Source organism: Abramis brama (genome assembly GCF_963993115.1).
Source record: "Abramis brama genome assembly, chromosome: 17".
Classification (NCBI taxonomy): domain Eukaryota; kingdom Metazoa; phylum Chordata; class Actinopteri; order Cypriniformes; family Leuciscidae; genus Abramis; species Abramis brama.
This window is the reverse complement of record NC_139979.1, coordinates 12,872,947-12,933,894: the sequence shown is the minus strand read 5'-3', so window position 1 is coordinate 12,933,894 and position 60,948 is coordinate 12,872,947. Positions and strand designations below refer to the sequence as shown.

General features: G+C 38.4%; 7 protein-coding genes across 13 annotated transcripts in view; 2 read left to right on the top strand and 5 right to left on the bottom strand.

Moving 5' to 3' along the window:
• Positions 1 to 1,583: 1,583 nt before the first annotated feature.
• kpna5 (karyopherin alpha 5 (importin alpha 6)) lies at positions 1,584 to 12,763 on the bottom strand. The gene is made up of 14 exons (XM_084088131.1): positions 12,665 to 12,763; positions 9,980 to 10,113; positions 9,698 to 9,799; positions 8,896 to 8,995; positions 8,721 to 8,815; positions 8,500 to 8,631; positions 8,303 to 8,391; positions 6,299 to 6,398; positions 5,984 to 6,147; positions 5,812 to 5,890; positions 5,590 to 5,715; positions 5,375 to 5,502; positions 4,577 to 4,755; positions 1,584 to 3,471 (listed from the first exon to the last, which is right to left on the bottom strand). Exons 1-14 carry the CDS (start codon positions 12,666 to 12,668, stop codon positions 3,284 to 3,286), a joined length of 1,620 nt encoding a protein of 539 aa, XP_083944257.1. The 5' UTR covers positions 12,669 to 12,763; the 3' UTR covers positions 1,584 to 3,283.
• Positions 12,764 to 12,778: 15 nt separating this feature from the next.
• On the top strand, positions 12,779 to 17,411 carry zufsp (zinc finger containing ubiquitin peptidase 1). The gene is made up of 12 exons (XM_084088130.1): positions 12,779 to 12,887; positions 13,502 to 14,048; positions 14,126 to 14,227; positions 14,348 to 14,407; positions 14,487 to 14,594; positions 14,750 to 14,859; positions 14,995 to 15,163; positions 15,556 to 15,741; positions 15,815 to 15,977; positions 16,510 to 16,673; positions 16,806 to 17,026; positions 17,204 to 17,411. Exons 2-12 carry the CDS (start codon positions 13,511 to 13,513, stop codon positions 17,249 to 17,251), a joined length of 1,869 nt encoding a protein of 622 aa, XP_083944256.1. The 5' UTR covers positions 12,779 to 12,887; positions 13,502 to 13,510; the 3' UTR covers positions 17,252 to 17,411.
• Positions 17,412 to 17,846: 435 nt separating this feature from the next.
• On the bottom strand, positions 17,847 to 20,942 carry rwdd1 (RWD domain containing 1). Its single transcript, XM_084089245.1, has 7 exons — positions 20,771 to 20,942; positions 20,371 to 20,436; positions 20,110 to 20,240; positions 19,832 to 19,984; positions 18,396 to 18,528; positions 18,253 to 18,315; positions 17,847 to 18,146 (listed from the first exon to the last, which is right to left on the bottom strand). Exons 1-7 carry the CDS (start codon positions 20,841 to 20,843, stop codon positions 18,034 to 18,036), a joined length of 732 nt encoding a protein of 243 aa, XP_083945371.1. The 5' UTR covers positions 20,844 to 20,942; the 3' UTR covers positions 17,847 to 18,033.
• Positions 20,943 to 22,196: 1,254 nt separating this feature from the next.
• klhl32 (kelch-like family member 32) lies at positions 22,197 to 52,881 on the top strand. Of its 7 annotated transcripts, XR_014603233.1 has the most exons (13): positions 31,623 to 31,808; positions 32,485 to 32,708; positions 35,535 to 35,647; positions 36,838 to 37,018; positions 42,806 to 42,913; positions 43,736 to 43,834; positions 45,782 to 45,997; positions 48,815 to 49,541; positions 49,676 to 49,734; positions 50,995 to 51,187; positions 51,528 to 51,622; positions 51,706 to 52,163; positions 52,321 to 52,874. XR_014603233.1 is itself a non-coding variant. In XM_084089461.1 (12 exons), exons 3-12 carry the CDS (start codon positions 35,625 to 35,627, stop codon positions 51,865 to 51,867), a joined length of 1,863 nt encoding a protein of 620 aa, XP_083945587.1. In that variant the 5' UTR covers positions 22,197 to 22,260; positions 32,485 to 32,708; positions 35,535 to 35,624; the 3' UTR covers positions 51,868 to 52,880. The 7 variants fall into 7 exon arrangements, 6 of the variants coding, with proteins under 6 accessions (XP_083945587.1, XP_083945585.1, XP_083945584.1 ...); XM_084089461.1 differs by lacking the exon at positions 31,623 to 31,808 and adding an exon at positions 22,197 to 22,260 and having other exon boundaries at positions 51,706 to 52,880; XM_084089459.1 differs by having other exon boundaries at positions 31,599 to 31,808; positions 51,706 to 52,880.
• LOC311067539 (calcium homeostasis modulator protein 5-like) lies at positions 22,237 to 27,351 on the bottom strand. Its single transcript, XM_084089464.1, has 2 exons — positions 26,484 to 27,351; positions 22,237 to 25,345 (listed from the first exon to the last, which is right to left on the bottom strand). The coding sequence occupies exons 1-2, from the start codon at positions 27,039 to 27,041 to the stop codon at positions 24,956 to 24,958; spliced, it is 948 nt and encodes a 315-aa protein (XP_083945590.1). The 5' UTR covers positions 27,042 to 27,351; the 3' UTR covers positions 22,237 to 24,955.
• On the bottom strand, positions 27,916 to 30,055 carry calhm6 (calcium homeostasis modulator family member 6). Its single transcript, XM_084088209.1, has 2 exons — positions 29,450 to 30,055; positions 27,916 to 28,708 (listed from the first exon to the last, which is right to left on the bottom strand). Exons 1-2 carry the CDS (start codon positions 29,987 to 29,989, stop codon positions 28,280 to 28,282), a joined length of 969 nt encoding a protein of 322 aa, XP_083944335.1. The 5' UTR covers positions 29,990 to 30,055; the 3' UTR covers positions 27,916 to 28,279.
• A 2,322-nt stretch (positions 52,882 to 55,203) lies between the features above and the next one.
• mms22l (MMS22-like, DNA repair protein) overlaps positions 55,204 to 60,948 on the bottom strand; it is an 18,995-nt gene continuing 13,250 nt past the window's right edge. The window contains exons 15-25 of the mRNA XM_084088518.1: positions 60,357 to 60,544; positions 59,925 to 60,075; positions 59,723 to 59,853; positions 58,647 to 58,786; positions 58,413 to 58,569; positions 58,104 to 58,273; positions 57,764 to 57,975; positions 57,454 to 57,620; positions 55,745 to 55,841; positions 55,496 to 55,663; positions 55,204 to 55,376 (exon numbers count right to left, since the gene is read on the bottom strand). Coding sequence (XP_083944644.1) covers positions 55,301 to 55,376; positions 55,496 to 55,663; positions 55,745 to 55,841; positions 57,454 to 57,620; positions 57,764 to 57,975; positions 58,104 to 58,273; positions 58,413 to 58,569; positions 58,647 to 58,786; positions 59,723 to 59,853; positions 59,925 to 60,075; positions 60,357 to 60,544 — 1,657 coding nt within the window. The 3' untranslated portion in view covers positions 55,204 to 55,300. The remainder of the gene's footprint in view (positions 55,377 to 55,495; positions 55,664 to 55,744; positions 55,842 to 57,453; positions 57,621 to 57,763; positions 57,976 to 58,103; positions 58,274 to 58,412; positions 58,570 to 58,646; positions 58,787 to 59,722; positions 59,854 to 59,924; positions 60,076 to 60,356; positions 60,545 to 60,948) is intronic.

Below are 60,948 nucleotides of genomic sequence, written 5' to 3'. Positions count from 1 at the left end.
TATAAAAGAAATAGTGTTAGAGTGTTAATTATACGACATAAAAAAAAAAATTAAAAAAAAAATGTTTTATTGGGCTGGGGGCTTGGGGGGGTTGTTGGATCTTGTCTTGGTATATGACTGACCATGTCCTTTTGTATTCAAATTATTCATTATTCATTAAACCATTAATTCGCAGTTCATAAGGTGTCTGCGTTTCACTGCACTGCTTTTCTGTGCAAATATATGGACACATATGTGACGCGAGCGTTGTCCATAAGCACAAGGGCAAGGGTGATTCTACAATTGCAGGTAGCCTACATTTGGTGTCTTTTTTTCAAATGTTCTTTTTTTACATTTTTAATTATTTCAATAATTTGTTAATCATTGTCATGGATCACAAGATGTTACAGGCCATAACAATATATGTTGTGTAAAAAGTGTCTTATATAGCTGAAAATCATGATTTCTTGTCCGAATTAGTCAGTGTATTTTTCCCATTGTGTAACATATTTAATTTTGGTAATATTTCATTTATTTTATTTATAAAATCCCTAAATAGTAATTTCCCAAATTCTACAACATTAAATTGCTTCAAAATAACTTTTATCTTATGAAAATGTGTCCATAAATCTTGCGTCAATTCTGTTACGTACCGTACTTTGCTATAAATTGGTGGAATTATCTCCCACAACTATGGAAGATACAGGAAATCATTTTTCCCCCACTGATGAGATCTGAAGCACTGAAAGGTGTGCGTGCTCTCTCTGAGAAAATATTTTAATCTATAAAGTTCTTACACTGAGTTTTGTAAAATGTCAAAATTGTTAGCACAGTATTGTTGAAGATTTTATTATTTAGAAAATAAGCAATTAAGCGGTATTTTGTACACTATTATTTCCTTTCTGTCTGTGGGTGACTTTGGCACATGAGAGCAGAATGTGTTGTTACAGCAGAGAATTCTATTTCAGTAATGTCACATGGTACAAAACTATTTCTCAAAATAATCTATAGAATGCATTACCATATTTGGGACAAGGATGTAGGTATATATGTTAGCTGGACAATTTTGCAGGAGGGTCTTTCTGCAGAGGGGCACTCGGCTTTGTTTGTTAAGTAAAGTCTAATATTTCTGGCATCAAATATCTCTGAAGTCATTTCCCTGAAAAGAGAAGAATTAACCACAACAGTATCAAAAGGAAAAAGAAATGTATCACACAGTGGGCTAAAAAGTTTAAAATTGTCAATTCTGTTACCGGCAAACCAAGCTAGAGTAACAATGTTGACAGTATGTAACACAATTGACAGTAACAGAGTTGACAAACAATACTGTAGACAATACAATTGTGTTACATACTGTCAACATTGTTACTCTAGCTTGGTTTGCCGGTCTCATCTTACAATAAGATACTGGAAAGAATTTCTGTTAGTGAACAGTTTTTTCCTTAACTTTTTGAAATGCAAAATGTATCTCAAATTATAGAATCACTCACAAGTTCAACTGTTTAAAACCGTTTTTGGTTATGACTCGAGGCTGCGCTTCACAAGAAAGCAGACTATGTTCAGCAAGGACCTTATTGCTCAATTAAACCACAGTACACTTATTTAAATGTGTAACAGAACATTTTATTTCCTACATTATTATTTCACACAATATCAACATTTGTCCTCGAGGAAAGCAATGATCTCCTCTCTCCTCTATACTGAAGGGTTGTACCAATGATAACTTAAAACACAGATGTTTTGTTTTTTTCGTATGCAAAAAAAAACAACAACCCAAACTTAGAAAACATTGTACAAACATGATAAATTTTACAAAACTATACACAATTGAATGTGCTTGATAAAGTTTAATTTTACAATCTCGATGATTTTTTTGTAAATATACCGACTTTCCATTATTATAACTCTTATTTGGATCAAACTTGTTTGAAAGGAAAATGGGTGCAAGTGATTTACGGGCAGAACATGAGGAAGTAAATAATCACACCAAAAACAAAGAACAGAGGAACTTTGTGCCAGACAGGTTTCATGACAAAGGCAATCTTCTGCATGTAAAATTCAGATGAAGCGATTAAAAAAAACAACAAAAAAAATTATATAAGTTCCTTAAAGGAATTTTGAGCACTAGTGGGGGACATATGAGAAAAAGTTCTTCGAATGAAGAATGCTATAAAAGACGCTTTCCTTATATTAGTATTTCACTGCACACCAAGACCATTTCACTGAAAAACTTCTTCCTCCTATCCTCAATGTATATATAATATACACATTTCACTACATCTCAACACTTTCTAACATGTGACATTAAATAAATCAAATTAAAGCCAGTCAGCACAAAAAGAAACGCCACTTCAGGTGAGATGAGAAACCCAATGATATGCATACACACAAACAACTGCATCTTGGTGATCTTGTGACCACACTTAAATAATTTCATGCAACGCTTTTAACGCATTAACAGCATTAGCAAAGTGGGTGCTGAGAGGAAGTGGGCTATGTGCTGGTCTCCCAACAGCCGGAGCCCACAGACCGGTTCCTTCCAAAGAGCACAATAAATATACGGCTATGAATCTCCAAGGTCAGCAGTTTGCTGCTAGTTAAAACGCCAAAATAAATAGTGTAACTAGGCTTGACATGCCCCCAGGATGGATGCACTGTGAACAAACATGAAGTGTGATGGAACATGAAGTGAAGGAATACATCCGATGCAAATGTATCAATGCAAATATATCAGTTACTCTGTCTGGCCAAAGACTACAATAGATGGTTTCTGCCACCTCAAAATTACATATTTGTTTGCATAGAAGCATTTGCTTAGCAAGATAAGAGAACTGTCAGAGCTAAAGGCTGGGTGTTTGTCAAACATTTTGTTTTCTGATTGAAGAGGTAGTTTCACATTTCTCAAGGGACATGGAGTAAAGTTTACTTTACAGGACACCAGTGCCAATGTCTAATAATGACAACAACATCAACAACAATAATAATAAAAGCAAGATGCTTTCTGTAAGTCTCAAATGGACTTAAACTACAGACTCTGAGCTTTGCCCTCCTTGGTTCACCTCACAGATCTTCTCTCTCGATAAAAGAGCTTGGAAGATGGGCAGGATGGAAATAGAAGATTTAGTGGGTTGGGTTTGGGGGGGGCGCAGGTGTCATCTCTGCTGTGAGTAGCAGGTCCGGGCCTCCGTGTCTTGGAGCGAGGCTGGAGCGGAGGTCCTGCGCTGCAGAGAGGGAGGGAGACGAGACTCCAAGCAGGATGGAGGAAGCAAGGCCTGAAGATTGGCCAGTAGCACAGGTGTAAGGGTTAGAGCTGGAAGCCCTCCATCGGTCCCTCAGGCTGCTGGAAAATGTACTGGCCCTGATTCTGATCCACCTGCGGAGCGATGCTAGCGTCCTCCTCCTCCACCCCGAAGTAGTGCTCGATCAGGTCAAAGGCCTTCTGGTAAATCTCCTGGTTCTCATGGCTCTGCAGGAACTCAATCTTGTCTAAGCCTGAGGGGGAACATCAGTCAAAATAGAAAAACAAGTGTTTGCATGAATGAAAAGCATGACAATTCAAAATGTTTACATAATTAAAAAAATAAAATAAAAATAGGCCTGCAAAAAACAGCAGCTAATCAAACACAAATATGCCATTGTTTAATAATAATATAATTATAACTAACAATAATAATGTTTTCAAGTATAAAATATAATAATATCCACCACCATATTTATATTACAAATATTTATCTAAACCTGGAAATCAAAATTCTCTGAAAAAAAAAAAAAAAAATGCTTAAGGTGACAAAAGCCGCTTTCCGACCAAGTAGTTACAGGAACTTAGTTCTAGGAACAGTCCACTTCTAAACAGTTCTATGAACTACTCTCCCCCAAACTCGGTTTTGCTGTTTGCGTTCGCACTGGCCAAGTGGCCATAGGAACTGGTAGGAGGGGTAAGGGAGTAACGCAAGCACGGTGACTTTTATTTTGACGGCGCGACGGACCTTTATTTTGGCGGCGCTGAAAACGCCAGAGCAAACAATGCTCGCATTCTCTGTGTTTATTAGTTAGCGATCTGTCTAACAGTACTGTTTAATATCTTATTAGATAGAACTGTTATAGAAAGTAGACGGTATATGAAAAAAAGGTTATTAGCCTATGCCGTGTGGTTGATGTCCAGTGTTGCTAGCTGGGCAGATAAACAATCATGTTTGGCTTGGTCCCCTCAAAGTTGCGTTGGATTTTCTCTTCAGCATAAAGGTTTAGAGACCCATCTATCACTGTTTTCCATGTTTGTATAGTTAGTTTCTGGAGTAAATATATAGGCTATAATCTGTGTGTTTACATTATAGCTGTTTTAAAAATGGCGGGTGCTGGTGTTCCGCGTGCGTTCAGTCAATCAGCGTACACTAACGTCACGGGTAGTTCCTATAGTGCTGGTTTAGACCCTACTCTGAAGTAGGACCTAAATTAGTTCCTCCAAATGGAGTTCCTAGAACTAAAATCGTTCCTAGTTCCTGCGGTGTGAACACGCCGACATCCGGGTACTTTAGCCAATAGTTCTAGGAACTGTGAAAAGGTTCCTCCGGTCAGAAAGCGGCTAAAGTATGCCTACCGTAAGCTTCTTCAATGAGGGCACAATAAGGGTTGAGGCCCGATCCGTTCTGTTTGGACTCTTGTTCTCCCAGTCTAAGAATGTTCTCCAGACCGTTCAGAGCCACCTGCACAATCTTGGAGTCCATCACCGTGAGCAGGTCACACATGGGCTTTATGGTGTTGAGAGAAACCAAGTACCTGTGTGTAAAACAAAACATTACAACCATTTAAAAAGTATGCTTTAAACCCCAGAACACATAGCTTTCTCTCCTATAATGTACATGTAGGGTTAAACATAACATATCTAAATGAGAGGGGGAAAAGTATTAAATAGTAATTTAGGACTTCTTGAATCACTTGGATTTTGTTTCCTGCATTTTAACATGATTAATAGTGTTCATGTTTTTATTATTAAGTGAAGTAAATGACTGTTAAATTGGCAGCCCTAGTATTTACATAAGCACAAAAAATATTGCATAAAAAAAAATAAAAATCACCTTAATGATGACTATTACTGCCATCTACAGGCCAGAAATGTATCATGCACTTTGATCCTACTCAGTGGTTTAATGACTGTTATTAGTCTAACTCAAATCCCTTCATAATTACTAAGCTCTTTGAGTCCTGTCTTAAAAACAGATTATGGGTAAATGATAACCTGAGGCAGCATGTGGGTGGTTTAGCATGCGTTACATAAGCAAACTAAGATCAAAATTCTCAGAACATTCGAAAAATAATGAGTCCTCCTCAATAAGAATTAATCCTTTCAAATTCCTTGAATGAGGTAAAAAGCAAAGCAAAAGAGCCCACAGTGTACCTCATCTGCTCTGGCGTGCCTCCCGAGGTGGCGTTGGTTATTGCCCACGCGGCCTCCTTCCTGGTGCGGAACTCTGCTTTTTGCAGAATCTCGATTAACACTGGGAATATGTTGGCATCGATCACCGCCTGCAACAGAAAGAGCATCAAGCCACAGGTGTTCAGATACAATGTGTTGTGTAATAATCTTCTAGTGTCACAGTCTGGCTGAAGCACCTGGATTTGCACTCTGTTCCCAGCAGTGATATTGGAGACTGTCCAACAGGCCTCTTTTTTGATGGATTCCTTCGGACTGCTGAGTAGATGGAGCAGGCAGGGCAGAGCGGAGCAGTTCAGAATCACCTGACATAGGACAAAGCAGCACAACAGATCAGAAAACTGCTCCTAATGTTTGACTCTATGTGGACAACTTAGCATGTCACAAAGGAGCTACACTACCTGGGTCTGAATATCATCTCCTGTTACAATGTTCCCCACCGCTCTCAGTGCAGGAGACACAACTTTGTAATCACTGTGCCTGTGAATGGCCAACACACATGGATTTTATGCCTAAGTCAGTGGTAAAACAGATACAAGGTTTATTGCTTGTGTTAGCATGCCTGTTCCTCACATGAGCAACTCCACCAGCCTGCGGCACACGCCCGAGTCAATTACTGTCTGGATTTTGTCGTTGGGTCCATCTGACAGATATGAAAGTGCCCAGCAGGCATCTGCAAGAACATCAGGATCACTGCTGAAGAGCAGTCTGGAGAGCACGCTCAGACAGGGCGACACCTGTGTAGCAGGAACATTTGCTTGTTCAAGTATATGTATCATGTTTACAGAGGACACTTGTTAGAACAAAGAGTGTGTTTGTGTGCATCACTGAAATGTGATAACTATCCATTTAGAATGTGGTTTCTCTAGAACTGGTTTGCGAACTCACCTTTGCAAAGTCCGGAGGTGGATTTTTCCCTCTGCACAGGTTGGACAGCGCCCACACGGCATTCCGGGTGGTAGTGAGTCGATTTGATTTGGCAAGCAACCTGCAGAGACGAGGGGATTGGGGAGAAATAAAACCGATGTACTTCACAATCAGACCACTAGATGGGGATCATTGGGAAAATCTTATGTAACAGACAAACTACCACTGAAAAAATGCCATAGCACAGTGAAACATAGGCACACCATCTCAAGTAACAAAGCACACACCTGCAATTTGAGAGTGGTAAACATCAGAATGACATGAGGAAGTGAGGTTTATTCAGTGTCAGTTGTTCTTATAAGGACGTGGCTCGTAATCAAAAGACTTCAACAAGATTCAAATTCTTTTAACACGGAGAGATTCCATGATTTTTAACCCCTTTAAAATCCATACAATGAGAGAAAAAAAAATTTAAGAACAGGAAGGTTTTTTTTTGGAACCTAGGAAATAAAACAAAGTGTTAAGGTTTGAACTGTTAGCTTGGTCCAGTTAGACATCTGGGGGCGCATTACAGAAAGATACTAACTTTAGAATCCTATCTTATCTGTTTGGTAACCATAGGCCAAGGCCCATTTATCATTGACCGCTTATAATAGGTAATTTCAATGTGGTATATGTGGTGTCTGTGGCGTGAGATTTGTTACTATGTATGTTTGATACTGTATCTTTTATTCTTTTTTATTTTCATGTAAAGCACTTTGGGCAACCTTGGTTGCATTTAGCAGTGCTATATAAAGAAAGAAAGAAAGAAAGAAAGAAAGAAAGAAAGAAAGAAAGAAAAAGAAAGAAAGAAAGAAAGAACCATAGCAATTTCAGTTAGGCCCTCATTTAGGACAAAAGCTATTACACAATGACATTTCTTAAGTGCATAATCTTATCTTAACTACTGATAGGAAAAGGGTATTACAGAAGCATCCTAACTCCACAAAAAATCCTAAAAACTGTCTTAACTTTAGGACGACGACAGTGGAGGACGAGAGAGGAAAAGCAAAAGGCCTGGCTTACTTTGCGTTATGTTTAGTTTATGTGTGTGGCAGTCAGCTGTGAGGGGCTGCCGCCTTTACTTTTGTTTTGTTTAATTATTTTATGATGGTTAAAGTTGTTAATTGTTCGCCGGTTCCCGTCTCCTTCCCACAACATACCTTCATTACAACCACTTATTTTGTTTCTTCATTTTAATCTCTAGACTAGAGTTTTTCTAGTCTTGAGTTGGAGTTGGAAACATGCAAGTAGCAGCCTAATGTTAACATGTCCGATCGCTCTAACATTAATGTTAACCTAGATAAATGTGCGCTTTATTTGTGTTTGTGCATTGTGGAAGCTAAATTAGTACCACGTTTACTGCATGCTTAACTTAATGTCCATTTCCTATACTGTGGAGATGACGAGTCAGAAATCACTAGTTTATTAATAAATTGTTCAAACATTCAGTCTCTCTGCTGTTTTTTCCAACACATTCATAATCATTACTGTTGCCGTTGCGCTGCAGCAAGCTGTGTGTGCACACTTGAGTGCTTAATTTATATTTTAAATGCTCATTATTATAGTTTAGTGAGTATTTCTCTGTAATGTAGAACAATGTAACAATATTCTTTCACAGCTCCGAAACTGAAACCAGTTTCCGATGCCACTCCATATATTCAAGTAATTAAATTAGATCATAAACTTCAGACTAGAAAACTTTGTAGTCGGTGGCAGCCCTAGTTAACGGTGTCCAATTTGTTTGAAGGGCTCTTTTAAACCTACTTATATTTTCCATAACATCACAGCTCAAAATATTTGCTCGTTCAGGGTTTGAAATTGTGTGCGTTTATGCCATTTTCATGACATTATGGATCGGCAAATATGTAGGGACCTGTGCTATTGAGATAACGAATAGCTTCCAGCAGGTATTATGCACTTCTTTAAAAGCAACGAATATAAACGCATGCAATTGCAATTTTGGGATGAGTAGAAGGGACTCACTGCTGAAGAGAGGGCAAGATGCCACAGTTGAGGACATAGTCTCTGCACTCTGCATTATCCCCGGCAATATTTCCTAATGCCCACACTGCCTGCAAAAACAGTTATACACAACAGATCACTTTCATGGTGCTGTGCAGATCTAATAAACCAGCTAATGTCTGAAAGGCATGAACTAGGTTACAATCTGCAAATATCACCTGCTCTTGTACATCCTCATACTCTGAGTTGAGCAGCTCTATGAAGATAGGCACGGCCCCTGTCTCAATGACCACCTTGGTGTGTTGGAAGGTCCCTGAGGCAATGTTGGTCAGGGCCCAGGCTGCTTCAAACTGGTAAAAACAAGCAACAATACCATCTTAAAGCTTGGCTGTAATGGCAATTTAGCTTTCAAAGGGCTTGTAATATGACATGTTCTTACCTGCAGAGTGCAGTTATCACTCCTTTTTAGGAATTCAACAAATCGGTTGACGACACCAGGAGTGAGGATTACCTCATCAATGGGAGGATTGGGCTCTGAGGGAAATTAATAACATCTTAATCTTTAAATGATTGTAATCCTTGAATCTATGAGATTTAGGAATGAAGACACCAACCTTTAGAGAGTAACTTTCTGAACTTCTGAGTGGCTATGAGCTGCTGGTCTGGATCCTCAGAGAACATCATTTGAATCATGTCTTGGGTTATAACTCCTTCCTGCACATATTGACACAATAATGTTCATACTAGATGTGCTTTTTTAGTTAAAAAGGTTTAAAATGTACCAGGAAAATGGACAAAAATGTGCCAGTATTGGTTTTGTAATGCAAGATGTAAATGTGTTTCCACAGAAATATTAAGCAGCACAACTGTTTCACATTTAACACTGGTATAAGAAGAACATTTTCTTGCGCACCAAATCAGCATATCAAAATGATTTCTGACAGATCATATGACATTGAAGAGCAATGGCTGCTGAAAATTCAGTTTTCCCATCACAGGAAAAAATTGGAAATTTCAAAATGTATAAAAATGGAAAACAAACTCATTTTAAATAGTAATAACTTTTACCAATATTTGTTCAAATGTATTTTTGCACCAAAAAAATGTGCAGCCTTTGGAGTATAAAATATATATGACTTGATATGATTAATTTATATTAATATAATGATATAATTTATATTACATAATTCTATAACATGCTTCCTTATTACACAACATTTACAGCTGTGCTAGATTTAAAGTGCTGTATAGTCAATTCAATATGCTTATAATTATGATAATAATATAAATATTTAAATATAATAAATATGGCAACCATGGCAAAAGTACTGACACTTATGTTTGTTCTCTGTGAATTTGACTAATCATCTGTGTAAGGGAAAGATTGTTTAGATATTCTTTGACTGGATTACTTACACCTGATACAGGTACAGTGGAGCTGATATCAGGGTCTTGAATGGGGCATTCAAGCATGGACTCATCACCAGGTGGTATACACACATTCCTCCTCTTGAACAGCTACAGAGAAGATATAACAATTTCATTTCCTATGTACATAGAACTGATATGTTAAATAAACAAACCCAGTAATATAACCCTTCAATATACACAGTTTTATTCCATAATGTACAATCAATCCTTCATAAACACAAATGTAATTTAATGTGTTTGTATAAGAAAGAAACAATGATGGCAAACCTGCTCCTCCCTCTTCTGTTTACGGAGCTGTATCCCCTCCTCCTCTCTCCGTCTCCGCATTTCCTGTGTGTTCAGGGCTTTATTCTTGTAGCTCTTCATTCGATAGTTTTCTTTGCCCGGGCTTGCCATTGCATCTTCAGATTAGAGAAAGGAATGAGGTCAGATGCACATTCTGAAACTCAATTTCTGTTATTTATTCTGCACATCAACTTTAGAAATGCATACAAGATACATAACTGGTTGAGCCAGTATGCAATTCTCCTCATAATTTGAGCCAAATAGCATGTGAAGACCAAAGGAATGGTTTATCTGAAAGCAATTATGGTTGTCACATTGTCAATACAAGCATTTCCTGTGTAACACCAGTGCTAACTGACACTTTGCATGCTGAACTTCCTTCATTATCCATTTCCGTTCTTCTTGTTCAGCTTCTTTAAGAACACAGTTCAGAACAGTGTTGGGTGTTGTAATGCATTACTAACTGTAACTAATTACTGTAATTTAAAGGAATAGTTCACCCAAAAATGATAATTCTGTCATTATTACTCACCCTCATGTCGTTCCAAACCTGTAAGACACTCGTTCGTCTTTGGAACACAAATCTTTTTGATGAAATCTGAGCGATTTCTGTCCCTCCATTGACAGCTACGTAACTATTTTGACCCTTCAAAATGTTTTTAAAGAGCTTGTAAAACAAATCCATATGAATTGAATGTTTTATTCCAAATTCTCTGAAGAGACACGCCCACTTTATATGATGAACAGATTGAATTTTGTTCAAGGGTTTTGTTCACATAAGCATTGATCAGTGAACATAAACAGAAGCTCAACCGAATTTGCTTGATGCACGAGAACAAACCTCATTGGTTCTTGCGGAAGCTCAAACGTGCTGCGTAACCAAGCGGCAACCTGCTGTCTGTTAGCGGTCACATCACCTCACCTCAGCTAATTGACCCTTCGCTAAGCCACCCCCGAAAACCGCCACAGGCGGTAACTAGGCGCGGGAGGTCTGGCAAGCTTTCGAGCGAGGGAAACATGCCGAAGCGTTGTGCGTATGGATTGTGCAAATCTGATACCCGGTATCCTAACAGTTTGGACGGGGGGGTGGAATATTTTCCCTTCCCGAAACCTAAAACCTAAAGGGGAGAAATGCCGGGCATGGATCAAGCAGTGTGGGAGGCCCCATTCAAAACTAAATGTCGACAGGATTAACAAAAACACAGACGTTTGCTCCAAGACGTGTGAGCAGTAGCCTGGCTCGCTAAAAATATAAGCGGGAGAATGTTATCATTGCAAAGTGGTCAGGCTAATGTCTTGTTTATTCCACAAGATTTATGGATAAGCTGATTGATTGGATAAACTAAATGTTACTCTTCTGTTTTATGACAAACTGCGACTTTCTTGATTTTCATAATTATCTTTTAAATTGACAAACATCATATGTGTAATTCAGGGCACAGTTCAGACGGAATAAAAAGATAAGTTGCCATTGACTACCATACATATTTTTTCCGAAATAAGGTCCCATAAGCCGGAAGCGGAGGGGAGGGACTTAGGCTCTCTATACGGGAGTGAGGGACTGCCAAGATAGGGATGGCCGGGTCCGCCCACTTTGGGCTTCAAAAATGCTCTTCAGAAACCTACGGGTGATGTCACGGACACACCATTGTTTTATACAGTCTATGTGAGTAACACAAGAGAATGAACCTCATTGGTTCTTGCAGAAGCCCAACATAACACGCGAGAACGTACCTCATTGGTTCTTGCACATCAAGCAAACATAGTTGTGCTTACGTTTACCACAACTGATGTGCGAGTTGATGAATGTGTTATGTGAAAGCCTAAATTCAATCTGTTCATCATATAAAGCAATCGTGTCTCTTCAGAACATAAACCGCTCAACTCGTATGGATTAGTGTTACGATCTCTTTATTAACTTTTTGAAGCATTAAAGTGGTAGCCTAGTTGCGTAGCTGTCAAAGGGACAGAAAGCTCTCAGATTGAATCAAAAGATCTTCATTTGTGTTCTGAAAAATAATTCAGGTTGTGATTGGAACAACATGAACACAGCAGTTTCATTTTTAGGAAAAACCTTCTATTTAAGGTTCAAACCATACGTCCATCTTCTCTACCTTATAAATACTCGGTTTAGACAAATGCAGCACTTGTAAACAATGCTGTTTTAATCGGATCAGCTATGTATTGTATGTTATGTATAAATTTGGGAGGTCTGGACTAATACTACACATAACATTTTACCACACACTACATAAGCAATCATGGTTCTCATTAAACGTATAAGCCTGAGTACCAACATTGATACCACACAGTTTATTTGGCTCGTCAAACAACTACATGTTCCTGGTATCCATCTATTTCCGTTGCGCATTAGAACATAATTTAGTGTGCAATAGCTGGACAGTTGGAACCAAGACCATACAGGTCACAAATCAAATCAGTCATATAAAGCCACACTTTTAATACGTTAGAGGTTAATAATCACTTAACTCCAGCAGGCTTTTACACTTTCATCCTAAACTGTGCTCTATGCTAACATGCTAACCGTGTTGTGCTAGCTTGGCATAAACGTCAAAATGTTTAATTACTCTGTCTAAGGGCCATGTTACCTCATTCGCTCCCTGAAAAGAAAAGACATTTACATCTTAGATAGTGTATGATTCTCACCCATTATAGTCGTAGTTCGGAGAGGGAAACGCTGGTCGTGTGTTTTTAAATTTCTCTCAAGACCCTCCCGCGTTCATCCAGCTGAGGGCAATATGGCGTCGACTGTTGGCGTGAACGTCACTTCCGCTGCTGTTTCCGGTTTTCATGAGCGGCCTCATTCAATAAAAATAAATGAAAAGCGAAACGGGTTATTGTTCAAGTCAACATTTCTACCTCTAAAAAGGTAACTTATGTTGCATTCAAATAGCGATTTCGAGATAGTTTCAGAGTGAGTTTTTGTTGTTGTGCAATCAGTAGAAGAAGACTTTTACATGTTATGTTATTGTTTGTGTTGCAGCTTTATTGTCCAGTTTTGTTGACAGAATCGATGCATAATGTCGCGTCTGGAGCGTCTTAGTAAAATCCAGGTCAAATAACTTGGAGCCGCCTCTTGGAGTTTTGCTATTAGCTGATAATGACATTTTAAACGCGTCCCTTACAAAAATATACCAAGCTAAACATATCTGTTTTAGTTATGAGCTTTTGGCTGTCGATTTATTGTCACATAAATAAATGCGATTATAATTTCCTTTATGGCTTTATAAACAAACGTTGCACAGGAGTATAATAACATGAATTATACATATTATATACAAATAATTGTTTAATAGTATTTATATTAAAATATTAACAGACGTTTACCATATTTATCTTTTCCCCCACCACTTTAGTCTTATTCCACTTGCCATTCACACTAATGTTTTTTAGAGTTAATTTGCCTCAGTTTTATTGTGCTTACAAAATCTGTTGTAAGTATGAAATTTTGGCTGAAACTATTCTTCCGTTCGTTTCATCCAGCCTTGTGTGATGCCTGTGTGTGACATCTGCTGTGAAGAGCTCCCGTCTGAAGCAGAGATGAGAACCCATCTCCTCCTGAGTCACATGGAGAATGTGATGGCCTGCCCGTTCTGCTCTTTGTCCGGGGTCTTGTACGATGAGCTGAGCTTCCACATCAGCACCGCACACATAGAAAAAGACTGCAAGGACATGAATGCAACAGTGGTTGACAGTGGACAGAACAAATCAAATGACTGGTTTGCTCAAAGTCTCAATACTTCAAGGACGTCCAATGTGAAAAATACGCACAAGGTATCTCAAGTCTCACCCCCGTCATCTGGCCACCCTTCACCCTTTCAGGTAAACGGGATGGGCATTCCGATTACAGGGACCTCCCTTTCTCAGGAAACCTCGACTAGCTTGAAGAGTTCACCACCTGCCGCAGCCACAGCGAACGGTGCAATAAAACTGGTCAGGACTACACAAACACCCAGCACTAACCCCAGAAGAGAGAGTGAAGATGGGCATCGGAAATCAAAGCAGAAGCGCTTGTCCTCACCTAATAAAGGTGCTCTTGACTTTACAACATAAAACTGATTTCACAGTAAGCCATTAGGCTAATACTTTTCCCTTTGTATGTTGCAGAAGGGCGATTTCCATGTCCAATGTGCAGTTTGGTCTGCAATGACTGCTTTATTCTGCAGGAGCATGTTGAGCTTCATTTACAGGACCAAGATGTGACTGAAGGTGTCTTAGTTTAAAACATCAAGAATATTTGCATGTTTACAAAGTAACAAATAGTTTTTTTACCCTCTTTTTATCACTAACGGTCTATGATTGATGTCTGATATGGTTTGCCCTCTTAAGGGGCCGATCCTGATGTTGGCACTTCAACAGAAGCATCTTCTACAAGCAATGGTAGATCAGGTGAGTTAGCAAGGATATGGCAGCTCTGCTCATTCAAAAAGTGAATGACCAAACTAAACTGTATAATTGGAATCTCCAGGTGTGATACGTTATGAGTGTCCAATGTGTTCTTTGAGCTGTCCCAGCAGCACCTCCCTGCAGGAGCATGTTGAGCTACACCTGGAATACGGCTCAGCGTCTGCAACAGGTATGTAGATATTATTAAGTACGCAAATGCATATGACATTTTTCATGGAATTGTTTGTAAGAGTTGCAACCTAAGTAGGTTGTCTTCACAAGTACAGTGCATCAAGAAAGACACTATTGGCACAGCAGAACTTCATTTGGTTTGGGTGTTTTAAGGATATTCATCTGGAGACCTGAATCTGGCTAGGAAGCTTCAGGAGGAAGAGGAGCAAAAGTGGAGGGAGCTAGAGAGCAGACGGGAAGCCGAGGACTTTAAGAAGCTCCAGGTAAGCTAAAGACATCTTCACTATTAGCATTCAAGGAAATGTGCACCCAACATATTAAAATTCTGTCATTTACTCACCTTCGTGTCAAATCCACCACAAAAAAAAAGCTTTATTTGATCTTCCTGTGATTTTTAGAAGCAGTTTGGGCTTGATAACAGTGGTGGTTATCGCAAGCAGATGGAGAGGAATATGGAGAGGGCTGTGTCTCGAGGTCAGATGGTTCCTGCAGAGTTCCACAGGAAAAGAGTGGAGATGCTTGAATCTCTGGCCTTGGGGGTGGATGATGGCAGAAGCAAAACATCAGGTCTGATAGAGCGGGACTGCATCATAGCTATATATCTTTTATATATCTTGTATATATAAAAGATATATAGCAGTTATATATCTTTATAAGTTCAAAGTCTTTATATGTTCAAAAGTTTGAATTCTCTTATGCTCATCAAAACTACAGTGAAAACCATAATATTGTGAAATATTTAAAACTATTATTATTATTTTTTTTAATAATTATACATGATTAATTTCTGAATTAATTTGTTTTTAGATGTTTTTTTTAATAAATAACAATCATTTATTATTGTTGTTATTATTCTTATTTTTAATTGTATAATTGTTTTATTTAAATTATACAGAAACCTGTAGAAAATGAAACTGCATAAAGCAACCAGATTTAGCTGGTTAACCTTTCTGTTTCAGGACTTATGGAAGCTCTGTATAGGTACTACCAGAGAGACGCCTCCGACTGTTCGCATGTGTGGCTCTGTGCTGAGACTGATCACTACTCCTCTTCGGAGGGGGACAAAGGTTGGGGATGTGGTTACCGAAACTTCCAGATGCTTCTTTCATCTTTGCTCAGGATGGAGCAGTATAACCTTTTACCTGGTACAACATCAGCAACATCATGTATTCTCTTAGCTCCTTGTTGAGTAGTACCTATCATAAAATGTTCCTTCAGTTTCAGTTCCCAGCATCCCGAGAGTGCAGGCCATGATCGAGGAGGCGTGGGCTCAAGGCGCAGATCCTCAGGGTGCTTCACACTTCAAACATCGGCTGCAGGGGACACGGGCTTGGATAGGAGCTACAGAAATCTATGCAGTTCTCACCTCCCTTAGTGTGAAGTATATATTGAAATCCCAAGTTTACATTCACACATACACTACCATTTAAAAGTTTGGGGTCACTAAGATTTTTGTTTTGGAAAAAAATTAATACTTTTATTTAACAAAGGTGCATTAAATGTATTAAAAATGACAGTAAAGACTTATACATTGCTACAAAAATTCTATTTCGAATAAATTGTTCTTTTGAACATTGTATTCATCAAATAATCCTGACAAAAAATGAATTGCTGTTTCCTCAAAAACATATTTCTTGAGCACCAAATCAGCATATTAGAATGATTTCTGAAGGAACATGTGACACTGAAGACTGGAGTAATGATGCTGAAAAATCTGATTTGACATTACAGGAATAAATGGCATTTTAAAATATATTAAAGTACAAAAGTTACTTTAAATTGTAGCAATATTTCATGAATGCAGCATTAGTGAGCACAGAAGACTTATTTCAAAAACATTACAAAATCTTACTGACCCTAAACTTTTGAACAGGACAGTACATTTACATCTTAAATTTCCTTAAAATTTTTAGAGCCCGAATTGTGGATTTTCACAAGCCCACTGGCCCAGGAGACACACACCTCAGAATGTTTGAGTGGGTAAAACAATATTTCTCACATTCTGCCAGTAGGAGTGCAAGACTGCCGCCCAAAGTAGTGCAGACAGCATTACCACCTTTATACCTCCAGCACCAAGGTATTTCAAGACTCGGGTTTCTCTTGTAAACTACAGCACTTGTCCCTCATGAAAGTCTAGATAGCATTGACCTCACAGGAAAAGAATCGCCGTTGTAAGATGACGTACATGTTGTTCTGTCTTTATGATCAGGCCACAGTCGCTCGATTGTAGGAGTGGAACAGAAAGTAAATGGCAACCTGTTTCTACTCCTCTTTGATCCGGAGTTTGCACCAGGGGAAATGAGGAGAGTGTTGTCACAGAATACAGTAGCTACTATGGTACGCCGTATGCGCAAATTGCCCAGTGGCCTGAAACACAGACAGTATCAAGTGGTCGCCGTAGAAGGGGTGCTAACACCTGAAGAGAAACAGGTAATTTAGACCTACAGCTTTAGGAATTCATTGCTTTAGTTATTTATTTGGGCATTATAACTGCTGAAATGAACTATTATTTATTTTTTTGATTAACTAACTCTTAATTTCAGTAATGTATTTCATCTAGATATTTTTGTATGTTCAGTCTACTGAATGGCGTGTTTTTTTTTTCAGAGCCGCATTCTCAATTCAAGAACACTATGTGCTGAGAAAATTCCTTGATGCAGTTGTGCACATCTGCTGCAGTTTTATTTTATCCCAGCTACTTTTATCTACTAGTCTCTTGAAACAGACTATGAAACACTGTATTTTTGTATAAATGTCAAACAATAATAAATAAAGTTTTATCTTACTAGCTGCACAATAAGTCAGTTATCGTCTCATCATGTGTGTGAATCTTCAGTTCTTCAGATTTTGATTCATTGAATGATTAGTTCATATTGCCTTTCAATTACAGTTTTATGCACGTGGTATCCATATATATATATATATATATATATATATATATGAAAGATAATGTTAAAACAGCTGTTTAACCCAAATGCAAAATAAAGTGCATTTCAAAACATTATAATATTGAAAGGTAAAGAACCTCTGAATTAGAGGTATTTCACAAAAATTTCATTTTACTCAGTTTTTCCTAAAAGTGTTTTTTTAATAAGCTTAATAGCCTTATATGAAGTAGGAAGAGACAGAGGAAAAAGAGGTAAATGATTTTACTGAAACTCAGGTTGCACTACCTGCCAGGCCACATTCCTGGAAAGCCTCAACTTAACATAAATCTTGTGTAAATGAAGCCATTCATATGAATAAGAGAACAAGTCAATGGTTTTTAATGGCAATAATTGTACAAATGAAAATGTTTGAAAGTTTTCATAAAATATTCTGCACCATAGATGGTAGTGACTGAAAAGTTTGTGTTTAGCGTGGATAAGCTGAAGTCCTGCTCCACAGGAGGATATTGGCATCTATACCATTCATATCAGGTTGAGAGTTAACACAATTCAGTCTTCATCGCTGCCCAAATCCAATGGGTTGAAATCAGGGTCGTCCTCATCCAAGTCCAAATCATCCATGTCTTGGAAGAGCGACTCATCCACTTCCACACTGCTCCCAACTACACGGAAAAAGCAGAGAAGAGCCATTTTGAACTACAATCGCAAAAAAGCAAATGGGATCCTATAAAACTTGTATTTAGAACAATAACAATTGACATTTCTTACCATCCTCTAAGAATTGGATATCTGATGTGTCAAGATTATGGTCTGTCTCAAAGAGCTGTTTTCCTGTAATAGAAAAAAGTAAATGAGCAGAACGTGACAACAGGTGGTAAATCAGAGGAGTAAATATCAGGTTAGTAATTCACCTGTGAGTTTTGCTTTTCCTGCCTGCTCCTCTTCTTTCTGCCTTTTACTCTTTAGTTCTGTCATTTCTTGGTCAAATTTTGCTTTCCATGATAAGAAGTTCTCAATTGTGACCACAGTGCCTTGGAATGCAAACTGTGAAAAACAAAACAGAAACAAAGATCAGTCAAGAAAAAAACATTTTCCATTTTAATATAAATAATATATATATTTTTTTAAATGATTAAGATTTATTATTATAAGAATTATTTTATGTTTTTGAAATTAGTCTCTCACAAAGGCTGCATTTATTAAATACAGTAAAAACAGTAATATTGTGAAATATTAGTACATTTTAAAATAACTATTTGAAATATATTTTAAAATGTAATAATTAATGTGATGGCACAGATGAATGTTCAGCAGCCGTTGCTACAGTCTTCAGTGTCACATGATCTTTCAGAAGTAATTCTAATATGCTGATTTAGTGATTAGTTATTATCAATTATAATTGAAGCTCAATAATTAATAATGTTATAGTGTAATAATGTTAGATTCTTTCTTTTTTTTATCAATGTTGAAAAAAAATTTGCTGCTCAAAATTTTTGTGGAAAATGAGATACATTTTTTTCAGGATTCTTGGATAAATAGACCATTTATTTGAAATAGAAATGATTACTTACCCCAAACTTATAAATGGTAGTACATCATGGTTACCACAAAAATATTAAGTAGCACAACTGTTTTCAACATTGAAACTCAGAAATGTTTCATGAGCAGCAAAACAAACAGCATATTATAATGATTTCTGAAGGATCATGTGACACTAAAGACAGGAGTAATGATGCTGAACATTCAGCTCTGTCATCACAGGAATTAATTACCTTTGAAAATATATTAAAATAGAAAGTTGTTTTAAATTGTAATAATAATAATTCACAATATTACTGTTTTTAACGTAATTATTCCACCTTAACTTTTAACCCCCAGTGTAACTACTAACAAATCTACCATTTGAGACAATAACATTCTTTAAATGATACAAAAGCAACATTGCCTCAGTTGGGATGGACTATTTCAACCCAAATGGTCGAACTTTTGTTGGTTCTTATGGGCCTCTACTGGCAGATGCTGTAATTACATCTGGCAATATTTTGCTTAATTGACAGCACAGTGCTTGTGTATTCTGGCTAAACAAATGTTATTGAAAGTAACATGTTAATCACAAATCTTTCATTATATAATAACAGTCTTATAAAATAATATTTATTACTTTTAAATATAAAAGCACTGTATGAATATAGATATTGCAAAGAAAAACAAATAACAGAATAACAGTCTGTTAAATTTCGTGTAACAGCTCAAAACAGTCAGTATCCTGAGGGTAATTATAAAATATGCTTTTGGATTTCATGATTAATGTTACACTACACTCAGAAGGTACACGCTCACAACAAACCTTCTCAGCTTCTTCGGCCTCCCTTTCTTTTCTTTCTTCTCTTTCTTTCTCCTCTTCTCTTCTGCTCTTAATCTGGTCTACTATTTCATTAAGTTTCTCCTGCACAGCTGTAACTAATGTGAATATCATGACCATTCCTAGGTTTTCTTCAGCCTGCAAAAGAAAGAGGTTATTAGAAAGGGCTACAGGACAGCAAAAGAAGCGTAAGCCATCATCAGTATGTCCGCTTTATCAATTGTTAATGTGTTTTTGCTGGGTATGATGTCAGGTGTGCAGACCTGTTGCTTCAAAAGCGTTAGAATGCCTTCAGCGTCTGAATCTTCCAGGTTCTCCTGTGAAAAGATCTCCCAGAGAGGGGGCTCATCTGGATATTTCTCCAAATATGTAAACTTCAGGGTCGCCTCCACCGCTGAAACAGACAAAAATCAGTGCTGGTGGTGTTTTGAGCTAAACTTTAATGATGGTAAAAAAGATACAGTAACATTACGTGCACTGACATTGTTCTACTTTTGATGAGATAATAAGGCACATGAACTTACTTTCATCATTTTCTCCCGCATCAGAAGTAACTGTGATGGTGAAGCTTGTGGGCTTCTCGGAAAGCACTGTATGAATATAGATATTGCAAAGAAAAACAAACAATCTAATGAAACCTTCAGAGATCACCGCTTCCATGTTCAGCAAGTAAACATAAATCTGATGTTTAACATAACAGTTAGCCAGTCAACTTCTGCCTGACATATCGTTGGCCATCGGTTATCGTTTGCATTGTTTCTTAACCTTTGACAGCTCAATCTACGGCTATAAAGAAAGATATCAAAGAGATGACTGAGTCGCTCGTATGATTAACTAACTTTGTTTCATGAAAAGCTAGGCAGCTAATGGAAAGCGTAACGAAGTTATGGACATAAAAAACATATACTTTGCGTTCTATCTTACCTGTAAATGAGTCTGGATAAATGGACTCTATTGCTTCTAGTTCATTCCTCTGCTCCTCGCCGTAGTCTGTCATTTTATGTCACAAATGTCCATAGATTAGAGCTTGCATGGAAGAAACGTGTGCTAAGGCCCGTCCAGCATCGATGTCATCTGGGATCATCAATGATGTCTGAGCTTGTGTCTGGGTGGCGTGAGTAACACCCCACTTTTACTCGTTCTGCTAAACATTAGTACAATTGTAGTAATTCGTGCTATCACACTATTGAATATGTTGCAATAGATTGTATATACAATAAACAATGGATAAAAGAAAAACAAATATAAAAAGGCTCGAATCTGGCATTGATTATTATAGCCTGACGGTCCAGCCGCTTTCCTAAAACTGCCTCTCTACTCCACTATCAAAGCAAGTTTATATTTATATAATAAATGTCAACTTATATCTGTAATTATATTAGATTTAATCAGTTTTAAATCATAACATCCAGGAATTAATTTATAATCGTTGTCTTTTATATTACTTCTTTATTTAAAGTGTAATTTTAGCTGAGCATGCTGCCCATTTCACAAACCCTTTTTTAATCCCTTTTATGAATTAAATAGACGCTGATGGAAGTGTAGGTCAGAGGCAATAATAATAATAATAAAAAAAAATTATATATATATATATATATATATATATATATATATATATATATATTATATATATTATTATTATTATTATTATTATTATTATGTTATTTATTTATTTTTATTAGACCATTTCAGACCATCTTAAATTCTAAGATACTAAGATTCTTACTTCAGCTTTTGTAATAGGCCTACTGGCACAGTCCGCTATTGCATCAGCTTGACCACCGCCATATATATAAACACAATATAAGAGTTCAACAGTATGCATCTAAACGCAAGAAAAACTTTTATTTTTTTTGTCTGTCTGGTAGACGTGCGTTTGTCACTGTAGTTCACATGAATATGAGCTGCATGTCATTTATAGTTCGGTTTACAAAATGATTCATTCATTTTTATGTTTTGGGCCAAACTCACAAGTGTAATTGATCTATATCAGGGGCCTATACCCAGGGCCGTCGCTAGTGGGGTGAAAGGTGGTGACAATTATACAACACAAAATCCAGCAGTTATACTATATAGGCCCCTGTTGTATAAATAATTATAATATTTATATTAGTTGCATGCCTGAGATTTAAATGAAAACCAGAAAAACATGCAATTTGGTTAAATATTTTTTTTCCCAAATATCTGCTTCTCTTACCTCCCTAAAAATGGTTTAGTCCGATCTAAAGTATTTATTAATTATTCAGTCAGTGACAAACATCAGATGGACCCAATACAATTGTAAGTCCCACCCCAGCTCGTGAACAGAACCAATCAGAGTTGAGGCGGCAGTGCCTGAAGTTAACGATGAACTTGGTGGAAGAGCAGGAGACTGACTGACTGAAAATTTCGGGGAAAAGAAAACATAAATCAAGGTACCAGAAACGCCATGAAAAGAAGGAGAGGGAGGCCAGGAGAGTTGTTGTATCCCAGTCGATCAATACGTTCTTAAAGACAGGTTGCATTGTTATTTCGCTGGGAATAAGAAAACTACCGTCGACTAAAGCCTGCCGGCCGGGTACTGTCACTTTTCTTTATCGCTGCGCACCACAATCGACCGAATGATTACATGGTCAAAATTCCTCTTTTTACACTAATGTACATGGAGTTAAAACATTTACACGAGTCACGACGCATTGCATTATGCACCTGACCTGCTGGCTGATGAAGTATTTATTATCAAGAAAACACGAATACAACACACTGCACTTGGATGAATACATTTATTAGCTTTATTTAATAATATATTACCAGTTCCATATTATCTTTATTAAAAAATAAGACAATAAATTATTTTATTTTTTAAATTTGACTGCATTTTTGCCCATTTCTAAATGTTTACTTTTTGATTTATGAATTATAACAGACTGATGGGGAAAAAAACAACATTATTTTGCTGTTACTTTTTTAAAATTGGTTTTATTATTATTCAACAATTTCTTGCTTTTTGTTAGTTTTTATTAGTTGTAATTTTTATATAAACATTTAACTTTTAAAATAAAGGTTTTACAACAACATCACCATCTTCTGTTATATTTGGGCCTCCATGCTCATCTATTTACAGTATATGATATTGGTGGAGGGGGCCCACATCAATATTTTTTCAGGGGCCCCCGAATCCTCTAGCTACGGCCCTGCCTATACCATGAAGCCGGTTTAGATGGCTAGACTGATATGTTTCAGTTTAGTTTGCGGCTTTTGCGCCAACCCTGTTTTAGGCACCAATGTGAAAGTGGTTTGGCTTTTAGCAGTTCCAAGAGGTTGCAAACCGAACTTGGACCAATCAGCTGTGAGCAAAGTGACATGTCTGATGCGATAAAGTCACTCCACCTGTTTCCACTCCAAATTAAAGATCACTACACAGCAAATGATTTTAAAGACAAAATCGCCCGGCTTTTAGTAGGCCTAATGCTTATAGAATAATAGAATAATTAGAATAATAATTGTGTATGATTTAGATATTATTTATGTAGCCTAATTATTGTACCCTTAATCGATCACACATTTACAATTTTATTTTATTAATTAGCCTATTATTACGCACAGTTTAATTGAATAAATATAAGATAGGCTAATATAAATACGCTTTAGAATCAATAGATAAAGTTATAAAATGACTACATGTGAGCTTAAATGTTACATTTTCTCTACCTTTATCAAATGTATAAACTAACTTCACAACTTTTACTTGCACTGATATAGCAAGACTTTTTATTTTAGTTGTCCTCTTTCATAGACTATTTTCTTCTTGCTGTGTACATTTGTTTAAATTCGTTATATTTTTCAATCTCGTAATTCTGTAGTGAATCGCGCTGCTTCTCTCACGAAAAATGAATCTCAGTTTCACTCTTTCTCAGCATGTGATTGGTTGTTCGCTACTGATGTCACTTCTAAACTCCTAAACTCAGGAGGATCAAAGCCTGAGTTGACAGAGAAAGTTGATGATCATCATCATGGTACCTACACAGCCTGGTTGGACTGGTTTGGTTTTGTCAACTCAAAACTAATCCTGTAACCCTGAGTTTGTTCAACTTACCATCACAGTACAGGCCCAGGTTTTGTTAGTAAAACTTTTTATTGTTAATTTCAAAGTCCTTTTTTTGCCATAGGCTATTTGAAAGTGAAGAGAGACAGGACAAGACTATGTTTTGTTACTTCTAATCAGTATTTTTAACTTTTAGCACACTTAAACTTGAATTAAACTGCCTTACAATGAATAACATTGTTATTATTATTATTATTATTGTTATGTTTTGACATATTGTTTTGCAGTCCACTGAACAACAACCTGAGTATGTGCTTCTCTTTCACAACAGGAAATAAACACCACAAACATGCCGGAAACCAGCATTTTACCATGTGTAATAATTTTGATATTGCTATGCTAACAGAAACTTGTTTTGATCAAAGGGTCCCTATTCAGATATGTGGGTCAAAATGACTGAAGAAATGTGTGTCTCAGACTCTAAATGTGGTTTTCCTGTTTGTCTAAACTTAAACCTGCAGAGGAAATAAGCAGTGTGGTTTACATGTTTACATGTTTTTTGTTGGATGGCAATGTGATAGCAAAGTACAATGTACAAAGCAAAGTACAAAGTACAATGTGATCATATTGTACATTTTAATCAGTATTGTTCAACTGGATAATTACATACCAATACTATATATACAAGAGGTTGTCATGCATTAAAGTGCATTGAACACACTGCTTTATAAGAGCATAAGAGAGCTCTTGATTCACAGAGGGCCTAAATGACAAATGGCCTTAGAATAAGTGTGTTTTTCCTTTCCTTGACTTTGAAAAACCTGAAATGCAACATTCAAACAATATGCAAATTGGATGTTGTTACTGAAAACACCACAGACACTCAAATCTGTCAAAAATATTTGCAGTCTGAATTGCGCCAGGACCACCTAAGTGGACAAAACAAAACATCCAGTTACTTTATTTTACATAAAGGTTATAGCTACCAAACCAAAATCTAATTCTGCTTAGATTCACAGTGTTTTTTTCGTCTTCAAGGTCATGTTCTTGGCTATTCAGTTACCAGTCCATGCAGCTTTGTGCTTCTAAGCCATCTCTATGCCATCTTCCCCCTCTAGAACAGGACGCTTCTCAGGGCTGAAGTCTCGATCTGTGCGCTCCACGTATCTCTGCAGTGTGCTGTAGTACTGTTCGCTTTTTTTAAAGGTGTATACAGTAGAGATTGCCTCCCAGGCCTTGTGATTTGGAAATTGAAATTGTTCAGGGCATTTGTTGTCAAAGAAACTCTTGAGGTTTCTCTCTGCTAGTTTGGTGGCATAGTCTTCCGCAAAAGTGTCAAACTTTTCCTTTTCCTTCTCCATGTAGATTCTCTGGAAATTTAATTGAAGGTAGCTTACTTGAGAGCGACAGTTCTTAAAGCAAGTCCCGATCAGCGCTGCTATTGCTGATATGATAATGATGGACCAGCCGAGCATCTGCGAACATAAATCAATCAGTTGAATGTTATAAAATATTTAAGCGTTTGTCATAATTATTACACAGCTCTCTGGTAAACTTGATATGAAATATTACTAAGTTGTGATAATTCTAAAATGTAAAGATGCGGTCACATTAGGCTACCCAAAATTTCCAGGCAAAAATATCAATTGTATTTGTCAATATTGTAGCAAAGCATAAAGCATGGTGCACACAGAAGTCACATACAAATCAGTTACAAACTGTGGTGAATCCACATGACCAACTTAAAATCTGCGGAAATATTTCGCTCCCACCTGAAATTCTCAATTTGTGGATTAGAAATGACAGCATTTCGCCAGTGAAAATTTGCAAACTGACAGTAATTGTGACCATATCTCTAAAGCTTTCCTTAAAGCCCCCCTGTGGTGAAAATCAAGCTTTTAATGTTGTCTATATCTATGTGGTGTTTTTAATATGCTTTTAAAGAAAACAATGTGCAAATTCATAAGTCAACACCATTACTGAGTATTTTCTCCTTAAAACTGCAGTGAACCAAAGACAGTCTCAAAATCGCAGTTTGAAATCGCTGCTGTTTCTGACATCACAAACTACCTTGTAACCAATCAGGGGTGCGTTTCCCGAAAGCATCGTTAGCCAACTATGGTCGCAAGTTCCCTCGTTACCAATAGAGTTCAATGGACATTGCGATGAACTTGCGCAAGTTGGCCAACGATGCTTTCGGGAAACGCACCCCAGGTCAATGTGTGATCATCAACGAGTGGATCTCTGAGCTGGGGCGAGTGAGTGGGGACGGGGCTAATTTGCATATACATAGAACCGCGTATACTAAATGAGGCAAGGGTGTGGAGTTACATTCAAGCTATTTTAAGGCAGGAATCATTTTTAAAGGAAAGGAAAAAAGGTTTAAATATGGGGAGTTTGTAGTGGAGTTTTAAGGGATAAAATAGGGGAACTTTAAGAAAAAATAGTCCACTACACTGAGCAAAACTAACAGCTTAGCCATAAGACGAACACTGCAATACACTGGCCTTTTGTGGAATGGAAAGGTTCCATAGATGTTAAAGGTTCTTCATGTAACCATAAATGCTAATAAAGAACCTTTATTTTTAAGAGTGTAACATAGTCCATGCTCACCTGTGACTGGGCTCGCAGCATCAACAGCAGTTCCATATTTTCATTTGTAGGCAACTGGGACTTGCCGCAGGGAACTCGGGGCAACTCTTCCCGGCATGTAGGTGTCTTGTTTTGGCAGAAAATTTTCACCACCATATTTTCATCCAGGCCACTGACAGCACACTCATAAAAAGTTCCATTTAACAGTGCTACAGTAAGCCACATAATAGGGGCAATGAAGGCTCCAGTTAGCACTTTTACAAACACTGACAAGCATCCCACAATGTTACCTCTGGGGCATAGTTTGGAAGGGTTGAGACAACACCCAGTATATAACCGCCAAAGACGTGCACTGACAAAGAGACCAATCGTCAGCAAGACGACTGCAGGGCCCAGCAGGAAAGCTAATCCATAGGAAAAATTCTGTCCTCGGTTGCACGGACACTGGAAAGACACCATGGAGAAGATTCTTTCGCTACCTATTGTCAAAATAGCCATGAAGCTGTAGCCAATAGTGCTCTTCTGATTCGTGAGGAACTTCAGGACAGTCTTAAAAGAATCCATAGCTGGTACAGACATAGCTGGTAAACACTCCAGATGAGTTGGTAAACTGAGAGATATGGATTCTGATATGGCGCTCCCTTTTCTGGCTCTATATGAATTTGTTTTCCACACCCTCCTTTCTCTTCTCCTTTTCTGTCTGGCATTCACCACAGCTCATCAAATCCCTCCCCTGTCCATCCTCCTCCCCTATCAGTAAAGGACCGTGACAAAAACCAGCTCATCAGGTTCTGGAGGAAGTCAAAAACGGCTACAGATGTGAATAGGCACATTTACCCATCATGCAACATCAGTCAAACAAACAAACCCCCAACGCTGCATTTTGGATTAGAGAGGTATAAAACTGATCTGTGGAACTGACAATGAGCTTATTATTATTGGAATTCTGGAATCTGGAGGATGGAATGTGGAAATCTAGAGGCAGGAAATTACCCGACATCTTTAAGACAGCAGATTAGTACGTGTTAGATCAAATGAAGAGCTGTATTGCAACATAATGCTTTACATTAGTAAAAAAGAGAAGCAAGTTGTTCTGGGTGTGAGGAGTCAGTTTCTGTTCTGCTCTTGTTGTGCCCCAGTGTAATGCACTGCACTTTTCACATGAAGTCTCTGCTTTAACGCTAACCGCAAATAGAGCTTAATGAATATTGATTATTTTTTAAAGTGTGCTTTTAGCAGTGTGATTGTCAAATTGTACATGATTACTTCCTGAAAAAAGCCTCAAAGTGCTGCCTGTTGAAATATGAGATCACTAATCATCATGTGCATGAAATAAGTTGAAATGACACCATAAATCTACTTTGTAGTCCCTTAAAAAAGGTCATGGCACAGCTGTTCAAATAAATATGTATGTTGTTCATTTTCTGACAAAAAACATCTTTGTTGAAAAAGATTAGAAAAATCGGAAAACTTTTATTTATTTATAAAATTATAAAAATACTTTTTATTTGCCTCACTGTAAAAAAAGGTTGCATTACATTTTTAAGTACAATCAACTTGGATGTTTAAGTCATTCTTAAGATTATAAAACATGTTACAGTGCATAAACAGTTTTTTTAATATTCATATGAAAAATGATATTGAAAGACAAAAAAATTAAACAATAACAAAATTCAAAAGAAACAAATGACTTAAAAGAACAATGAATTGACACTGTAAAAGGCACAGAAAATGAAGCGAGGCAAGTCATCTTTACGGCTGTATTTACCCAAAATAACATGGTAAGGCATGAGCTGTCAAATAAACAGCATGCACGTCTACAGGACCAGTTTGCCCTCGTCCACAAATGCAAGTGCTGCTGGGTTTGCGAATTCATTTTCAGACTTCATTGAAGCCCTTACTGCTGGATTCTCAAGGTCCTCACAAGTGCACACATATTTGTGCAGGATGCTGTAGTATTCGTCCATGCTCCGGAACTTGTAGAAGGAGGAGATCTTCTGCCAGGCCTGTCTGGGAGGACTCTTCATAGGAATGGGTTTGGTTAACTCAAAGAAACTTGTTATGTTTCTCTTAGCTAGTTTTTCAGCATGCTGAGCTGTATAGCTGTCCAAAAACTCGCTCTCCTTCTGAGTGTACATCCTCCAAAACCTCAGCTGCATGTAACTGATTGGAGAATAGCATCTGGCCATGCATGTGAGCAGAAAGGTGAACATCATGACAGTAGCTATCAGGATCCATCCAAGAACCTAGAAGTATAGTCCAGATATTAGCCCAGAGAGGTAGGTAACATCAGATGTGTTGAAGCACAGACACTAAAAATCATTTTAAGATTATCATAAAGGACCTTATGAACGCAAATGACAAGATAGTGAACTGCTAAAAATAACCCTTTAGGCTACCTAAAAATTGCACTATATCACTTTATTTTACAGTCCTGTTCCACATGTGCATATACATATTAGCAATTACAATAACTGGTTTATATACACCATAAACAAATATATGAGTAGTAAGTTATGATAACATATGTTTTTACATTGCATTAACTCATCAAAATAAGTTAAGTAATATTCAACTTTTTATATAAGTTATACAAGATTCAACTCATTTTTAAAAAAGTCAGATTAATGTAGGCTATTTTAAGTTAAAATGACTTAAACATTCAAGTTGTAACTAAAAATTTAAGGCAGACTTTTCTATTTTTATTTTATTTATTTATTTACAGTGAACCTATCTCTAAATCTAACCCTTAACCATGTAGTTAACAAAACAACAACAAACATATTTAGGCACCACTCATGAAAAATTGCTTTCAGAAGTCGAAACCTCTGAAAGTGAAAATTCGCAATCAAGCAATACTCAAGACAGAATTAATTTTTCTGAGTTTTATTTGATATCTAGGCTATTTTGACCTGATTTCATTTAAACGGATTTGATTTTCTTGGACAAATACTAAAATGATACCAAAATTCCTACCGCCTGCTCACCTGCGACTCCGCGCGTATAATGGACAGAACAGCCGCTCTCTCACTTTGTGGAATTGTGGTTCCATCACAAGGGAATTTCTCCAACTCCGTCGTACAGTGGGGATACTTTTCGTTGCAAAGGTGGCCTCTAAAGAGTGTAATGTTGGCGCCAGTCATTGAGCACTCGAAATACACCCCTTTGAGCAGAGCAACTGCGATCCAGCTGAGAGGTGCGACCATTGCAGTCATGGTGATTTGAAGAAAAACACACAAAAAGCCAAATGCGTAATTAAAACGACATAGTTTCGATTTCCTAAGGCACAGACCTGTGAACAGTTTCCATGTTTTATTGCTCAACATGTAACTAAGGATGAGCAGTGCAACTGCGGGTACGAGTAGGCAGACGTTCCCATAAATGAAATTCCAATCATTGCAAGGACACTTAAAAGCAAAGACCGAGAAGACGTGCTCGCCACCCGCAGTTATAAGAGCAATTAATCCGAATCCTAAATTGGTCTGCTGTTTTTGAGTGAAGCTAAGCAAAGGTTTTAACTTATCCATGCCTGCAGCTGACGGCCGTAAGCTCTTTGTTCATGAAAATGAAATGACACTCTTAGTTCCGTTATGAGACTGTTGAGTTTTTTTTAATGTGTCATGTCTGCTTTTCAGCTGTAGTGGGAGAATTACTTTATGAGAAATGGACAGGGTTCGAATTATGATTTCATCTTTGTGGGGGTCTCTTTAAAAAAAAAAAGAAAAAAAAAGTAGCCTGTGAGCAGGCGCGGTAGCTTAATAATGTAATATAAAAATTTGTAAATATAATACAAATTTAATAAAAAGCGTTGGTAACACAATTCAATTTAAATAGTACATTTGGTTTAATTTGTCGTTTAATGAGGTCTAATGTATGCTGTTAGTTTTTTGTCAGAATTTTCACGTGAGTGAAATAGATCCGACAGATTCGATCGTGTACTTAAGTGGTCCAGTGGTAGAACTTTTGCCAAACGCGTTAGACGTTCTGGGTTCGAATCCGCACTCATATCAGTTTTTTTTTTCCCCATCAAATCCGATTATGTTTATAAGTGGTTCTATATCAGGCAGAGACACGTTTGTGTGCATTTTGTTTTGTAATTTTACTGGAACGAATAGAGAGTCTGCACAACGGATTGAAGCGCGCCCGAGTGAAGACTGTGCGCGAGCCACAAACAAACACAGTATCCGCGCCAATGACCGCAGCGGCACTTTTATCACTTGATTTAAGCATAAGGATGTACCGTAGTGTGATGACGATCCGAGATCCCGCGAGATCCATGTGTTTGGCATCTTGTCCTATCTTTTAAGTCATGCTACAGTAGTCTGAAGGAAAAAGTGCTTTATTTGTAATTTAAAATAATGGTGCTGATGATTTTTAGAGACCCCCACAGGTGTATGATTTTACTGCTTTCATGGGAGCTCATCCTCTCTCTATGGGAGCTCAGCTCCCACTGGCTCCCACGTAATTCGAACCATGGAAATGGAAAAAATTATAATAAAACAACAACAACAGCAGCATAATTTAGACTATAGTGTTATTTTTACACACCATAGTAAACGGCAAAACATGTAATGCCTTTAGTGACGTGCTAAGGCAATCTGTATTCAAGCACAGCCTAAATCTAAACCAGTGGCTCTCCTCCAGGGGGCTACACCAAACTTCCAATGGGGCCTCAACATGACTTATTATTTAAGTTATTTCAATTGTAATTAATTTGTGATTTTTTGACCTGGAAAAGTCATGTAGCCTACATTAATAAAATCTTTAAACGACATCATGGGCATTTGTATAGGCTATACAGGATATAGACCTAGCCTTGGCCTATAGGATTGATTTATATATTTATAAATATATATTATGCCTTGCTCAAAAATATTCTACTCTCAATTTTTACGCAATTAAATATTTTTCCTTAATCATAAAAATGAAGGGGGGTTAGGCCACATACTAGGCCTACTATTTAATTAAAATATAGCCTAATAATTCCCTTTAAAATAATTATACAGATATATGTATTCATTAATTAAGTTCAACATATGCCTCACTCTGATTCAATAAGAAAATGACAGAATGTTTTTGGCTATGGTTTGTACTTCATATTCGGCGCCTCGTGGACACGCATGATCCCGGGCATGTGACCGCAAGAGGCGGGGACTGATTAAGACTCTTGCGGTTACAGTAGCTCAGGCGCATCGGGCATAGACGTAGCGAGTTACACCCACAGTCTCTGGACAGTTTTCTCCTGGGGGTCGATGCAGATATTTTGTTTGGGTCAGTCAAAGTTGATAAGTGACCGACGTCGGATAAAATCAGTTTGACCGAGAGAAGAAGACACTGGACGCGAAGGTACACTGTGTACGTGCGCTTTTTATCCGGTGAATGTTTGTATATTTACGACATGTCTAACATACAGAAACGTTTAGACTGTTTACAGATGGATGCTGAAGGGATGTACCGAAACAGTTCACAGCTAAATGTCATGAGGTTGCAGTTGGGCGGGTCTTCAGTGAGGATTACATTTATCGTTGCCCAAATATTCTTGGTTCTGCCCTGTTGCTAGGAGACCTTAGTTGAGGTTTTAAAGTGATTGTGGAAGCCAAGGACTCGCGACCAAGCACTAATTTATAATCTGCATTTAGTGACAGTTCTTCTTTGGATCCGTAACGCAATTAACTTGTCAAAATAATATAATTAATAGACAATATATCATCCGCCTACATGTTATTATTATTATTGTTGTTGTTATTATTATTTTAATAATATATCCTACATGTTGATTTTAACGCGACGGTAACTTAACTTACCTTAAACTGTCATTCAGTCACCTTTAGTTTGATGGATTAAGGGTGGACTCTGGTTAAGTAGGTCAGTGACGGCTAGAATAATGGACGGGACCATTTGAGTGACAGACCAGTGCTATTAAGGAAATATCTGTACTGCTACTGTATCATTAGTTTTATTCCTCTTTTTTCCCTCTTCTTTTCTCCTCCATTGACCGTGGACTACAATCTGCTGATTGAAGGTCATCTTGTAATCAGATCAATATGTGCTGGGATGGCTCAGACACAATGGGCCATTAGGCTCCAGTAAAGTCCTGCATCAGGTCGCCTAGGCTACTCTCATCAGTCTTGATACCATTTGACCATCACATGAGGCTCTATGAAAGGAGATGCACAGACTGATTTTGGATCAGAATGAACTTAGCCTGTAGCTGTTTTGTATCCAAACACATTGCGCATCAATAGGGTGAGTGGTGTTTTTAATATTTCTTCTATTTTGTTTTCTTTGGATGAATATTACTGCATGATGAATCTCTTGAAAAACATCATATTTCATATTTTTATTTCTTATTTATATTTTATATTTTTATTCTCCTGCTTTTCATACATTAAATAATGCATGTAATTAGGATTAGTTAATCGAAAAAGAAAAATTCTGTCATTAATTAACGTTACTCACCCTTATGTCATTCCAAATCTGTAGCCTAAGACTTTCATTCATCTTCGGAACACAAATGAAGATATTTTTGATGAAATCTGAGAGATTTCTGTCCCTCCATTGACAGCCACGCAACTAATACTTTGATGCTTCAAAAAGTTCATGAAGAGATTGTAAAACTAATCCATATGAATCGAGCGGTTTAGTCCAAATTTTCTGAAGAGACACGGTCGCTTTAGCCTATACGATGAACAGATTGAATTTAGGCTTTTATTCACAAACATTGATCAGAGAACATAAATAGAAGCTCAACCAAACCTGCTTGATGCAAGAGAACAAACCTCATTGGTTCTTGCGGAAGCTCAAACGTGCTGCGTAACACACAAGAATGAGTCTCATTGGTTCTCGCACATCAAGCAAGCATGCGTGAGCTTCCGTTTACCACAACTGATGAGTGCGTTGATGAATGTTTATGTGAATAAAAGCCTAAATTCAGTCTGTTCATCATATAAAGTGATTGTGTCTCTTCAGAAAATTTGGACTAAACCGCTCAATTCATATGAATTAGTTTCTCTTTATGAACTTTTTGAAGCGTCAAAGTGGTAGTTGTGTAGATGGTCAATGGAGGGACAGAAATCTCTCAGATTTCATTAAAATATATTCATTGTGTTCTGAAGATGAACGAAAGCCTTATGGGTATGGAACGACATGAGGGTGAGTAAATGATGACAGAATGTTTGGGTGAACTAACCCTTTAAGTACTTTTTTGCCATTGTACTGTTATTTTCATGGCAGTTATGCACATATCACCCCAAAATTATACTGTAATTTAATTTGTACTGATTTTTTAATTTTGGGTTTGTATGCTATTGTCATTACTCTCAATTCTTATTAGCTTATCTTTATCGTAAGTTAGTAATACAAATTAGTTTGATGATAATTGTTATTATTTATTTTATTCTATATATTTAAAAAAGTAAATCAGCATTAAGCTAGTGCAACAATTGCTACCATAATGTAAATGCAATTTATATAATGTATAATGAATTTTTTGTAGTACAGTATCTGGGGAGGAAATGTGTATAATTGTCATGAAATTAATGTCAGACTTCACTTTCAGCCTAGAAAGCTTATAGCATGTAGCATATAGCTTAGGCATATATCATGGGGCAGTTGGGACACTTGTGGCCTAATGGTTAGAGAGTCAGACTTGTAAACCGAAGGCTGTGGGTTTGATTGTAAACACCGGCAGGAAATTACTGAGGTGCCCTTGAGCAAGGCACTTAACCCGCAATCTCTCCCCGGGCACCTCAGTGAATGGCTGCCCGCTGCTCTGGGTTGTGTGTTTCCACGGTTTGCAGTGTGTGTGTGTGCTCATTACTCACTGCTCCTAATGTGTGTGCACTAACTTGGATGGGTTGAATGCAGAGGACAAATTCCGACAAAAATCACTCAGATTATTAGGATCACATCAGCTAGAAATACCAAGGGTTCACTTCACTCTAAGCATGGCGAGTCCGCTTTTAGCTATTATGCCAGCCGCAGCTGGAACCAGCTTCCAGAAGAGATCAGATGTGCTCCTACAGTAGTCACATTCAAATCCAGACTCAAAACACATCTGTTTAGCTGTGCATTAACTGATTGAGTACTGTGCCACTGTACGTCCGACTGATTACACTGTATTTTATTTCTGCATTCTCCTTTTGATTCTCAACTCAAATGGCACTGAAAATTGGATAAGAGACAAACATAAATTACTTAATTGGAGAAATTGAGAGATGAAACCATGCTGATGACCTAGGTCTGTGGTGGAGTAGTGAGTTTGATGTGTCAATTAAACTCGAGGTTCTGTGGGGTGCGGACTGGATCGACTCCATTCCCAGAGCTTCCGAACAAATGGGTTTTTTTTGGGGTGCGGACTGATGGGGCAGTGGACCCGAGGTCAGTCCTAGAGCTCCTCCTGTCCAATTTTAGGGAAAAATCTGGTCCATCGGAGACGTCCAATGGAATTCTTAGGCACGCCGAATAAATAAAAATAAGATACACCAGTGTTTTGTCCGATGAGAAGTTTATTCTATGTATCATCTTTTTACTACTTTAATTAATTTTACTCTAATTCATTTTATAACTGTATCATTTATCTCTTTTAATTCCTTTTATAACTGTTTTAATTTCCCTTGCTTTTATTTTGTGCTTATTTTCTATGCAAAGCACTTTGAATTGCCATAGTGTGATATTTTAATTCCTTTCTATGAAGAAAGAATATAAGAAAGAATGGAGGCAAATGAAGAAAATAGAGGCATTTTGAATAACTGTTTTAATTGTCCTTGCTTTTATATGGCGATTATTTTTATGTGTAAAGCACTTTGAATTGCCATAGTGTATGAAATGTGCTATATAAATAAACTTGCAAAGAGTATGGGTTGCCATACTTGGCCTTCATACATCAGATATGTTTCTTGAGGGATATTTCACTCCGTTTTGTAAAGGCGAATCGTTTAAATCTTTAAAAGTTCTTCATCTCAGAAACTCCATCGAGATGCTCAGATATTCAGGCCATCATAGGCTTCTCAGATATGCAGGCTGTGTCCTTATTCACTCTCGGTCTTTGCTGTTTCTGTTCTCTCACTGTAGAGTGCTGCACATGCTCAGTCGGGCCTGTCTGGTGTTTTGTTGTATCAACAGGAAGCACTCCTTCCTCCGCCTCCTCTCTCCTCCAGGAGCATGCCCTCTGAGCCTCCTCCCAGGTACATTCTGCACACCTCAGTCTACCTTAAGAGATGACCATGTCCTCACACCTTTGGTGAGTTTTAATTTGATGTAGATGCTGTTGGATTTGATGGGAGATGTTGTAACACGGTCAGCGTTATTTAAAGAGCTCTGGAGGATATCTGAGGTCATCTGAAGCTTTCTTCTCCCAGAAGGCTGTACTAATCTGTGTAAACTAATACTGCAAAACATTTTTGTTAAATAATTTACTGCAAAAATTTTTTTTTTATAAATTATATTTTATTAATTATAAAATATATATATATACAATGATGATGTCACTGACATTGTGGGAGGCATTTTGGTGTCTATTTTGTCCAATTCTGGCTTTGCGTATAAGATAGTATAAGAATAATATCAACCAGTATTCAAATCTGTTTGTTACTGCAAAATACAATACAATAATGAAACATGAATGAAATAACGTACAATGTTAACTAACAAAAAAGTATGAAATAAAATATCAACAAATGTGATGGTTCATGCAGGAACTTTTGTTAATACCGATATTCATATAAATTCAAAGGAGGTTCATACTTTTTACTCATTGCAAATGTAATTCTGTTGTAAAAGTGTATATATTGCCTTAAAAATGTGGTAAATATAGAAATTAAAATTTTAATTTTATTTTGTTATTATTGAAATACAGTATATATAATATAATACATGAAATATATTTTATTGAAATATTTGAAAAAGAAATTTATTTTTAATAAATTAACAATAACAAATATGCTCAATAAATTAGTATCAAATCTTTAATAAATACATTTAAAACATTTATCTTTAAATCTTGACAGTAAAAGTACATGTGGTGTTTTATTAATCATATTTTTTAATGTGGTAAGGTAACTTAAAGTTAATCAATTAACAGGTTTTTACTATACCATTTCTGCAGTCTTTTTATGTTTGTTTTTTTTTTTCAGTGTACAGAATTAGAGCTAATTCTGAATGTGTTGTGCTGAAAAGAGCTATTCAGGGCAATGGGAGCAGTGAGAATCAATGACATCTCACATTCTGAATAGGCGTATTGATAGATCTAGTGAACAGCAGGGAAAAAGACACACACACATACACACTTCATTGTTTCTGGGCACAGGCTTCCATGATGAGTTGTTCACAAACTCCAAGCATGGGCTTGTCTTGCAGCGTTTCTCTTGTGTCTCAGCTCTCAGGACATGCTGACAGGACAGAGGCTGTGTCAATCCAAATCCCACCAGGACTCTGTCCTCTCTGCCCTTAATCAGCAGCGCAAGGACGGACTGCTCTGCGATGTCACCCTGGTCGCCGGGGAACAGAAGTTCCATGCTCATAAGGCGGTCCTGGCAGCCTGCAGCGATTACTTCCAGGTGAGATTGTACACTATGCACGTTCCATGTCGCTAACCCCAGAAACATGATCAGTGAGAGTGTTTGCCACACAAGCTTATGCTGGTATCTATTAAATGAACAGTTCTCTCAAAAATCTTGTCATTCCATATCAATGGAAGCACATTTCCGCCACATAGGAAAGAAATCATGCTTTGGTAAATCATAATTATGACATAAAAAGTAATAATCCTGAGATATATAGTGAAATGATGGCATACTAAGACAAAATGTTGTCTCATAAGTCTCATAATTACGACTTTTACTGATACTTTTTATTTTATAACAATGCTTTACCAAAGCATGATTTTTTTTCCCTTTTGTGGTGGAACAGAGCTTCCATCCATACATATCCATTCTTTCTTGGAACTGAAGAGGAGATGTTAGGTACAAAGTTCATGCTGCTCTTCTCCATAAAATAAAAGTAAATGGGGATGAGTGCTGCCAAGCTCTGAAAATAATACATTCAAATGTGGTGTGTCAAAATGTTTTATAGCAGGTTTGAAATCAGTGTGAAATGAAGGGAGCTACAGCATCGTTGTCTTTGTTTATATGGAAAAGAGCAGTGTAAACACACTATTGAATATCTCCTTTTGTGTTTCACAGAACTCATACGTGTTCGGAACAGTTTGATAGTGAGTAAACGACAACAGGATTTTCCTTTCAGCGGCACAATCCTGATGCAAATATGTACAGTTCACACGGGAGACAAGAGAGCAACAGACAGGAAATGAAAAGTCAGCAGAGGTCTGAAAACCGTATCAGTGAGATTTGATTTTGGTTTGTTCAGAAGATTACAAAGAAGAATTACATCCAGCCCTGCAACAGAGGGAAAGATTATGTGCACAGTCCAAAGAACAGAATTAAATAGGGCAGGTATATTTATCTCTATATGTCTCCTGGCAAGCTCTCCACCTCTGTTGGGCTGGAATGATAAAATATAATCCCTTGTTTTTGATTTTAGCCCCTGGTTTCTAATGAGGACACCTTCTGCTGTTGTTAAGGCGAGTCATAGCTTATGTAAAACATGGGCTGATCCAAAGCTTTAGTCAATCAAGCTGTTGGCTCTGTTTGACAGCTACCCTTTGACATAGTATGCCTGCAAGGTTTGTATTATTCCTGATTTCTATTAGGTGGAATGGTTGAATAGGTTTAAATAGACAGGAGTGTACACGTGTGGATGAGCATGTGTTTTATGCCCTATCGTGAATACCAAAATGAGTTTTATTTTGGAAATTAATAACAATTGCCAGTATTTAATTGACATATTGGTCCTGCCTGGTTTGTGAATTAATTATACCTCCAATTTTAGGGCTTGTTGGAGAGAGGCGTAGTATTCATCATCTGAAACACAAGTGGGTGAAAATCCCTTATGTGGATAGAGGGAAGGAGGGACGCAAGTCTTATCTATACACAGTATTTTGACTCGGTCCAGTAAGCAACGATCATACAATCATCCAGAACATCCAGAAAGAGAATTTCAAGAAAACCTCTCAGAACCCATAGCAACCACTTAGTTGTTAGAATTGTGGCAGTGAGGTTTGTACGGTCAAACGCCAGTCATATTTTCTTTAGAAAATGTAAAAATCACACCAGTTTACCCAGTGTCACCTGTCTTGTTCTATTTTTAGGCCGGATGTCCAGTGGCGGAACTAGAGTTTTATACATGGGGTGGCCAGGGGGTGGCCACTGCTACTTTCGGGGGTACACAGTACACAGTACACACACACACACACACAGTGGAAAAGCTTATGGAAGGAATTGGGTCACTCTGTTTGTGTCTATAAGTGTTGAACATCCAAAATATTTGCAGAAAACAAAGCTTAAGCACTAAGGAGATAAGATACCGTAGCATGTGTCTGTTATGTACTGCTGCGTTTATTTACAAAAAAAAAAAAACTTTTTTTAATTGTACTTGAAAAATGTAAACAATTGTATTGCCCATCAATATAAAATCTTATCCTAGGAAGATTTAATACAACATAATTCTTTCTTTATAATAATTTATAATTATTCTTTCTAAATATAATTATTTTTTTGTGTTCATTTTTGGGTGAACTATCCTTTTAATCTGGCAAAATCATCTCAACTTAAATTCCTGAATTGGGTATGTGATTGACTGCCTGTGTCTGGTAGATGCTCTGACCTGTTGCTGGTCCTGAAGTCTGACCACACTGACTCTGACTAGCCAGTGGTGATGCAAGGGCCGGGGTCTGTTTGCACCTGATCTGCCTGTTAGTCATTTTAAGCCAAAATGGGGGTCAACCTTGAACAAATTGCAACAGAAGCAAACTCAACAGAAGCAAGAGATTGGGTTTGGGACTGGGTCTGTGGGACTGTTTCTGGGGGACGAGTCTGAGGGAAGAACAGGAGACAATGGTAAGGAGAATGCAAAGGACAAAAGGTAAAATAAAAAGTGAATCCCCAGAAACAGTTTTCGAAACTTTCCCCTAATGGGATTCTTCTAGACTTTTTTTCCTTACTCAGGACATATTGAGGATACAAAATTATTTGAGTTTGCTTCTGTTGCAATTTGTTCAACCTTTTTTCATAAAATGACTGGACTATGTTTGTGCTTATTTAAAAAGTACTCTGATATCTCTCCCTTTCTTTTCATGTTTAATTGACCCTGTTCAAAAATATGACAAATTTAAAATATGATTCCAATCATATTTATATTCTAATCATCATCCAATTACCAACATTTTTATCTTAACTCTTTCTCGCAGTAGCCTATAAAAAAAATGGTGTTTTTGGTAATTTTCACAATTTCATGGCACCCCAGAACATTTTGTTGTATGAATATCTGAACATACCAAAAGAATGAACAGACAAAAAAATGTTTTATTCTAGCTTTGTGCGTCTTTTTTTATCAACACTTGAATGTTGGCAAGTTTCATAAAAAGCAACATGAGCAAAAAGCTGAGAAAATCGCATTTTTATCAAAGATTACATCTAGATCAGATTCATAATGATGATCAAAACACAGTAGATCGAGTCCATCAACACCCTACACCCATAAAGCTTCATAGTCCTATAGTGATCGCATTATGATATCACTTGTTTCTGCTCTTCTTTGCCTGCGTTTTGATCTCCTATATCCTCACATTAGCTAGAACATTTGTATACTGTAACGTACACACGGCAAGGTACTGCATATGTATTAGGCCTAATGTAGGCTATTCGGAGCAAACCACCCTGATGCTAAACCTTAAAAACTTACTTCAAATATGATGTTTTCTTATTCGGTCAAGTTCGGTATCTTGCAACCATCTCTCGTCCTCTGCTCGTCCGTTTGAAAACTGCGCGCGCGCCGCGCTGCCGGCGAACGTAATTTTTTTTTTTTAAATCAGCATCAGCAACTGCCAGTAGCAAATAAAATTTTGGGGTGGCACCCGGGGTGGCCAATCGCATGTCAGGGGTGTCCAGTGCCACCCCGGACCCCCCTCTGGCTCCGCCACTGCGGATGTCCCTGAGAAATGAAAGGATATTGCACCATTTTGAGCTTTAACACCTCAGTGGCACTAATGAATATATGTGAAAGGTGTAATCTGCGCCTGTGGCACTGGCACAAACACTGTAATAATGACTGTAGCAATGTTAGAGGACCAGGGAAGAAGGAGGCGGGAACCGGCGAACGTTCAAACACTTTTAATTCCGTAAAATAAACCAACAACAAAATATAAAGTAAAAGCGGCAGCCCCTCACGGACGACTGCAGCACAAACATAAACAAAACATAACATGTCCAGGCCTGGTCCTCTCTTGTCCTTCACTGTCGTCACTCCTCCTTTTATGCTTTTGAAGGTCCTCTGTGAGAGATATATCGCACCGTTCTCTCACTGCTCTCGGCCCCACCCTGCTAAACACAATGACATTACACATTTGACCAGAGAAGTTAGTACTGCAAATTTCTCTTGAGTAAACACAAATTATATACTTATATACTGTAAATATAAATGTGTAGCAAATTTGTATCTTTAACGAGTAATAACATCAGCAACAATCACGAGTAATGATACTTACACAAGCTTGCTTCATTTACTGAATATAATGATTAGACAGACTGATGAAAACTGTTAATACATCTTTTTATTCATTAAAAAAATTAACAGTGCATAAAATCTCACAAAAGTAATTTGTTCGGGAATCAGACTACACTGGCAGTGTTGTAACTATATTGTTTTTGTCTGCAGTCCATGAAGGCAACTCAATAGTTAGACATTTCCTGGCTTTAATTTTGTGGTACACAGTTTTTTTATTCTATTGCATTGCACTCGCAGTCACAGCTCATGTGAAATATGATTTGTTTTGCATGGTGCGGAAGAGTCAGCAGCTGCTGCTTAGATTCATGGTGCAGCAATGCCGATAACACTGATGTGAGGCATTGAATCATTCTGTATTTTCATATGGCTCAAAAAACATGCATTGTAAACTAATTAGCTCACAAAGCTGCTGTCTGACCAGCCTGCATTGCTTTTCCAAGGTCAGAAGTCACTCAGCCAGACATGTGACACAGGACTGGTCATGCTTATTACCCACAATCCCCCTCCAAAAAAATCCCTAAGTCGTGCTTATGGGCAGTGGTGTCCCAGTAAGGAGCTCTCTGAGTAGCTGTCAACAATCCAACAACCATCAGCTCTAATGAGTCCTTTAAAGTATCTGAATGTGAGCCGAGGTCAGTCATTAAAAACGTACTGCTCTTTAAATAGAAAATAGAAAAACACGGTATACTTTACCAGGCACTTTAAATGTGACATACTACTGGGGGAACAGCTTCTGAGGGTGAGGTGACAACGATAAAAGATGATAAACACTTTGCATCTATTTTCAGCACACGGCGGCTTCAGATGGAGCTAAGACCTGCGTTAAATGTCTATTGATTCTTTCAAAAGACTGGTGACACTAATTTCTTTTTTTGTGTAAATTTTATTTATGCAGATTTTTTACATACATAATACAAACAAAAAAAAGGCAGTAAATCAGACAATTAAGGCACAACAACAAAAACAAAAAACACATACAGCCAGCACTTACACATTATATAGAAAGGAAAAAGTATAAATATACGTGTCCATTCACTGAACAGATTACCCAAAACGTCCACTCACACAGATTGAGTCAAGGAGGCCTGAGCCGGAGGGGAGTTGCGAAGTCTCAGTAAGGATAACTGTCCAAAGTTCTGTTGACACTAATTTCAATCCAGAACCAGACTTAATCTGTGCCTGAGAGTTATTACTCTGATTTTGGGAGGCATGTGTATATATATATATATATATATATATATATATATATATATATATATATATATATATATATATATATATTAAAATAGATAGATAGATAAGATTACAGGGTTTTTTTTTATTTCACGCTGGAAGCTCATCATTAGGAGCAGTTAGGTTTGATCAGTGGAGTTGGTGTAATGATGATCCAATGTCCTTTGACTTCCTCTTCACCATGGGCTTTGATCAATGACCATCCTACACTCGCTCTGTGACAGCAATCAATGCTTTTGATTAGTGTACTCCTGCCAGAGAACACAGCGGGACAGCACTGGCCTCTTGGTCTCTTTATTCTGCGCGTGTGTGTGTGAGAAAGTACAGTATGTACTGATTGATGGCCATGGATTCACTTTCATTCTCAGTGTGAAACTCTTTAGACTTGAACAGTTTTTTGACATTTTGCTTAAATAGCTATTTACAGGATGCTATATTACTGTTGTTCTGTGGTGCATCCTGCTTACGAGTTTGTGTGTGTGTATCTTCAGGCCATGTTCAGTCTGTGTATGGTGGAGAGTGAGGCAGATGAGGTAACTCTCCAGGGTGTGACTAGCGTCGGACTGAAGCACGCACTGGACTTCGCCTACACAGGCCAGGTAAATTCAGCATAGCCCACATAGTAGCATATGGCCCAGAACATGCAAAACATTTTGCAGTGCCTCAAGCAAAGACAGGTCTCTAGATTCTGGAAAGACCCCATTATGAATCATATGTAGCAGATAAGTGAAATAATTTATTCTGGAGCTTCACAAATGGGCTTATTGAAATTCTAAATCTGGTTAAATGTAATACTAGGTTATCTTATTTCATGTTAGTTTGAAGATTTCACACTATACTATTGGTAAACCCCAAGTTGATGTTCTTAGTTGCATATTCATGAAGTCAATAAATTAATTTAAGAAATTAATTTAATTCAGCAAGGATTCATTAAATCAATCAAAAGTGACAGTAAAGACATTTATAATGTTACAAAATATTTATATTTCAAATAAATGCTGTTCTTTTGAACTTTCTATTCAAAAAAGAATTCCTCAAAAATAATAAGAAGCACTTTTTTCAACATTGATAATAATAAATGAGCACCAAATCATCGTATTAGAATGATTTCTGAAGGCTCATTAGACACTGAAGACAGAAGTAAATTCAGTTATTTTAAATTGTAATAATTAGCTTTGCAATCTAAGCATTATACATATGTAAATACCTTTAATATAGTAGCTGCTATAAACGTCTTTTATAGAGCAGGCTTATGCAACACATGTTTATACAAGTTTCAACACAGGGTCCATGCTCCGTCTCTTTCTTCATTAAGGAGTCCTTGGCCTGAAAAAGGTTGAAGGCCCCTGCTTTTAACATGAAATTAGGAAAGCAAGGTTGCGGTTTCTTACAATAGTCTTACTCAGGTTCTTTGTCTGTAGATCATGCTGGAGCCAGGTGTGGTACAAGACGTCCTGTCTGCTGGAAGCCACCTTCAGCTGCTGGAACTGCTCAGTCTCTGTTCCTACTATCTCATTCAGGTGTGTTTACAGGTTATTTCTGCCTTGAAAACTTGCAACGTTTTGATAAAGCTTATTTTGTGTTTTCAGCAAGTACTACATATAACGTTACTGTGTTATCAGTAGTAATTTTGTAAAGTTCTACTCATTTCATGCGTCTTACATGCTCATTTTTATAGGAATATTTCTGAAAAAAATCTGTCATCATTGATTTGAGTTTTTTTCTTCCACAGTTTTACATGCTCTTTTCAATTTGATTCCAATGAACGCATGCTTCTGGAGCCTTTAAAGGCACAGTATAGCATTTTTCGCCACTAGGGGTCGCTAACCTATTTACAATAACAAAGGTGTAGATTGATGACGCAACATTTGCTAAGAATTATGGATCTTGTCGTCAACGTCAAGCCGACTGATCTAATAATGTTTATGGATGACTGAATACATCGATGCTTTTATCATGACTGTGATATGAAGCAGTTCGGGATTGCTAAGAGACAGCTATCAGCTCCAAACGCGACGCGAGTCCCGCGGATATAAAAGGAATATGGACATTTCATTCTACCGAACTACATGCAGAATTACTACTCACAGGTCAGTTTATTAGACAAATTAAACTTGTGAGGTAACGCAGCGCTGTTTCACTTGGTCTAACATTACACTATCACACTAAACTGCATTTGAATGTGTTGAAATGTATGTGTTAGTCTGTCTGTATGAGACTAGCAGTAAACTAGATCAACATTAGAATAACATACAGATCATATTCTGACATTTTATCATTGTTTATCATTAATTGTAAATGTGCTCACCTGTTTAATAAAGTACATGTAGGAGCGGTCGAAGTCTCGGACGTGGAGCTCTCGTTTATACTATCAATGGGAGCTCTAGGCATCTCGAAAGCACCGCGCTGATATTGATTCTCGTTTTAGTTCTCCTTTTTTTATCCAAAGTCTGCTTGTCATGGTCCATATGTTTGAACGAAACAACAACAGCGTGCAAATAGACATTGCGAACTACAAAGTTGTCCGCGTCAGTCGCTTTGGTTACTATTAGACGGCTCTGGTTCATAGCTCTGGTTGCCATGGCAGCACGAGCGGAAACCAGGGACAACGCGGATATGACGGTATTGGCGGCGACACAACGGAAATAAAGAAACGGGACGTTTCTCGAATTAAATTACAAATTTCTCCTGGTTTAAAAGTTGTTGGAAACAGTCGGGATAATGTAAGTACACAACTAAAAAATATATATAACATAGATATAGTGATTTTTGCTATTTTTAAAGCAAAAAAGGTACATATTGTGCCTTTAAGCTTAAAAAAGACACAAATAACCATGATAGTAATCTCTATGACTCTGTGTTATTCCAAGTTTTCTTGAAGCCTTTGTGCGAGAAACCTATTTATCATTCCCTAATAATTTTTCCCTCTTTCTGCAGAATTCCATATATTTCCCCCATAATTCAGCCCAGAAAATTTGAAAAAGATATGCAGATTCCACCTGAACCTGTTCATTGCTCATCACTGCCTTTAAAATTTGCTTGTTGTTCATTTTAACCAGTAGATGGCAGTCAGTCTCTGTGTGAAGCGTCTTTCTTCATTCTGCAGATGTGGAGCATCCTGACGAGATTTGTCTCCATTGTTCCTTCTTTTACTTAAGGTTTTCCAGTCTGTTTTTGGATATTGTGGACTTTCATGAGATTTAGCTCTTTTGAGCTCCCATTAATCATTTATCATAACTTTATTTTTTATCATAACTTTATTTTTTATTATTTACTGTATTACAATATTAAACGAGTTTGTATTCTTGGGAGTATCTATATCTGTATTATTGTATGCGTTTGTGTGCTTGTATGTTTCAAGGCATGTACGATTTCATTTTAGACTGTAAGGCTCAACTAGTTTTCATGCATGAATAAAACACCCTCTCTGACCGTGAATCTGTTTGTATTTATATCTGTGCCTGTAGGAGCTGAACAGTTTTAACTACCTGGACCTGTACAGGCTGGCAGACCTCTTCCACTTGCCGGCCCTGGAGGAAGCAGTGGTGGGCTTTCTGGTGGATCACCTCTCTGAGCTGCAGAAGAACAGGCAAGAGGAAGTGCTGCTCCTACCTTATCGGCTCCTCAGGGAAGTGCTAAAAAGCGACCGCCTCACCTCCCTCAGTGAGGAGGAGATATGGCAGGTGTGTGGGCCGCAAATTCACAGACTTCAACTCTTCAAAACATCTCTGAACTGCTTTGGTAGCTTACATGCTTTAATGCAAAATATCAGCATGGGGTTTAAAATTCTGAAAACTTTACAACAAAGAACAGTTACACAATATGTAAGTTTCTATATCATTTCTAGTTCATGCTCTTTGGAACATCTCAAATCATGTTGGACAATTTTGATCTTCAGGTTTTACACAAACTTGCAGCTCAAGTGCTGCTGTCAAAAAAGAAGGACACACCACCACTTTGTAATTAATGTAATTTTTTTAGTTCAACTTTACAGTCAAATAATTATGCATTTAATATAATTTGGTAATGTCATTTTTTTTTTTTTTTTAGAAAAGGAACATCTCAGACTTTTGGACCCCATGACAATAACAGCTGCCAAACACAAAGCATCATTAAGTAAATCTGAATGCTTTAAGATCATATTCACACAAACTCTGCCTGTTTAATTTACGGTGTAAGAGTGTGAAAAAAAGGTGTACGGACAATGTGAGCGCGTGTGTGTATGTATGTACACTCGGGCGGAGGCTGTAGTCGGGGGGCTGTGGTGTGACTATTCATTTGCACCAATCAGGCGCCCCCCCACCACCCCTCCCACAACCAGGCTCTCTCTGATTAGGCCCACCGCGGCTCCATCAGCGCCTCAATCCCCCAGCTGTCACTCCGGCCGCCCTACTGATTGAAAACAATCAGGCCTCTGATGGCACAATTACCCTGACCCTTTAACCAGTCGCTGCTGCCATAATCAGGCCCTGATTAGGCTGCTTTGGGCCTCCTTCACTTTGCAGAGAAGGTTAATTTGGGCATCAGACGGAAGCGTGATGGGCACAGGGGCTGGTGCTGCCGTCCGCCAGTCCGAACGTGCGCCCGCCAATACTACCCTCGATATAGTTTGGCTGTCAATCATCGTCATGCAGAGTTCTCGGAGTCTCACGCTCTGGAAATCACATTTTCTTCCTCTTTGTTTTTTTTGTTCTTTTTTTCTTCTCTCGCACTCACTCTCTGTCTGTCTTTCTCCGTGCGGGAGTGGGTGGGGGAGTTCATTTATTTTCTGCCCCGAGGAAGTTCTCTGATCCAGTGTGACCTTCACAGTCAGCAGACGCTGCCTTGCTCACACCTCACTCTCTCTCTCTCTCTGTCTCTCTCCTTCCCTCTCCCATTTTCCACTCTCACTTATTCTCTTTCTTCTCTTCTGCTGGCTGTGAAAAGGAGGAGAGTTGAAAAAAACAACAACTAAAATTCAGAGAAAGGAAGAAGGCGAAACAGAACCTCAATAGAGCGTTGCATGATTAATGATGCCAGGAATCAGGGTTTTGCTGAAATCTATGTACACTTAAAGCTTAAATGTGTAATTATGTAGGAATGCACACTATATAGGTACCATAAAGGTTATTGCTCAATATTACAGACCTTTTCATTTATCAGAATTGGTCCATTTCGGATATATATTGGCTGATAGATTGTCCATGCTCAATTGCCATGTAATGCTCACTTGAAGTTAATCAATGTTTAAAACATTAAGAATTGAGTAATCCATAATAATACATGAATATCCATTTTTCATACTGCACATTATAATGTTGTGATGCCTAAATTAACTTGTAGCATTTAAACTGATTATTTTCTAGTGTTTTTTAGATAATACAATATGAATTTTTATATATCAGCAAATTATTGCTCATCAGCCATATTACTATACTCACCTTGAGCATTTAAACAATTTTATTTTATATCTACTGTGTTTTATGTATTCATATTTTTTAGACAATATAGTATACAATTTAAATACCGACCATTTATCTTTTATCAGCAATAACAAAAATAATTATAGGTTTATTGGTATTGGACATAATTTTAATATTAGTAAAAAATATAAGCATTTTTTATTTAATTTGAAAAACTACTTAATCCTTAATATACGGAAGTACACCATAAGTAGTTTAATGGTCTCTAAAAGGAACTTTGCTCTATTTGAGCAGCTAACAGAGCAAAATTATCTCAACCAATGACGTGAGTTTTGGGGCTGGATTACCTATTAGAATGACCAATGGCAGATGGGGAAATGTTAGGGAAATGTTAGGGAAACCTGTCTGACAGCGATCATTATCTCTGCAATTCGGTGCTGCTAATAGCACAGAAATATCACAGTGTACCTTCCTAAAATTAGTGCACTGGGAATCATTCTGTGTAAGTACAATGAAATCTAACCATTTCACAGATGAAATACTCCCAAGAAAAAATATATTGCAAGCATTTAAATTTGCCATTTGTGTGTAGGAGACAGCTGCGGAACGTCTAGAGGTGGTGGCCCATGATCTCGGGATGCTATAATAAGTTCTCTGTCTCAGGCTGATTGTGTTAAAAGCCACTTTGTTTCCACAAGAGTGGCATCGCTTATCTCCAGCCATCTCCGCCGTACTCGCATGCCTCTGCAGCTAAACAGTCTAGATTGCTCTCAAGTTCAATTAACTCCCTTTGTCTAACTCCCTTGGCTGTGCCGGAATGCGTATGTGTGTATGCTTCACACGCACACCTCATGACTACGTGTGTGTGTGTGCGTGTTCACAGATCCCCCCCCCCCCATCTCATCTGCAGCTGTCTTCTCATCACTGTATAGAGACACAATATCTTAAGCATTAGCATGCAATGATACAAAGCATTGGCCCTGCGTAGACAGACAGTATTGTGTGGATGGTGTGAGCTGCAGCCTGTAATATGAGCAGTGTGATCTCCTGATCCCGAATCGGTGCTGAATACTGATGAGCCACTCTGCCCTGCTGTAGTTATTGGTGCGTTGGCTGGAGCATGACTGCAGATACCAGTACATGGAGGAACTGCTGCAAAACGTGCGCTACGGCCTGATGGAGGTCTCCGCCCTGCACCGCGTGGCCAGTAGCCACCCCTTCCTCAACTCCAGCAGCACCGTTGCCGCCCTGGTGGAGGAGGCATTGGACTACCACCGCTCTGTATTTGCACAGCCTTTACGTCAGACGTCCCGCACCACGCCACGCTTTCAGTCACTAACATTATATATCATCGGCGGGCGCAAACGGGAGGTCAGCCGCGTGCGGGAGCTGCGGTTCTTCAACCCCGCCACGCAGGAGCACACTCGTGTCGCCGGGGGTTCGAACTGGAGTGAATTAGCCCCCATGCCTGCTGGACGGAGTCACCACTGTGTGGCTGTCATGGGCAACTTCCTGTTCGTGTCTGGCGGGGAGGTGGAACACGCCACTGGAAGGACGTGCGCAGTGAGGACGGCGTGCCGGTACGATCCGAGGGTGAACCGCTGGATTGATATTGCACCAATGAAGGCGTGCAGGGAGCACTTTGTGCTGGGAGCTCTGGGACAATATCTCTATGCCGTCGGGGGGAGGAATGAACTGAGGCAGGTTCTGCCCAGCGTGGAGCGCTACTGCCCCAAGAGGAACAAGTGGACCTACGTGCAACCTTTCGACCGTTCGCTGTCCTGTCATGCAGGATGCGTGGCTGACGGGCTGCTCTGGGTCTCAGGTAATAATAGATTCCTTCACATTTACCCCACTACTCTGTATATATCAGGAATCTCCCAATGCATTTCTAGGCCCAAGACTTAAAAGCATTACTAGCATCAGTTTAACATAAAAAGATGGCTTCTTCTGCTGCAGGTGGTGTCACTAACACAGCTCAGTACCAGAATCGACTGATGGTGTATGACCCAGGACAGGTAACATTTTGCTTTTATGTGGTTATGTGAGAATAATGTGGCTGGTTAGTGCATCTTTCTCATCTTAAAAAATGTAAATATTATAGATATTATATAATTATTATATAAATTATAATATTAATTAGAAAGTAATACTTTTATTTAGCACAACAAGGATGCATTAAATTGATTAACATTATAATAAAGACATTTTTAATGTTACAAAATAATTATTTTCCTTGAATGCTGTTTATTTGAACTTTCTATTAATCTAGAATCCTGAAAAAATGTATCACGGTTTCTACAAAAATATTGAGCAGCACAACTGGTTTCAACATTGATAAAAATAAGAACAATTTTAAAAAAGAACAAAATAGAAAACAGTTATTTTAAATTGTAATAATATTTAACAAAATTACATTTTTTTTATGGTATTTTTGATCAAATAAATGCAACAAACAAACAAAAACAATACAAAAAACCCCCAAACCCACACAAGGGACTTACAGTGAGGAAAATAAGTATTTGAACACCCTGCTATTTTGCACGTTCTCCCACTTAGAAATCATGGAGGGGTCTGAAATTGTCATCGTAGGTGCATGTCCACTGTGAGAGACATAATCTAAAAAAAAAAAACCCAGAAATCACAATGTATGATTTTTTAACTATTTATTTGTATGATACAGCTGCAAATAAGTATTTGAACACCTGTCTATCAGCTAGAATTCTGACCCTCAAAGAGAGAGATATAAAGAAAGAGAGGAGGAAAGAACAGGAGGCAGAGGCTCATTGGTATTCAAAGTGGCTTTGCATTCACCTGCCAGGAACAGCAACCCCCCACCCACAATACCCTCAACAGATGGTCGCCAAACACACATGTGTATATTCACACTCTCACTCACCACTGCTCGTGCAATCTCTGCATGAACACACACCTTACGCAAATAAATGCACACGCACCGGAACATGCAAAAGAAATGAATGCTAAACGTTTTTTTTGACAAACTATTGTTTTTAAATATATATATATATATATATAAATAAAAAATTAAATACTTTGTCAAAGCAAACATTTTACATAATTGTTTTTTGCATGTTCCAGTGCATGTGCAATGTCAAACTATACAATTAACCAGCAAAAATGATTTTACCATATATTTGTTAAGCTCTTTTCCTGGTTGATTGTATAGTTTGAATTGACGTGTTTTTAAGAATCATTGAAAATGAGAATAATTCAGTTTTTATGCTGTTCTTTCTTTTGTAATTTCCTCTCCGTAATAGAATCAATGGCTAGCGCGCAGTCCCATGTTGCAGAGGAGGGTGTACCATGTGATGGCGGCAGTCAAAAGGCAGCTATATGTGCTTGGGGGGAACGATCTAGACTACAACAATGACCGCATCCTGGTTAGACACATCGACTCTTACGACATGGACATGGACCAGTGGACACGCTGCACCTTCAGTCTCCTCACAGGTCACCACACGCACTATAACTATGGAATAGATATGATTATTCACCTATTTACCTACACACTTTCTTTTCTCTTTAAAACTTAGCCTTACTGTATATACTGTATTTTTTTCTGTATTTATTACTGATTCTAGTACCCCTTACAAAAAGTACTTAGCTGGTAATGTGTGCAAAAATCAACCTAGTTTAGCTGGCAAGACATTTTTAGAAGTGATCCAATCAAAACATTTTCACAAACTGTAAAGATTAATACTTTTTCACAGTGTCCACTGTGCCTGTAAGGGTTATTAGGCCATGGTAATGATTTTTTTTTGTAAGCGTAATCTCTACATTCTCCTCATAGGCCAAAATGAGGCAGGAGTGTCTGTCCATGATGACAGGATCTATGTGGTTGGTGGATATTCCATCTGGACAAATGAACCCCTTGCTTGCATTCAGGTGAGTTGACTTGAATGGTGCTTATGTTTGAATGACATGTTGAATAATTAATGTTGAAATCCTATCATTTGTCTATTTGGCAGGTGCTAGATGTGAGCACCAAGGGTAAAGAGGAGGTTTTTTATGGGCCAACGCTCCCATTCGCTTCAAATGGAGTGGCGACATGTTTCTTGCCTGCACCGTACTTTACCTGCCCCAACCTGCAGACCCTACAAGTGCCACATCACAGGATAGGGGCTCTCTAACCTAGGATATTCCCACAAACACACTATGAACCAGTGGAATCATGTAAGAGCCTATTCTACTCCCACAAATTGTTGACGGGTGGATGGAGTGGAGTCATCGTTGATCACACATTGATCATGTTGAGCCAGTATGAAGTGTTCTGATGGATGTGGATACATTCAAAAAGAAGTTCAAGAGTTTTTTTATTGTCAAGCTTGACTGACGTTCATGCATTTCTGAACTGGATATGCTATGGTGCTGCACCATGCTAATCCAGTTTAACAAGCAGTGTGTAAATCTGGCTGAATGATTTAGAGCAGGGTTTCTCAAACTCGGTCTTGGAGGGCCACTGTCCTGCACAGTTTAGCTCCAACCCTGATCAAACACACCTAGCTGTGAGTTTCTAGTGATCCTGAAGACATTGATTAGCTTGCTCAGGTGTGTTTGATCAGGGTTGGAGCTAAACTGTGCAGGACAGTGGCCCTCCAGGACCGAGTTTGAGAAACCCTGATTTAGAGACACTTTATGGCCCAGTCCAAAATGGTACACTTGTAGACTGTAGGTTGTCCAAACACTCTTTTACTCAACAATCCATGCAGAATTACAACAAGGGAAAAATGCAAGGGCGGCATTTGGGACAGGGCCGAAGTGTCAGGGACCTGTTTTCATAGATTCTAGAATTCAATCCACTCTCCTCTCTGACCTTAATGTTCTGGGACTATAATGTTAAAATCAGCCAAACGTGAGTTTCCATTCCATGTCATTTCTCAGCCTGTGACAAACTGTACTTTCTATCAAAACTCAGGATGAAGAAGACCGTATTGTTTACTGAATGTGTATGACCACAGCTGACGACAAATACACACACAGCATCTTCACATTCTGCGTCAGCAGTGGCATCTTGACTGTTCTCCATCCTACCACCAAAAACTGCCCATTCCATAAGAAAACATGTAAGGGCACACTTTTTTTACATAATGTATCTAATAAATTTATGCAGTTGTGCAATAATGATTAAACTGGTGATTTGTTTAATCTTTGACTCGACCTTATTGCATATGCATTTGTAGGAGTTTCCCTTTCAGACGCAAAATGTATGGGAGGAGAGTATTTAAATGAATCACGCAAGGTGATTTACTAAGGTTTGCGCTCATCGGGTAACTGGTATTTGCACCATTGTTTATCGCCCAAAAAGCACGTCTTAGATGCTAACTCGCGCTGGTAGCGCTTGGTTGGTCATCATGGAAATGATTCGGCTGTGTCTGCGTATTTTAATTTGCGTGTCGTCAGTAGATCAAGCGCAGATCTTTCCACTCCAATCGGCGCTATTTTGGAATTGCACTTGAATGCTAATTTGCCCTGTTTAGTAAATCTGGCCCCATATTCGTAAGCACATAACACAATACACTTCTCTTTATTGAACTATTCTAATACACAGAAACTTGAATGATGCTGCTTTAGACTCTGACCCCAACCTCATCCCATTATAACCAGTCTCCTCCTCTCCACAATCTCATCTAATGCTTTGATCATGTCCAGAGTTTTTAAACTCAGATGTTTATCCAACCCCCAGAGATTCTGACCAGTTAGGTATGGTCTTTGGTTCAGGGTGTGACTATTTCTCCTCCTCTCACATAAATTACATGTTATCGGGTTAGTCACATGGTCTCTTAACTTTCCAGCTTTAGCCGGGTATGATTTAGATAAGGATTTTATGAGAGTACAGTACATTTTACATGGATTTGATCCATACCATAATTTAAACAAGACACACCTCCAATAAACCATTCAATAGTAACAATTGCACAAATTATGTGTGATCTAAGCATAATAGTCATATATGTATATAGGTTGTAGACATAATATAGAATTATGCAGTTGATCAATGTTTGATTATAGTCTGTCTAGCATTATTTGGATTGATCTGATGCATTTTGATATGTAAAGGCAGTCTCTGTGATTTTAAAGAGGATTTCAGTCCTGCAAACTCAAAAAGAGGTCTCACAAGGATGTCTTCTTTAGGCCTCTGTCTTGGGAATCAACCCCCCTCTGGCGTTAACTCATGAGTTTCATCGTGAGATTCAAGATGTGCCCTATCTGAACCCATTTGTCTTGGTTAAACTGCCTGAAGTTGACAACGCTCTTAGTTTGGGACCATCTCTTACAAGCGTGCAATTGTCTTCTTAATCCTGCTTAGCTATGGAGTTTCTAGACTGGCTGACACCACAATGACAGGATCTTCTGATATGAGTGTTGACTCGGGTTAGCTTTATTCCAAAACCTATTTACTGGGTTCCCACTCTACTTTTTGACCAGTGAAGTTTTCCAGTCAAATGGAAAGGCCCTTTAAGTGAAATGAATGAGCCTCAGGCTGAAGAAAATGTGAACAAACCTTTTAGCCGTGCCCGTGCAATAATGAGCTGATTTTATAGGTCGTTGCAAGTTAGCTCCCTAAATTTTGGAACAGTGCTAATTTGACACCATACAATAACAATTATTCTATTTGGTCATCTTAGGTGGTGGAACTTATCTTATAACTGTTAAAACATAAAATAGTTACTCTGATTAGCTCAGAGAATGAAAGCGCGATGTGATGGAGATACACAGCGACTGGGTGAGAGAGAAAACGCTGCTCATTTGATAGCTCTGCTCTAATGAAGTGTGATGCCTGTGCCACACTGCGGGGCAAGGTGCGAGCGCGCCGGCTGCAAAAGAGGACCGGGAGCTGAGATGGAAATGGAAGGAATGATTGGGATGGAGGAGAAGGGAGGAAAAATAAGGGTAGAGAGTAATGAGAGGCCCTAGGCATGGAGATTGCCAACAGTATAAATAGTTCAAGGAAAGGTTTTGTGTCGAGGTGATTGAGGGAGCCATAGGTGTCATATTTGTGGTTTCATGACTGATTTTGATTATTAGCCTGTTCAGTTGTCAGAAAAGTGGACTGTCCAGAAGTGCTGTTTGATAACGGTAGACCATATGACATCTCACTGTAATCCCCAAGATGCGAATGGGAGAAACAGGGCTGGGAAAACATTTTACGATTAATCGCAAGCTTTATTTGAGTAAGCTATCTCAATGTTGATTCATAAAAATGATTTCAACAATCACATTTGCAATCGTGCTGATATTCAGGAAAAACAGGCTTCTGTGATATTGCTGGACTATGTTTTTAAATATGAAAACAAACTCATACTGGGGCATTTTTTGCACCAATATCTTAAATTTTGGCAGCATTTTGCACCAAACGAGTAAACGACCATTGATTTTTGACCAGCTATTCACAGCACCCTAACCAAAGCACTGTATTACTAAGACAGATGTCTGATAGCAAAGCACAGGACACAAGGGTATTCAAACAAAGTTTATTCACAATATCCACACATGAATCCACTATCAAGTCTACATCATGTACAGTTTACATCAGAGGATTGAGAGTTGATGCATGCACTGAAGTCAGTCTTCTTCTAAACTAATCATCTCAGCTTGCCCACTGTCTCCAAGCAGGGCCAACAACCTCCTATAGCCATTCCTAAAACAGTAAGAGAGATTTTTTTAAGTAGGAAAAAAGCAAATGGGAATGGATAGCACTGGTTTTAGCATTAGGTTTCTTCTCAGTTCTCAGCTGACATGTAGTTACTTTTGCCTTACCTGAGTGAGGTATTCTTTCCCAGACCTCTCTTGCACTCTGTCTTTCTAAGGCTCAGTGACAGAAAGGGAATAAGAGCCGTCACTGTGGAGGGGTGAAGGACAGCTAAAACTTCTAAAACATTATACACCTGCTGGTCGTATACGCCTTCATTCTCTTCCATGAAAGCCCTGGGAAAGGAAAAAAAGAAAAGGTAAGTCAGAGTGAGAGAACAGTCTCTAAAGCAGCATTGAGTAGTGTGGCTACCTTACCGTAGAATAGTAGTGATGTGTTCACATGGTTGCTCTCCTACTGCAGCGGTGCACCTCTCAACAATAAGCTGCGTGATCTCTGTGCTCAGCCGCTTTACTGAGAGAAACAACAGGGATCTGATTAAATGAAAACAATGAAATATATTCCATTTACATTTTTAGCAGCAGTTAGGAGGTCTTTTTGAAAGATGATCTCTAATCGATGAGTTACAATGTTTTAGCGATGACTCAATGCTTGCTTGTTTTATTAATGTTGTGGTAAAATAAGGTTCAGGCAATGCTTATGTGAGTGCTATCTGACTTCTTGCATTAAACTGATCTATGGTCTGTCAACTTGGATCAATTTGATGCAAAAAGTCTGATATGAACTTGAATTGAAACTTTCGATTTCGATTTCAAATAAATGATGTTCTCTTGAACTTTCTATTCATCAAAGATTTCCACAAATCTATCAAAGGGTTAGTTCACCCAAAATTGAAAATTATGTTATTAATTACTCACCCTCATGTCGTTCCAAACCCGTACGACTTTCATTCATCTTCAGAACACGAATGAATATATTTTTAATGAAATCAGAGATTTCTGTCCCTCTGTTAAAAGCCATAAAACTACCACTTTGACGCTTCAAAAAGTTCATAAAGAGCTTGTAAAACTAATCCATATGAATTGAGCGGTTTAGTCCAAATTTTCTGAAGAGACACAATCACTTTATATGATGAACAGATTGAATTTAGGCTTTTATTCACATATAAACATTGAACAGCGAACATAAATAGAAACTCAACCGAACTTGCTCAACAAACCTCATTGGTTCTTGCGGAAGTTCAAGCGTGCTGCGTAACACACAAGAATGAACCTCATTGTCACGTCAAGCTAACATGCTTGAGCTTCTATGTGTGAGTTGATGAAAGTTTGTATGTGAATAAAAGCCTAAATTCAATCTGTTCATCGTATAAAGTTATTGTGTCTCTTCAGAAAATTTGGACTAAACCACTCAATTCATATGAATTAGTTTTACAATCTCTTTATGAACTTTTTGAAGCGTCAAAGTTGTAGTTGTGTAGCTGTTAATAGAGGGACAGAAAGCTCTCAGATTTCATTAAAAATATTTACATTTGTGTTCTGTAGATGAACGAAAGTCTTAAGTGTTAGGAACGACATTCGGGTGAGTAAATGATGACAGATTTTGTATTTTTGGGTGAACTATCCCTTTAAGCAGCCCAACTGTTTTCAACATTGATGATAAGAAATGTTTCTTGAGCACTAAATCAGCATATTAGAATGATTTCTGAAGGATCATGTGACACGGAAGTAGGGATGCACCGAAATATGAGTCGAAAATATATGCAGCCCCACCCCTCAGTGTTCAGTGCTCAAGTTTTTCTCTCGCTCTAGCCATTATCACAGTGTGTTGTGACGCTCTGCTCAATATTCCTCTCTATGCACATTCACTAGGCTCAGTTGCTCACGGCCCATGCAAACGCTCCACTCATGTACCAAAACGGTATTAAATAACAATAACAGATGAACTATATCCTTTTTCAGTTACTTTCAGAGCAATTTTTGTCAGCTGATGAACAAAAAAACATTAACAGACAATGACTAAAAACAAAATGGTGCAGTTATGTTGACAGAACATGACTCCAGCACATGTGAATAAACTATGGTTATTGGTGTCAACGGGCCTTTATATGGTTTTTCCTGCCAACCTTGTGGCTCATTGACCAGCATCAGTGAGCGTAGCACCAAAGGAAGGGGTATCGTGAGTAAGGAAGGATCCCGGTCACTGTTCCTTTTCAGGAGCTCCAACAGGAAAGAGAGAACGGCAGCGAGTCGAGGGGGAGGAGCAACACCTTTAAACTGGAGAAAGTTTTCTCTGGAGAGACAGACAGAAAATTGTATTCATTATAACAGCTATTCCTGAAAGGTTGGACTTCTTTTATACTCTAGACTATGTGAGAAGCTACATAGGATACTCATTAGGTATAAATATGAAATGAACAGAGAAAAGACTTCTACTTCAGCACGTGCAGAATGCTCCTTCTGAGTCTTTCCCCCTGCTGGGTGGCTGTTGATTCGCAGGCTGCCAGCAGGACAGGATGATTGACCACCGCTCCAGTAGAGGGCGTGGCTGGGAGGAAGCGGCTCAGGTACTGGGAAATGACACGGTGCAGCTGCTGCTTTAGGTACGCCCCCTGAGAATGGGACACACTCACTGCCATGGACAAACCCTGAAGATGCAGATAAAATCTTAGTTATGACAAAGTCAGGGAATTCACACATGTTCTTTGAAATCAAACAATGACCTTTGGATATCGACAAATTGGATTTGCATAGTATGTCAAGGAGGTGCGTTAACCTGCAGGAACAGAGGCAGACTGTCTTTGAGGGCCGACAGCATTTGAGTGTGCGCGCCACTGTCCTGCTGGAGGAGAGCGTGGGGCAGTAAGAGCACATCTACAATGCGAAAGAGCAATTGCTGGGCTTTGGAGGTGGCCAACAGCTGACTCCAATGCTTAACCAAGCAGCCTGAAAAATGCACAAAACCACCATAAACTTATAGTAAACAAACATGAAGTGCTGTTCGCAACCCATTTTACTTCAGTAATAAGATTAACTTACAAGCAAAAAAAAATTACATTTAACAAGAAGAGAGTACACTACAGACCTACGGTCCAGTATGCCAGCTGTAGACCCTCTCGGCTCTTGTTCAGCAGGTAAGGCTTGATGTATTTGAGGATGTCTCCTACATACTCCAGTGCTCGAGACACCATTGAAGAACGCTCAGAGAGGATCTGGAGCTCACAGTATGATCGACCTACAGCCTAGTAAAGCACAAATGCACAGTGTTGGCAATACAGTATGGCTTATATATTAGAGCATGTGGTTTGAGTGTGTGTACCTTGATGAACACAGCCATTGCAGGTTTGGGATCTTTGATAGCACCAGGATGTAGGCCTGCTCTCTGCAGCACAGACTCCACTTCTGGAAGTCGTAGGACCTGTCTAGTTAACTCGGCCAGCTGTTCATCCAGACTTCTGCCTGTACACACGATACCACAGCTGCTTGCTCTGACACCCAAATCATATTAAGTATACCGGTTCGCTACCATTTGTGAGTGACTTGTGGTTGAAGGGTTAATTCACACAAAAAATTAATTTTCGTCATATTTATTACTCGCGCCATTCTAAACCTGTATGGCGTTTTGTTTTGTGTTGGGTTAATTTGATCGCAGTATATTGTGACTAACTTTACTGATCGTTTGTGTTCCAGGCGGTGTTGGTGCAAAACATCCTGGTATTTAAGGAATTTTAACGGTAAAATCGTGTCGGCTGCCATTGCTCTTGTGTGCCATTCAGTCCAGAAGGAAATACATCTTTTACATCAGGAGAACCACTACCGGACTGAAGAAAATACTGTATAAACACACCACAAGGGTTCACTCTTATTACTATGAATGGGGAAAATTGGTAATCGACAATTGTTGAAGTCATCATATCATTGCAGCTGCTGTTAGATGCTCTGGTTCCCATAGAAACAGTGTCCTGAGACGCACAGAACTGCGCATTGGCTGGATCTGAAATATATGCTGTTTATGTGGGTGTAAAAAAACATTTATGGGAACATGTCAGGTTGTGTTGCTGAATTAAAAGATGTTATTTAAATGTGAGTTCAGTATTTCCCCATTCAAGTAGATAAGAGTTGGTCTTGCATGCTTAAAATAGCTGCCTCTAGGTGTTGCAAATATGTCCGCTGACTTTCAGTTTAAGTGCAGGATAGCCACAATTTAACTGTTCAAATTTATTATACATCAGGTTGTTTAAAAAAAACAAAAAAAACCCAGAAAGTCATACAGGTTCAGAATGACATGACGTTGAGTAAAAATGACAGGTTTTTTTACAGTTTCATTTTTACATGAGTTATCTCTTTAACCACATGCCATATCATGCCCGGAATGACTTGATGAGATCTTTGTACCTGCTCTTGTATCTGGGGCATCTGGGCTTTTATGGAGGTACTGTTGTAGAACACACCGGATCCAGGAACGCACACACAAAGCCTGGGCCGAACCTGAGCCTGGCCCAGAGCTGACCCAACTGACCATCTCTCTGTGAGAGAGAAGAATAGTTGAGTCTAACTACACACAGGAAAAAAGAGTAAATGGAGAAAAGACACTCACCCATTTTGCAGCAGATGATTTAGATAGTGGGTAACCAGCAGGGGGTGAAGCATCTCATCCCAGCCGAAGCTCTGCATAATGGACTGGATGGGGTGGGGTTGTAGGTTTTGAGGGGCAGAGCCAGGCATGTCTAATCCCAAAAGTGTGAAGCCTAATAACATAAAATACTATTAGCTTTTACACATTCATTCCCACATTTCTACCCTTAAAAAGAGCTGTATTTCTCGAACAAGAAAGACCCCCCCCACCAAAAAAAAACAAACAAAAAAACATCAAACTGATGAGTTGTTGTGGATGTGTGCATCAGAACAGCTGCACATGCACAGAGTTCCCTTCTATTCAGCTCTCTTAGAGCATAGCCCACAGAGAAAAGGCAGCCATGCAAAGAGAGCCCCTGAGAGAACAAGAGTTCATTTTCTCCGTTTCCCTGACCTGCTGCGGCGTCCGCGAGCTGTGGCGGGGGGGTCTGGGAAAGCCTCATGCTGCACAGGAAGGGGAAGAAGTGGGACCAGAGTGCAGCTGCCACCGCTTGGTGGCGCTCTTTAGCCACGCTGGGGAGAAGAGCCCAACCGTGAGAGTCTACGGAGTGAGACGGCTGGCCACAGTGCTGGTGAACTCTCCTAAAAAGAAAAACAGAGAAACAGATTAATGCCAAGCGCACACTTCAAGACTTGCAGTTTCTCGGCTGTAGTGTTGGTGAGCCCTTTGTGCTACCAATTCCTCCAGAAACAAAAAGATTGGGTACTGAAAACCTTGAATAATGATTTATAATGAATTGATAGCAGCTATATAAATTTTTTTATGTTTCTGAAAGAAGGTTCTTATGCTCACCAAGGCTGCATTTATTTGATAAAAATATATTGTGAAATATTAACCCAATTTAAATGAACGGTTTTATATTTTAATATATTTTAAAATGTAATATATTCCTCTTATGGAAAAGCTGAATTTGCAGTGTGTGTGTGTGTTCACTACTCCTTATGTGTGTGCACTAACTTTGAAGGGTTAAATGCAGAGGACAAAT

Bases quoted from the DNA above. Each gene is read 5' to 3' on its own strand.
- kpna5 (XM_084088131.1), bottom strand. The intron at 8,392-8,499 runs GTGATATTTGCA...CTGTTTTTGCAG, and splicing joins ATGAGGATGTACAAGAGCAG to GCAGTGTGGGCATTAGGAAA. The intron at 5,891-5,983 runs GTGAGGAACAGG...GGCCATTCACAG, and splicing joins AGGCTGGTGGAGTTGCTCAT to GCACAGTGATTACAAAGTTG.
- zufsp (XM_084088130.1), top strand. From the start codon at position 13,511: ATGCCTGTGTGTGACATCTGCTGTGAAGAGCTCCCGTCTGAAGCAGAG. The intron at 14,228-14,347 runs GTGTCTTAGTTT...TGCCCTCTTAAG, and splicing joins GGACCAAGATGTGACTGAAG to GGGCCGATCCTGATGTTGGC. The intron at 14,408-14,486 runs GTGAGTTAGCAA...TGGAATCTCCAG, and splicing joins TACAAGCAATGGTAGATCAG to GTGTGATACGTTATGAGTGT.
- rwdd1 (XM_084089245.1), bottom strand. From the start codon at position 20,843: ATGACAGACTACGGCGAGGAGCAGAGGAATGAACTAGAAGCAATAGAG. The intron at 18,529-19,831 runs GTTTGTTGTGAG...TGTTTTTCACAG, and splicing joins AGGCCGAAGAAGCTGAGAAG to TTTGCATTCCAAGGCACTGT. The intron at 18,147-18,252 runs GTAAGAAATGTC...TTTTCCGTGTAG, and splicing joins TATCCAATTCTTAGAGGATG to TTGGGAGCAGTGTGGAAGTG.
- LOC311067539 (XM_084089464.1), bottom strand. From the start codon at position 27,041: ATGTCTGTACCAGCTATGGATTCTTTTAAGACTGTCCTGAAGTTCCTC. The intron at 25,346-26,483 runs GTGAGCATGGAC...TTATGTTCGCAG, and splicing joins TGCTGCGAGCCCAGTCACAG to ATGCTCGGCTGGTCCATCAT.
- calhm6 (XM_084088209.1), bottom strand. From the start codon at position 29,989: ATGGATAAGTTAAAACCTTTGCTTAGCTTCACTCAAAAACAGCAGACC. The intron at 28,709-29,449 runs GTGAGCAGGCGG...CTATACTTCTAG, and splicing joins TTATACGCGCGGAGTCGCAG to GTTCTTGGATGGATCCTGAT.
- klhl32 (XM_084089458.1), top strand. From the start codon at position 35,625: ATGCCCTCTGAGCCTCCTCCCAG. The intron at 37,019-42,805 runs GTGAGATTGTAC...GTGTATCTTCAG, and splicing joins CCTGCAGCGATTACTTCCAG to GCCATGTTCAGTCTGTGTAT. The intron at 51,623-51,705 runs GTGAGTTGACTT...TCTATTTGGCAG, and splicing joins AACCCCTTGCTTGCATTCAG to GTGCTAGATGTGAGCACCAA.